At 43.5% G+C, this 71335-nt stretch overlaps 3 protein-coding genes, 2 long non-coding RNA genes and 1 pseudogene across 13 annotated transcripts in view; 2 read left to right on the top strand and 4 right to left on the bottom strand.

The window, feature by feature from the left end:
- LOC115154139 (uncharacterized) overlaps nt 1–878 on the top strand; it is a 2954-nt gene extending 2076 nt beyond the window's left edge. Inside the window, exon 2 of the long non-coding RNA XR_003867824.1 lies at nt 1–878. This exon is cut by the window's left edge and continues 524 nt beyond it. This is a non-coding gene — a long non-coding RNA (uncharacterized LOC115154139).
- Nucleotides 879–10023: 9145 nt separating this feature from the next.
- dlb (deltaB) lies at nt 10024–16239 on the bottom strand. Its single transcript, XM_029700043.1, has 7 exons — nt 15990–16239; nt 15649–15888; nt 15481–15538; nt 15111–15368; nt 13593–13954; nt 13058–13274; nt 10024–11807 (listed from the first exon to the last, which is right to left on the bottom strand). Exons 1-7 carry the CDS (start codon nt 16038–16040, stop codon nt 11086–11088), a joined length of 1908 nt encoding a protein of 635 aa, XP_029555903.1. The 5' UTR covers nt 16041–16239; the 3' UTR covers nt 10024–11085.
- A 15487-nt stretch (nt 16240–31726) lies between these two features.
- Nucleotides 31727–38777, top strand: adad2 (adenosine deaminase domain containing 2). 8 transcript variants are annotated; one of them, XM_029700046.1, is made up of 9 exons: nt 31727–32176; nt 32654–33133; nt 33618–33758; nt 33907–34072; nt 34312–34479; nt 37201–37415; nt 37516–37753; nt 38089–38221; nt 38438–38777. In XM_029700046.1, exons 2-9 carry the CDS (start codon nt 32674–32676, stop codon nt 38546–38548), a joined length of 1632 nt encoding a protein of 543 aa, XP_029555906.1. In that variant the 5' UTR covers nt 31727–32176; nt 32654–32673; the 3' UTR covers nt 38549–38777. The 8 variants fall into 8 exon arrangements, with proteins under 8 accessions (XP_029555906.1, XP_029555911.1, XP_029555910.1 ...); XM_029700051.1 differs by having other exon boundaries at nt 31727–32182; nt 32654–33118; nt 33630–33758; XM_029700050.1 differs by having other exon boundaries at nt 31727–32182; nt 32654–33118.
- A 6389-nt stretch (nt 38778–45166) lies between these two features.
- Nucleotides 45167–55848, bottom strand: zgc:153990 (Myb_DNA-bind_5 domain-containing protein). Of its 2 annotated transcripts, none has more exons than XM_029700041.1 (8): nt 55770–55848; nt 55403–55521; nt 54893–54950; nt 49544–50981; nt 48473–48687; nt 47696–48229; nt 47523–47576; nt 45167–46227 (listed from the first exon to the last, which is right to left on the bottom strand). In XM_029700041.1, exons 5-8 carry the CDS (start codon nt 48597–48599, stop codon nt 45791–45793), a joined length of 1152 nt encoding a protein of 383 aa, XP_029555901.1. In that variant the 5' UTR covers nt 48600–48687; nt 49544–50981; nt 54893–54950; nt 55403–55521; nt 55770–55848; the 3' UTR covers nt 45167–45790. The 2 variants fall into 2 exon arrangements, with proteins under 2 accessions (XP_029555901.1, XP_029555902.1); XM_029700042.1 differs by having other exon boundaries at nt 48473–48684.
- A 405-nt stretch (nt 55849–56253) lies between these two features.
- LOC115154134 (uncharacterized) lies at nt 56254–58146 on the bottom strand. Its single transcript, XR_003867823.1, has 4 exons — nt 58012–58146; nt 57496–57562; nt 56851–56938; nt 56254–56318 (listed from the first exon to the last, which is right to left on the bottom strand). It is a non-coding gene; the product is annotated as an uncharacterized LOC115154134 (long non-coding RNA).
- Nucleotides 58147–58887: 741 nt separating this feature from the next.
- LOC115155078 (alpha-ketoglutarate-dependent dioxygenase alkB homolog 6-like) lies at nt 58888–70497 on the bottom strand (annotated as a pseudogene).
- Nucleotides 70498–71335: the final 838 nt, after the last annotated feature.

The raw sequence follows: 71335 nt of genomic DNA, 5'->3' as shown, positions 1-71335 counted from the left end.
TCGCCCCAAATTCAACCACCATCAGCTCTCAAGCCACCACCTCAGCTCCTCCAACCACCAGCTCAGCTCCCCCAACAACTGGCGCCGCAGCTTTTTATTGGTCGGAATGGGTGATTGTGCCACAAATCCAGTTCACCATCAGCAACACACAGATGAAACTGTTGCGGACAGTAATTCCATTGGAAGGCCCCAGAGGCAGCCTGGGAGTTGACAATCTACAGAGGGTTATGGCAGTTATATCTTCAGCGCCACTCGTTCCTACTCCAACCTGACTTACTACATACACCCCTGATACTCCCCTACTGGGATGAGGGATTGGACGCTATATCTTCAGCGCCACTCGTTCCTTTGAATCAGTTCATTTTTATAATACTATTATACATTTTGTAATACTAACATTCCCCCTCTTTCAGACACTCTATGATTCGGTCTCTAGAAAGGTACGATAGACATCTTCAACTCTAAACGGATGGGGACCAGAGTTTAGACACAGGTGGCCTTAATAAAAGTTAAGTACTTCCCCATTCCAGTACGATTCTGTCTGGCCATATTTGGAGAAAGTCAGGTACTGTTAAGATATACGGCCTATGGTTATTGTATTTTGCTTTATGGCGCTTTAGCACAGCATTCCATCTTCTGACACAATATTTGTCTTCCACTCAGTACAACACGACCCAGGAGAGGCCTACTGTAAGCACTGGATTGGAGCCTTCAGAGTGTGCATGCTGTGGGAGGACAACAGAACATTCTGAATGGACATTATTAAAACAGAACTTACATGTTTGTAATGCCCAATTGGGACTTTTATAAATTGTTAAAATAAATAATTGTGTGGAGAACGCCCTATAGTTAAAAAAATAAACTGAAGATAGTGGTTCGCCCCCGTTACATTTTATATAATTGTGATTAACAGCAACCTATTACAGTTAGTAACATAACATTATTGACACATTGTGACAGCTCAAATGATGTGGTTGAAGATGGACTTGTGCAGGGCTCCTAACCTTGTTCCTGGAGAGCTACTGTCTTGTAGGTTCACTCTGACCCTAATCTAGTGCACCTGATTTTAATAATTACCTGCTTAATAAGTTAATGAGGTTAGTTAAAACTGAGGTTGGATTGAAAACCTACAGGAGGGTAGCTCTCCAGGAACAGTGTTGTAGAGCCCTGATGTAAACCTACAGGAGGGTAGCTCTCCAGGAACAGGGTTGGAGTGAAAACCTACAGGAGGGTAGCTCTCCAGGAACAGGGTTGGAGTGAAAACCTACAGGAGGGTAGCTCTCCAGGAACAGGGTTGGAGTGAAAACCTACAGGAGGGTAGCTCTCCAGGAACAAGGTTGGAGTGAAAACCTACAGGAGGGTAGCTCTCCAGGAACAAGGTTGGAGTGAAAACCTACAGGAGGGTAGCTCTCCAGGAACAGGGTTGGAGTGAAAACCTACAGGAGGGTAGCTCTCCAGGAACAAGGTTGGAGTGAAAACCTACAGGAGGGTAGCTCTCCAGGAACAAGGTTGGAGTGAAAACCTACAGGAGGGTAGCTCTCCAGGAACAGGGTTGGAGTGAAAACCTACAGGAGGGTAGCTCTCCAGGAACAGGGTTAGAGTGAAAACCTACAGGAGGATAGCTCTCCAGGAACAGGGTTGGAGTGAAAACCTACAGGAGGGTAGCTCTCCAGGAACTGGGTTGGAGAGCCCTGATGTAAACCTACAGGAGGGTAGCTCTCCAGGAACAGGGTTGGAGAGCCCTGATGTAAACCTACAGGAGGGTAGCTCTCCAGGAACAGGGTTGGAGAGCCCTGATGTAAACCTACAGGAGGGTAGCTCTCCAGGAACAGGGTTGGAGAGCCCTGATGTAAACCTACAGGAGGGTAGCTCTCCAGGAACAGGGTTGGAGAGCCTAGGACTAATGGATCTAGTTCTTACATCAATGCATTTGAAATTCAATAAGTCACTACGAAGGTGCAGTTCCCAGAAGTGGAGCTGATAATGGCTGAAGTTAATTTGTTCTTAATGTAGGACATCAAATGATCAGATTTGGATGAGTTGGCTGCAATATGGCAGCAGTACTTCAGTCAATATCAGTAAAGGATATCGGTTATTAGTGAAGTGTCAGTAAAGTGTTTCTAAAAAAACTAAACCTTAACACCAAGACAAGCAATATGGATTGTTTAATTTAATATTAATGATCATTAAGTGAACAATAACGGCCAATATGGAAATACAGTGTATTTGGAAAGTATTCAGACCCCTTGACTTTTTCCACATTTTGTTACATTAGAGCCTTATTCTAAAATGTATTAAATAAAAATGTAGCGTCATACCCAAGAAGACTATGCTGTAATCGCTGCCAAAGGTGCTTCAGCAAAGTGCTGGGTAAAGGGTCATGCATGTAATATTTCCTCTTTTTTTTTTACATTTGCAAAAATGTCAACCTGTTTTTGCTTTGTCATTATGGGGTATTGTGTGTAGATTGATACGGGGAAATTATTGTATCCATTTTTGAAGAAGGCTGTAACGTAATAAAATGTGGAAAAAGTCAAGGGGTCTGAATACGTTTCGAATGCACTGTACAAACAATACAGATGTAAGTAGATAAATGCTTAAATGTTGATGTGCAGTTACATTTTCAAACACTCAATTGCTACTGTAATTTAGTGCTACTAGATACAATTATGTATCGTAAAAATGTTTTTATGCAACACCAAAATGTGGGGAATTCACAATACCGGAGGTAATGAATTCCCTAAAGGCATTGTAGGTGCTATGAAGAGGGAGCCTTAGTATTCACAGCACACGTGTTTGCCTCTGGGTACTTTTTCTTCTGCTGCCCAGCGAGATGCCCTCGCGCTGTGTGGAGGAATTCGATGTTCGGGGTGTCCTCAATCCCAAGGGGTGGCAAACCGTTGTCCCTGTAGCAAACTCCACCACCATCGCCACTGTTAGAGAACATTCTCCATCTGAGGAGTACACAGTAAAACATTAAAATACATATTTAAATCACAAAATTGAATAATATGCAGTTACTGATAAACTTGAACAATTTACTATTTTACCTTGCACCTCAGCCAGCCAGTTAAACCAGTGGCAGATGGTGTCGCTCTCCAAATACCGCCAGTTGCCGCCAGGTATGGAATAGGTTACTTTAAACAGGTCCCTGGCATTGGGAGGCTTTATGGAGTCCACAAAAAGTGCCCGGAAGCTGTCCGGGTGATTCCCCAATGCTTCGAGCAGCCCAAGAGAGTTGAGACCATATTTGAACCTGTTATGGTTTAGAGACAGTATGTATATTTAAAATAAGTGTTAAGGACAATATATTGATGTGTATTGATTTAGGGGGGTGGACTGATTAAAAATACTTATGTTAGAGGAGGTAATGACAAGTACTTCACAGATTTATGACAGAGTTGACTTACTGCTCCAAGGCCACCTGCATGCTCCCTTGGACAAATTGTTGAGCCACCAATTCAACCACACCATCTCTGTCCTCCATTGTCTTGACAACAATCCTTTTTGTGTTGGGGAACTAGCCTCCTCCTGTCTGTCTTAAAGGCCTCTACATTTGGATTCATCTGGGGGAATGTTTCCCCCAAAACCTTCAAGAAGCTGCTCTCCTCCTGACCATAGGGTACTTTGATCTGCCTCACAGGATACTCTAAAGATACTGAGATATGGAAACATTTAAATCTAATAAAACGTATCCTAATATAAAACGGAAATAATCCATGATCTTTAAATCAGTAAAATAACCTACAATAAGTATGTTTAATCACAAGATAGATTCACACCTAGCTTACTTACAAAGCAAGCACTGTGCATCGCACTGTGTCCTCATGTACTACATGGATATAGGGAAAATGTACCTATCCTGTTCAGCTGCCGGATGGTAGGGTCAGCGATCAGGCAATCCCTCATAGTTATCAACCTGCTTCTCCCGGTTTTCCGCCTTTGGACTCCAGCATTATTCCGTCGCCTGAACGATTGAAATCTGACGTGAAAACGTTATAAAAGTTACAATAATGACACTCAGCATAATCGATGCCGCCCATACTCGCGCACCCAACGGTATCTGTTGCAATCATTAGCAAGCTAACGTTACTAGGTAGTTGTGCCGGTTAATGTTGACCAAACTTTACAGTTAACACTATGCATTGGGCCAGGTAGCATTGTCCTGGCATCTACCTAACCCAGATTTGTCCACCGCACTGCCAGATGGTGAAGCTTGATTTGTATTTGTATTTATTATGGATCCCCATTAGCTACTGCCAAAGCAGCAGCTACTCTTCCTGGGGTCCAGCGAAATTAAGGCAGTTTATACAATTTTTAAAACATTACCATACATTCATAGATTTCACAACACACTGTGTGCCCTCAGGCCCCTACTCCACCACTACCACATATCTACAGTACTAAATCCATGTGTATGTTATCGTGTGTGTGTGTGTATGCATGTGTCTGTGCCAATGTTTGTGTTGCTTCACAGTCCACGCTGTTCCATAAGGTTTTTTTAAATCTAATTTTACTGCTGCGTCAGTTACTTGATGTGGAATAGAGTTCCATGTAGTCATGGCTCTATGCAGTACTGTGTGCCTCCCATAGTTGGTTCTGGACTTGGGGACTGTGAAGGGACCTCTTGTGGCATGTCTTGTGGGGTATGCATGGGTGTCCAAGCTGTGTGCCAGTAGTTTAGACAGACAGCTCGGTGCATTCAACATGTCAATACCTCTCAAAAATAAAATAAGTGATGAAGTCAATCTCTCCTCCACTTTCAGCCATGCATATTATTAATATTAGCTCTCTGTGTACATCCAAGGGCCAGCTGTGCTACCCTGTTCTGAGCCAATTGCAATTTTCCTAAGTCCTTTATTGTGGCACCTGACCACACGACTGAACATTAGTCCAGGTGCGACAAAACTAGGGCCTGTAGGACCTGCCTTGTTGATAGTGTTGTTAAGGCAGAGCATCGCTTTATTATAGACAGACTTCTCCCCATCTTAGCTACTACTGCATCAATATGTTTGGACCATGACAATTTACCATCTAGTGTTACTCCAAGCAGTTTAGTCAACTCAACTTGCTCAATTTCCACATTATTTATTACAAGATTTAGTTGAGCTTTAGGGTTTAGTGAGTGTTTTGTGCCAAATACAATGCTTTTAGTTTAAAAAATATTTAGGGATAACTTATTCCTTGCCACCCACTCTGAAACTAACTGCAGCTCTTTGTTGAGTGTTGTAGTCATTTCAGTCGCTGTAGTAGCTGACGTGTATAGTGTTGAGTCATCCGCATACATTGACACTCTGGCTTTACTCAAAGTCAGTGGCATGTCGTTAGTAGCTCAGTTGGTAGAGCATGGTGTTTGCAACGCCAGGGTTGTGGGTTCGTTTCCCACGGGGGACCAGTACGGAAAGAAATGTATGCATTCACTACTGTAAGTCGCTCTGGATAAGAGCGTCTGCTAAATGACTAAAATGTAAATGTAAAAATTGAAAAAAACAAGGGACCTAAACAGCTACCCTGGGGAATTCCTGATTCTAACTGGATTATATTTGATAGGCTTCCATTAAAGAACACCCTCTGTGTTCTGTTAGACAAGTAACTGTTTAACCACATTATAGCAGGGTGTGTAAAGCCATGACACACAAGTTTTTCCAGCAGCAGACTATGATCGATAATGTCAAAAGCTGCACTGAAGTCTAACAAGACAGCCCCCACAATCATTTTATCATCAATTTCTCTCAGCCAATCATCAGTCATTTGTGTAAGGGCTGTGCTTGTTGAGTGTTAATGCTGAAATTCTGTTGTCAATTGTGTTTACTGTGGAATAGCATTGTATCTGGTCAAACACCATTTCTTCCAGAAGTTTACTAAGGGTTGGTAACAGGCTGATTGGTCGGCTATTTGAGCCAGAAAAGGAGGCTTTACTATTCTCGGGTAGCGGAATGACTTTAGCTTCCCTCCAGGCCTGAGGTCACACGCTCTCAAGTAGGTTTAAATTGAAGATGTGGCAAATAGGAGTGGCAATATCGTCTGCTATTATCCTCAGTCATTTTCCAACCAGATTGTCAGACCCCGGTGGCTTGTCATTGTTGATAGACAACAATAATTTTGTCACCTCTTCTACACTGACTTTACGGAATTCAAAAGTACAATTCATGTCTTTCATAATTTGGTCCGATATACTTGGATGTGTAGTGTCAGTGTTTGTTGCTGGCATGTCATCCCTAAGTTTGCTTATCTTGCCAATGAAAAGTAATTAAAGTAGTTTGCCATATCAGTGGGCTTTGTGATGAATGAGCCATCTGATTCAATGAATGAAGGAGCCGAGTTGACTTTTTTTCTCAAAATTTCATTTAAGGTGCCCCAAAGCCTTTTACTATCATTCATCTTTGTTTCATATTGTAGTTTCTTTTTCTTTCGTTTAGACACATGATTTCTTAATTTGCAGTATGTTTGCCAATCAGTTGGGCTGGCAAACTTAATTGCCATACCTTTTGCCTCATCCCTCTCAACCATATAATTTTTCAATTCCTCATCAATCCAAGGGGATTTAACAGTTTTTACAGTAATTTTCTTGCTTATTAGTAACTGGAATAAGTTGTTTCATAAAGGGGTCAAGTGCAGCGTCTGGTTGCTCCTCATTACACACCACAGACCAGCAAATATTCTTTACATCATCAACTTATGAATCACAACAAAACTTCTTGTATGACCTCTTATACACTATATTAGGCCCAACCTTTGGAACTTTGTTTTTCCTAGATATGGCTACTATCTTGTGATCACTACATCCTATGGATTTGGATACTGCTTTAAAGCAAATATCTGCAGCGTTAGTAAAGATGTGATCAATACATGTTGATGATTTAATTCCTGTGCTGTTTGTGACTACCCTGGTAGGTTGACTGAGTGTTTTCCTGAGTGGGCAGCTTGATGATAGCCAGTCAATATTTAAATCACCCAGAAAATATACTTCTCTGTTGATATCACATACATTATCATGCATTTCACACATATATTATCCAGATACTGACTGTTAGCACTTGATGGTCTATGGCAGCTTCCCACAAGAATGGGCTTTAGGTGAGGGAGATGAACCTGTAGCCATATTACTTCAACAGTATTTAACATTAGATCGTCTCTAAGCTTTACAGGAATGTGGTTCTGAATATAGACCGCAACACCGCCTCCGTTGGCATTTCTGTCTTTTCGGTAGATGTTATAACCATGTTATAACCATGTATTGCTACCATTGTATCAAAGGTATTATCTAAGTGAGTTTCAGAGATAGTCAGAATATGAATGTCATCTGTTACAAGCAAGTTATTGACTTCATGGACCTTGTTTCTTAGGCTACATATGTTAATATGGGCTGTTTTTAGCACTTTTCTGGGTCGCTTGATTGTTTTTAAAGCTTCTGGGAAGCTTATCAGAGGTAGACTTACTCATGTTATTTACATTGGAGCTGATTATGCAGTTCACCCTGCACTAAGTGGTCTTCCAACTATTGCACACCGCCTCAGTGCTAACAGTGTAACTCTGGGTTATAGGCTCATGATTACTGCTTACAATAGTTGTTGGATAAACAGATGTATTCGGTGCAATTAGGGGTACATTACTTACATTGTGTTTGCCAATGCCCCTAAGATCATGTACATTTGATGCAGCATTATGAAGACTCATTGTCACAATGGTAGGGATTAACTGAGCTGGTCTTGGATCAGTTACCAGTCATTGTTTCAACGCATCCTTGAAATGCGTGGACAGAGTCCAGGGTCCAAGATGATTTGGATGGACTCCGTCATTCCTGTAGAGTATCTTCTGTTTACAGAAGTTGTCAAAGTTATCAATAAAAGTGACTCCAGCAGAGCTACAGTACTGGACCTGAAATTATTGACTGTTTTTTGGAGTCTTTTAATGCTAAAATCAGTTCTTTAAAATCCATTTTCAAATGTTCCGGAGCTAGCCCTCCTGATGTCGTTTGACACCAAATGGACTACGACAGTGTCAGCTCCCGGCATCTGTGGTAGAACAGTCGGAAGCAGCATTGTTATGTCCTGTAATCGTGCTCCTGGGTCGCACAGGGTTCTTGCCTTTGGGACCGAGATGTTTCTCACTATAGACCTGCCTATAATGACAGCTGGTGATGTTGAATGGGCCGGTTCTCTCAGGCAGCCTCACGGTCTGGTGAGGCTGGGAGCTCCGAGGATCTGAACCCGAGGTAGAAGCCACCAGAGAGGGTGACAGAGCAAAGGACGAAGACGCAGGTACCTCTGGATCCGATCATGATTGGGAAGCCACAAAGGATGAAGGCCTCAGGAATCTCTGAATCCAGGGCAGCAAAGCTGTTTCTGGTCTGTGTCAGTTCCAGGCTCAACATCTCCATGGAGACCCCCGTTGCCAGAGGACGACTTCTTTGACTTCCATGGCAATTGACGTACCTCCATGGCTGGTTGGTTGGGTCGAGATCAGCTCTGTTCTCCAGGGAAGTGGGAGACCCCATCGGGGTAGGAACCCTGCCTAGCACTGGCCAGTCGGCTGTGGAGAGCCGACATGGTGGTTCAACTTCCACCAGACCAGAGCGGCGTCCGGCTACTGGGGTGGAAGAAAAATAAAAAGTAGGTGGGCGTGGGTTCCCCAGTAGCATATGTAGGTTTGCTACTTGCTTGCTAAGAGTAGCTACTTCGCTCCTGTAGTCCTCCGCAAGCAAGCAGTTGCTACATTGAAAGTCAGCGTGGTCCACATTGTCCCAGAACAAAGCAAAGTAAACACAGCTCCTGCAACGCTGGAAACATTCAAAAGCGGCCTCCATTTGAGACCGCCGAGCCAGCTAGGCTAGCTGGGCTTTCGCATCTCTTCCCCTATACGGAATCTGGCAGGTTCCCAGGACAGATAGCAGCGCTCACAGCAATTTAGCCCAACAGAGCCGCAGGATTCAAAATAAAATAAAAGTATATAAAAACACTCAGCTTTTAAACCGAGGTCTTTAGTTCAGGTTTCAGCTTTCGACAGGTTTCAGTTTCAGCGTTCAACAACAACAAACATACGTCGCGCTCTGATTCATCACTCCAGAGAGAGCGTTTCCACTGCTCCAGAGTCCAATGTCGGCGAGCTTTACACCACTGTGTGCGGCTGCTTGACCATGGAAACCATTTCATGAAGCTCCCGAACAGTTCTTGTGCTGACGTTGCTTCCAGAGGCAGTTTGGAACACGATTTATACGCGCTTCAGCACTGGGTGTTCCCGTTCTGTGAGCTTGTGTGGCCTTCCCCTTCGCGACTGAGCTGTTGTTGCTCCTAGATGTTTCCACTTCACAATAACAGCACTTACAGTTGACCGGGGCAGCTCTAGCAGGGCAGAAATGTAATGAACTGACTTGTTGGAAAGGTGGCATCCTATGACGGTGCCACATTGAAAGTCACTGAGCTCTTCAGTAAGGCAATTATACTGCCAATGTTTCTCTATGGAGATTGCATGGCTGTGTGTTAGATTTTATACACTTGTCAGCAACGGGTGTGACTGAAATAGCCAAATCCACTAATTTTAAGAGGTGTCCACATACTTTTGTATATATAGTGTACACAAAATATATATATATATATATATATATATATATATATATATTTATTTTTTTTGCCTCAGGGCAATGTTGTGCGGTTAGGTTACTTTACAGGGCAATATCATGCTAAATGGAAGACATGTAAAATGATGGCCTTGGTCAATGTTTTTGCCAACATATCCACTAACATTCACAGGCAAATGGACACAGGGACATTCTATGGGTGAAAGTAGCCTAATGGAGCAGTTAGGATCATACCCTCTGATAGTGAGGACAGCAAGGAAGAATGGGGCCACAGATTCAGGTTTGAGAGGCGGTGAAATACTAGTTCATGCCCAATTTGTATTTTCTTATGAAAATAGCGCTTGTTTCTACTATATTGTCTTACGTAAACCCCTATGAAAACCATTTTAACTGAATAACATTTAATCCTATATCATATGGCCAACGTACTGTATGTTGATAATCGATGATGATTTTATAGTCTTTATTCAACACATTACAAACACAACAACAAAAGAACAGAGCAAATGCCAGACAAAACATAAACTTTGGCATGAACATAAAATTACACTGGCTGTTCTTCAGAAACAACAATACTTATGTCATGATCTGTGTATCAAAGTTACATGTTCATTGATTTCAGGTCATAAATCAATTTTGTGTTTCTTCCTGGAGTATTCATGGGCTATTTAGAATACACAGCAACACACAAAGATGCAGAACATCCATTACAAGTTGTTCATTTAGGATCACATAAATATATCTCTGGATTTGTGGCAAAAAAGGTGAAGATTTGACAAACATTTTACACATAATAAATAAATAACAAATAAAATGATGGTATACCGACTGATGTATGTACTACTGTATGTTAGAAGAAATCACAGTACATTTTCAATGAAAAAAAAAAAAGTTTTATCTTTTGGAATTGCTCAAATGAGTTCTGGTGAAATGTGCAAACAATCAAAAACACAGTTAAGTCAATCCAGAAAATATATCTTCTCCTTGAAGGTCATTGATAAGTCTTTATTGTGCACTGGTCTTCCAAAAACATACAGGTCAGAGAATTAGGTCTTCCTGTATTTGGTTTAAATGGTTCTTCGAGTCATTTGGTGAATATGACTGTGTTGCAGCAAGGGAAATGATAGGTCAGTGTCCAACGTAAGTGGTCATGTGGTATTGGTAGTCGTCTCTTTGGGTTATTTGACGTGGAAGACCTTTCTCTGAGGAGATTTCCTAAAGTTCCCGAACTTCAAGAGGTCACTTACTGTTGTTCTTCATGATGAGAGGTTGTTTTCCAACATGTTTTTTTCTTTGTTTGTTTAAATTTGCAACGTAAAAATTATGACAGGAATCCAACCATTCGTAGCATTTGTCCTTTTCTTCATTCACTTATCATTTCATAAAAAGAGAAAAAAAGAAGTGCTAACGATCCCGTTCTTCCTCCCCATTCCTGTCCCACCCTCCTTACCCAGGTGCGTGGCTGTCCTGTATCCTCTTTCTGTCCTTCTTGAGTCCAGACCAGTGGCTCATCTTAGCCCAGCCCCACTCTCCCCCCTCCAGAGGTAGTCCTGTCCAGGGGAAAGAGAATGGTGCTCCCCCCCAAGTCCCCGGCCTGTCCTGTCATCTGGGGGGCTTAGCGATACGAGCGATGCCAAGCTGAGGCGCGGGTCGCTATTGCTGATCTTGAACAGGCCACTGGGCCCCAGGAAAGCCTCTCTCTCGCAGGGGAAATGGTTGATCACCGTCTCCAGGTCGTTAAACACCGCTGTGTCGCTCAGTTGCTTCCTACTACGCAGCCGGTGCCGCCGCAGCACCACGATGCCCGCCGCTAGGCCAAGGGCAAGTAACGCCAGGATGCAAGAGGCGGTGAGGGTGGCGGAGGAAGGCTTATTTGTCAGTCGGGAGGCGGGCTGGAAGCTGAGCTGCAGCGTGAACTCACAGCTAGGTCCCATGAAACCTGTCGGACACTGACACACAGGACCCGTGAAGTGGGTGAAGCAGGTGCCACCATTCTGGCAGGGCTGGGCGCTGGCACCGCGGCCACAGGCGTCCGAACGCACACTGCAGTTCTTGCCGGCGTAGCCCAACGTGCACGAGCATGTGTAGTCGTCCACGCTGTCCTGGCAGGTGCCAGCATTCTGGCAGGGTACTGAGGCACAGTCGTCGATGTTGATCTGGCAGTTGGCACCGGTAAACCCGGAGCGGCAGCGGCATAGCACGCTCTGACCCAGGTCTAGACACTCACCACCTATAAGACAACATATGACACGGCTCCACTTAGTGCACTGCAGCCTACCACATTCTGAAGTAGTACAAGATGGGGTACATGGGATATCACGCAGTTGCCACTTAAGTCTTCATGGCGTCTGTCTTTATCAAAATAACATGATTCTGTCAACAGACTGGGATGCGATGACTAACGAGGAACTTTTGTTCCCATGTCACTAATCATTTGGACAAATCACAATTTCGCAGGTGCTCGCATCTTTCAAATTTCAGAAGGGGACATTTGGGGACATTTGGCCCATAGACTTTCCCCGAACATGCTGAGAGGGAGTTGAGCTTACGCTCCTCGCTCTGGTATCTTTTTAACACATCTCCCCCCAGAACTTAATCAACCATATGATGCAATTACACAAGATTTTAGTTCTGTGTTTCCGATAATAAATATTTTATTGACTTTCTCCAGGAAGATGTGCTTAGGCTGTGTGCATTGATATACTTTGCAAACATGTATTCATTCATTGTTCAACGAGCCAAGTCCAGTACTTCATTAGCAAGTACTACCAGCAGGTGCATACTTGAACCAATAAAGGTCATCAGAACCAAGACAAGCTCCTCTCCATCCACTTTCACCTGCTTCCACATTTATTTGGAGCAGATGAACTGTTTTAAGTTCCTGTTCCTAACCATCTCGTCCAATTTGACATGGTCAGCCAACACAAGTGCCTCTATTTCCTGAGGCGACTGAGGAAGTTTGGCATGAGCACAGGCACTCTAGTCAACTTCTACGGAGTCACGGTAGAGAGCATCCTGGCTGGATCCATCACCGTGTGGTATGGTAAACCAACACAAGACACAAAAGGCTTCAGAGGGTAGTGTTCAATGCAGAGAGAATCATTGGCACTACCCTCCCCTCCATCGAGGCCATCTATGCCGACAGATTCCGCACTAGAGCCCAAAAGACAGTGTGGTACCCCAGCCACACAATGCTCAATGCTCACTTGGTGGTCAAGAGAGCATTGTCGAAATCAAAACCCAACCCTCAAGTGAGTCATGACGAACTCACTTACAAAACTTTGTTTTGGACAAGACTGACTTTATGAACAAAATTATACTATTCACACTTTGTAGTCAATTTTGACACTGGAATAAATGTTTCTGAATAACATCGATGCCACAGGCTTTTTTCCAGATAAGTTGTTTATTGCCTTCAGTTGCACTTTAATACTTGCAAATGTAAAAAACTTGAACTTGATACAATACAGTCAGACTCACCATTCAGACAGGGGCTGTTGCTGCAGCGGTCCAGTTTCTTCTCGCAGTTGGAGCCGGTGTATGTGGGAGGGCAACGGCAGGTATAGCCCCCCGTTAGCGTCTCCATGCAGGTGCCCCCGTTGAAGCAAGGCCCGTCAGCACACGTCATGGCAATGATCTCACAGTTCTTCCCATAGAAGCCCTGGGGGCAGGTGCACGAGTAGTCGTTCTCCAGGTCCTAAAGAGAGAGAGTATTGTTGTTAGAGAGACACCTAGACTGGGCTTTGGCTTTTTACAATCCATAGATGATCCATGATTACTGATCATGTTTCTGACATTGTCTTATTTTAACATATTTATTACTAGAATGTGTTTGTTACACTGTGTTTGTGTCAAGGATACATTTCCATTTTACCCTCAAATGGACAATTAAGTTGAAATAAAAAATTAAAACATGGCATTCCAAGTTAATTAAAATAAGTTTGTTTAACACAATTAAATTAAACTAGCCAATATTGAACAACGCCTATTTCCTGCAAGCAGAAATATTACTCACATTGCAGCTGCCTCCGTTCTTGCAGGGGTTGCTGTCACACTCGTTGGTCTCCAGCTCACAGTTGGTGCCGCTGTAGCCCGGGCGGCAGGTACAGGTGTAGCTGCCCTGGCCTGTGTTGGTGCAGGTGGCATCGTTGGCACATGGCCGGTGGTTGGTGCAGTAGTTGAGGTCCTGGTCACAGAAGAGGCCGCCCCAACCCTCCTTGCAGTCACACTGCCATGGCTGGCCGCAGGTGCCATGGAGGCAGCCTGGGTAACGCACACACTCATTGCATGAGGGCCCCTGCCAGCCCATCCTGCACTTGCAGTCCCCAGGGGCCTCGCAGTAGCCGTGCCTCTCGCTGCAGTCCGCCGAGCAGATGGCTGGAGGAAGGAGGGGAGAAATGGGAGGGTGATTACAATGAATGGGCAGATTGGGCACCCCCCCCTGCGCTTTACATCACAGAACATACACACACACACACACACACAGACACCCAACCCTGTCTGCTCCCCCCCAGCCCCGTCTCAGACTTCAACTGTTTAAGTATTAAACCAAGCAGCTGGTGAGCACACAACCGCAGGAACAAAAGCCAGATCTTTCTTTTCTCCCTCTGCCTCACGCACACCCGCAACACACAGACACACAGCATCTCCAACATGTGTCCCTGGCAGTCACGGTTCTTTCTCCCTTTGTTACAGGGGAACAAAAGGCAGATTGAACGCCACAAGCATTCGAACTCCACAAGCAATCAGCAGTTAAAACAATAACAAAGCTACTCCCTACTACTGTTTCACCAAAATGGAGCACTCTCAAATCCGTAGACAGAGCTATAAATGCAAGGACTGACCATCCATGGTATTAAAATTATAGGTTTAATTTTTTTAGGCTATACAGTGTTTGTTTACATTTACTTTGTTTGCAAACATTGGAGTAAAACAAAGGTGATATTTTGGTTTCAGAGGGATACGACAGTTGATCTAAGCTCATGGGGCATTTCTAAGTTATATTCTTCAAGAATCAATAGGTACAAAATTGATGTAGTTACTGCAGATTGCCCCTTTAAGACTCCTGCAATTATGCCTGTCTAAAATAGTAGAATGGCTGGTTAAAGGATTAAAGGGAAATCATTTAGGGAGACGTAATCTTAATTTAGAAATAACTTGACACAAACATTTTCATAAAACATGGGTGAATTAAAGTGTTGCACATGCTTCATTGTTGGTGTGATTGTGTAGGCCTATATGTAATAATTATTGTGATTAGGCCTGTATGTAATAATTATTGTCACCAATCATTCAGGTCTAAATGCTGCCTATATGCTGTCCCTGTGATACCTTTAAAAAGTATTAATTGTGTTTTCACCAAGGAGAATGCCAATTCTAACATTAGCCTCATTGATCAATTAATAATTGCGTGCACTGTGCAGTCTACCCACAATAGGCCTGTACAGTGCAGTCCGTCCAAACTGGTTGACAGCATCTGAGTCTGGACAGTAACGTAGCCTAAAGTCATTGACGTTTACTCGATTGTACTTACGATCAGAACAGTAGTTGCCCTTCCAGCCCTCCAGACAGTGTTTGTTCCCCTCCTCGTCACAGGTGTAGTGGCCCAGAGCGTCGTCGCGGGGTCTGCAGTACTCCGCGCAGCTGTCGCCAAAGTAGTACTCGTCACAGAATACGTGGTAGGAGTAGCGCAGCTCGCTCTGCTCTCCGAAGTGGACGTCTTGAGACCAGTCCTCGCCGATGGCCAGTCTTCTTCTGGTTGCCAAGCGGCTGACAAGGTTGTTTTGGTTGTCTGAAATATACAATAACATTTGTATTTTAGTAGCCTATTGTCATATTGAATGTTTGAACTTAGGTAGGCTGTTAAGACAGGCTATAATATGTCTACTGCAACAACACCTTACCTGTGTATTCTGTAGGGGTTTCTGCGTTCCATGCTTCAATTATCAGCGAAAATGTTCCCTGGAATAGAGGTAAATCCTGGGTTAAAGTTTACGCAATAATGATATACAGTAACATAATTTGTATTTCCTTGTCTAACATTTAATATTTATGTATAAACGGTTATTTACCGGCCACTTGAAATGGAACGGTATTCTAATTGGAGCGCTGCTGGAAATCGAGGTCTGATCTGCGCGGATGACGTTGGTGTGTCCGGTTCCAAACGTGCACGGTGGCTCCGCATGAATAACGTCCTCCGAGTGTTTTAGACAAATTCGGAAAAATATGTGGCAGTCTCTATGCCTTCTGCATATGCGGTGGGCAGTGTTGAACGAATGGACTTTCAGCTCGAACACACCTGAGGACGATACCTGCCAAGAGAAGAACGAATTGGACATTAGAAATCATATTTAAGCCGTGTGTAAAGCAAGGCAATATTGAATGGTTCCTTATTGTTACCTTTCGTACTTACCACTTGCATTACAACCAAAGCCAAGACACATCTAAAAGGTAGTGAGGCCATTTATGGCAGTTGTTTGGTTGGTAGCTATACAACAATCCGCAGGTGTATACATTCGTTGTGTCCAATAGAAGTGACACGCGCTTATTCCCAAAAAATCAAATGGCTAAAGCTGTAGAAAAATATCCTTGCAGTCACACCATAAAATAAGTGTGAAAAGGCATAAAAAAGTCCTCGCTCTTTCCTTTTCCCTGGTCGTGGTTTTCACTTGTTTTGGTTCTGGTGCTTAATGAGATTGATTGGGTTTTATACCCCTGATGCGCCCCCTTCACGCGTTAGGAGGCGGGACAGGGGAAGACCCAAGGGACAACCAGTAGATGTGGGATGCGTGTGGATTTGGTGCTGATTAAATTTGTCAGCAAAATGTGAAGGCACAAGGCCTATACTTCGACCATAATCATATTTAAAGTGTGATTGGACCAAGACGATTTTTATACAGTAATACGAATAGCCAAATGTCCACTAATTTGGAGATATGTGGGCTAGCTAGCCTATGGAAATAATATGACACCTGCATCTAAAACGGCATGTTTAGACCTACATATTTAATTATTCAACTTCTATCAGACATAAAAAAATACCAAATTGGAAACATGTAAAGAGAAAGTTGTTAATTTAAGAACTTTAGCCAACCGGTATTAAATAAATGGTTTATTAATTGATAGACAGTATCACCTGACGGACTAGGCTACATTTGTGGTTATAGGTGGTTATAACCTATTATTTGATACAGCCTATATACTTAGGCTTATAATTTATATTCCAAATAAGTTCACAAAACGTTGGCATTATAATTCATTGCCCTTATTGTTTTTTTGGTAGGCTAAATATCGATCTGAAGGCAGTAGGGAAGAATTGCATGGTCTGCCCTTTCTTCAGACCCAAAATAATTGCTCAGACGCGTGCTAGCCGACAAAAGCAGACAGGTTACGGATAAGACCTTTCATTGTGCGCCTCGGGGATATTCGGGGGTCTATTGTTAAGTGGTTGAATTGGGGAGGGCACTCGCGCTAGAGTTTTGGATATCATGGCAGTTGCCTTTGTGTGAACTCCATGCGAACAGCTGTATGGTAATCAATGGCACATGGTCTACGGTGCAGTGTCCCCACACACTATTGTTTTCTCGAACCATCCTTCCCAACTGCGCACTACTTTCTTAATGCATATTGATTTAGGGGGCACCAACAGTGGTATTTCCAGCATCTGTCGTGCATGGGCCTTTTGCCAGTATAGCCTATAGGCCTACATCATTCTTTCATAAACTGTATTAGGGGGGTGAACGATTCAAATGCATACCACAGGCTATTAATAATGATCATCTGCCCAATAGCGTCTATTAACATTGGACATTTGCAAAATATTGAGTGGCAGTAGCCTGCCGCTGGTCAAAAACAGGTTGAATCAATGTAATTTCAACAAAACAATTAAATGTGATGATGTTCAATCAGCGTGGAAACTGATTTAGCAAAAAGTCATCAAAGTAAGGGAATTACGTATTTTTGTCATGCAACTTTTAACTTAAATCCAATGACAGGGTGGCATTTTTTGGTTGATTTCACGTTGTTTGACATCTCAACCAAATAAAATAAAAAAAACTGACGTCTGTGCCCAGTGGGCTAGTTTAGCTATACGTTACTTCAGACCATGCACTTCAATAACCTTAATATTCAAACAGTTACTATGGGATGTTGGACTATATAGTCAATTTAACTATTAGCCTACTATATAATCTCCTACCAATAATATGGGTAGCCGAGTGCGTTTTATACAGAGAATAGATTCATTATTTGTTCTTATAAATTGCGCAGAGATGTTGAAGTAACCAGTTTATTGAGAACAAACCCTTCTTTCAAGCAGAGTCATAAAAATTGCTTCACTCCAAAGTGTGTGTGTGTGATTTAGAGGGGGAAGGGCCACTGCTGTTCGCTCGTACATTAATATTCTAACGAGCGAGGGGCGCGTGGCGGCAATGAACCACACATTATCCCTGGCACACTTCTATGCTAAAACACTAATTCACGTCAAACCGTGAAGTTGGGGACAGATCAATCAACAGATGTAGCATAATGAAAGGAGTCCTCAACGGCATAGAAATATAAAGAAATGTTCAACAGAAATAAATATTAAAAGCTTAAAAAAGGTCTTTTGTCGCTCAGTTGGTAGAGCATGGGACTTGCAACGCCAGGATAGTGGGTTCGATTCCCGGCCCGTAAAATGTATGCACGCATGACTAATTCGCTTTGAATAAAAGCGTCTGCTAAATGGTATTCACTGAGTGTACAAAACATTAGGAAGACCTTGGGTTAAATGCGGAAGACATATTTCAGTTGAAGGCGTTCAGTTGTACAACTGACTAGGTATCCTCCTTTCAAATAAAATGTTATTGATCACATACACATGGTTAGCAGATGTTATTGCGAGTGTAGCGAAATGCTTATGGTTCTAGATCTGACAGTGCAGCAGTATCTAACAGGTCATCTCTAACAATTCCACAACAAAACCTAATATCTAACAAATTCCACAACAAAACTTAATACACACAATCAAGTAAAGTAATGGGATAAGAATATATAAATATAAAATATATGGATGAGCAGTGACAGAGCGGCTCAGATGCAATATATAGTGTAGGATACAGTATATACATGAGATAAGTAATGGAGATATGTACACATTCTTGAAGTGGTATTATTAAAGTGACTAGTGTTCCATTTATTAAAGTGGCCAATGATATCAAGTCTGTAGGTAGGCAGCCACCTCTCTGTGCTAGTGATGGCTGTTTAACAATCTGATGGCCTTGAGATAGAAGCTGTTTTTCAATCTCTCTGTCCCAGCTTTGATGCACCTGTACTGACCTCGCCTTCTGGATGGAAGCGGGGTGAACAGCCAGTGGCTCAGGTGGTTATGTTCCTTGATTATCTTTTTTGCTTTCCTGTGACATCGGGTGTTGTAGATGTCCTGGAGGGCAGGTAGTTTGCCCCCGGTGATGCGTTGTGCAGACCACACCTGACACCAGTCCCTCCTGCAGCAAAGCAACCCCACAACATGATTCTGCCACCCCCATGCTTCACGGTTGGGATTGTGTTCTTCGGCTTGCAAGCCTCCCCCTTTTTCCTCCAAACATAACGATGGCCATTATGGCCAAACAGTTCTATTTTTGTTTCATCAGACCAGAGGACATTTCTCCAAAAAGTACGATCTTTGTCCCCATGTGCAGTTGCAAACCGTAGTCTGGCTTTTCTTTGGCGGTTTTGGAGCAGTGGCTTCTTTCTTGCTGAGCAGCCTATCAGGTTATGTCGATATAGGACTTGTTTTACTGTGGATATAGATACTTTTGTACCTGTTTCCTCCAGGGTCTTCACAATGTCCTTTACGGTTGTTCTGGGATTGATTTGCACTTTTCACACCAAAATACGTTAATCTCTAGGAGACAGAACGCGTCTCCTTCCTGAGTGGTATGACGGCTGCGTGGTCCCATGGTGTTTATAGATTGTACTATTGTTTGTACAGATGAACATGGTACCTTCAGGCGATTGGAAATTGCTCCCAAAGATGAACCAGACTTGTGGAGGTCTACAATTTCTTTTTCTGAGGTCTTGGCTGATTTATTTTTGACTTTCCCATGATGTCAAGCAAAGAGGCACTGAGTTTGAAGGTAGGCCTTGAAATACATCCACAGGTACACCTCCAATTGACTCAAATGATGTCAATTAGCCTATCAGAAGCTTCTCAAGCCATGACATCATTTTCTGGAATTTTCCAAGCTATTTAAAGGCACAGTCAACTTAGTGTATGTAAGCTTCTGACCCACTGGAATTGTGATACAGTGAATTATAAGTCAAATAATCTGTCTGTAAACAGTTGTTGGAAAAATTACTTGTGTCATGCACAAAGTAGATGTCCTAACCGACTTGCCAAAACTATAGTTTGTGAACAAGAAATTTGTGGAGTGGTTGAAAAACTAGTTTTAATGACTCCAACCTAAGTGTATGTAAACTTCCAACTTCAACTGTACATACCCCAACCAGAAGCCATGGATTACAGGCAACATCTGCTAAAGGGTAGAGCTGCCACTTTCAAGGAGCGGGACTCTAACCCAGAAGCTTATAAGAAACCCCGCTATGCCCTCCGACGGACCATCAAACAGTCAAAGCATCAATACAGGACTAGCAAAAGGAATGATCTAATCGTACTACACCAGCACCAACGCTCGTTGGATGTGGCAGGGCTTGCAAACTATTACAGACTACAAAGGGAAGCACAGCCAAGAGCTGCCCAGTGACACAAGCCTACCCGACAAGCTAAATTACTTCTATGCAAGTAACACTGAAATATGCATGAGAGCATCAGCTGTTCCGGACGACTGTGTGATCCCTCTCTCCGCAGCCAATGTTTTTTTTAAATTTAATTTTACCTTTATTTAACTTAACAAGTCAGTTAAGAACAAATTCTTATTTTCAATGATGGCCTAGAAACAGTAGGTTAACTGCCTTGTTCAGGGGCAGAACGACAGATTTTTACCTTGTCAGCTTTAAACAGGTCAACATTCACAAGGCCGCAGGGCCAGACGGATTACCAGGACCTATACTCCGAGCATGCGCTGATCAACTGGCAAGTGTCTTCACTAACATTTTCAACCTTTCCCAATCGGTGTGTAATACCAACATGTTTCAAGCAGACCACCATAGTCCCTGTGCCTAAGAACACCAAGGTAACCTGCCTAAATGACTACGGACCCGTAGCACTCACGTCTGTAGCCATGAAGTGCTTTGAAAGGCTGGTCATGGCTCACATCAACACCATTATCCCAGAAACCCTAGACCCACTCCAATTTGCATACCGCCCCAACAGATCCACAGATGATGCAATCTCTATTGCACTCCACACTGCCCTTTCACACCTGGACAAAAGGAACACCTATGTGAAAATGCTATTCATTGACTACAGCTCAAGCTCAACACCATAGTGCCCTCAAAGCTCATCACTAAGCTAAGGACCCTGGGACTAAACACCTCCCTCTGCAACTGGATCCTGACGGGCCACTCCCCAGGTGGTAAGGGTAGGTAACAACACATCCTCCACGCTGATCTTCAACACGGGGGCCCCTCAGGGGTGCGTGCTCAATCCTCTCCTGTACTCCCTGTTCACTCCTGACTGCACGGCCAGGCACGACTCCAACACCATCATTAAGTTTGCCGATGACACAAAAGTGCTAGGCCTGATCCCCGACAACGACGGGACAGCCTATTGGAAGGGGGTCAGAGGCCTGACCGTGTGGTGCAAGAACAACAACCTCTCCCTCAAAGTGATGAAGACAAAGGAGATAATTGTGGACTACAGGAAAAGGAGGACTGAGAACACCCCCATTCTTGACATCCACATAATCAACAAACTATCATGGTCCAAGCACACCAAGACAGTTGTGAAGAGGGCACGACAAAACCTATTCCCCCTCAGGAAACTGAAAAGATTTGGCATGGGTCCTCAGATCCTCAAAAGGTTGTACAGCTGCACCATCGAGAGCATCCTGTTGGGTTGCATCACTGCCTGGTATGGCACCTACTCGTCCTCCGACTGCAAGGCACTACAGAGGGTAGTTCGTACGGCCCAGTACATCACTGGGGCCAAGCTTCCTGCCATCCAGGATCTCTATACCAGGCGGTGTCAGAGGAAGGCCCTAAATTGTCAAAAAGACTCCAACCACCCTAGTCATAGACTGTTCTCTCTGCTACCGCACAGCAAGCAGTACCGGAGTACCGAAGTCTTGGTCCAAGAGGCTTCTACCCCCAAGCCATAAGATTCCTGAACATCTAATCAAATGTCTACCCAGACTATTAGCATTACCCCCCCCCCCCCTTCCCCCGCCCCCCACTTTTACACTGCTGATACCCTCTTATCTATGCATAGTCACTTTAACACCTCTACCTACATGTACATATTACCTTGACTAACCGGTGCCCCCGCACATTGACTCTGTACTGGTACCCCCTGTATATAGCCTCGCTATTGTTATTTTACTGCTGTTCTTGAATTATTTGTTACTTTTATTTATTTATTTTCTTTTTTAGGCATTTTTCTTAAAGCTGCATTGTTGGTTAAGGGCTTGTAAGTAAGCATTTCACTGTAAGGTCTACACCTGTTGTATTCGGCTTATGTGACAAATAAAATTCGATTTGATTTACACAAACTGAAGTGTATTTAACAATGACATCAATAAGGGTTCATAGCTTTCACCTGGAATAACCTGTTCAGTCTATGATATGGAAAGAGCAGGATGTGCTAATGTTTTGTACAGTACGTTTATGCCACATTTGATGGTTCTTTAATAAAGATTAGCCTCCAATGCCTTAAAACATAGCAACTACCTCCTAAAAAAGCCCCAAAACTAGTGCTGGATATTAACCAGATAAGACTAGCCTACTTTGATCTATGCTATAGATATCTGAACATCATTGATACTGAACATTGCCAATCAGCTGCATCCCTTCATGGCAGTAGTATATCCATCTGCAAATTGATTTCTTCAGCAGGATAATGCCCAATGCCACAAGGATAGGATTGTCCAGGAATGGATCCACTTACATGACAGTACATTCAGCTTACTGCAGTGGCCTGCCCAGTCACCAGATCTCAATCCAACTGAACATCTGTGGGATGAGATGGAACGAGCTATTCGGAGTAGAGATCCACTACCAGCCAACTTGACACAACTGTGGGAAGCATTATAGTCAACATGGGCCAGCATCTCTGTGGAACGCTTTTAACACCTTGCAGAGTCCTTGCCCCAATGAATTGAAGCTGTTCTGAGGGCAAAAAAGGAAGGTGTTCCTAATGTTTTGTAATTCCTGGAATACAAGTTAGGCTTCCAGTTAGTTTAACTCCAGCTTTTAATACATTACCATAACCATTTCTATATTGTTTTCTCTGGTTATTATTTCTCTGGTTATTACATAGTCCTATGATGGTTCTATTTTACTCTCTCATACCATGTTTTATAGTTACATTTTCATCATATAGTAGTAGTAGGTCAAAGAATCTTCACTCAATATCGCACTCTGTTCCCCAGTAAGTTAGCATACCTGTTGTCTTTGTATGCGGACCAATGCTGTGCATATCTATAGGTATATCTGAGAGGTCTTTGTGTCAAGGAGCAGATGGACTGTGTGCCTGGTCTCGCTCCCTCTCTGGTGCTGTTTCATTTGTATCCCCTCGAGGGGTGTGACACAAGCCTGTCATGGGGCATGGGAACCTGGGAAGAGGATTCACAGAGTTACCCCTGCCCTCCCATCAAAAGGACAAGCATCTGCCTGGTTCACAATACAGCTGCCCAGAGACCCTTTCCCTAAAGGGAGAGTTGGGGGAGAATCAGGCCAAGTTCCCCAGACCCTCAGGGGAAAAGCCAGGCTGTTGTGGCCACTACTCCTACCTCCCTACCCCCAGACTGCAGTCTGACTGTGGGACGGGACAAAAGGAGGGGTGTGGGTTGTGCTGGAGCATGTGGCTGGGTGTGGTAGGTTGTGCTCATTGATATGCTGCTCATGTGCAAGCATGTGGGATAAGTCTATGTAGGGTAAGTATGTGTGTGTCTGTGATGTTATAGCTATTTTTCATGTGTGTGTAAGGACATGGTACTTGTCTTATGATACTGTAATATGAGGTCCCTTGCGGGCCACAAACTCTTATTGCTTGGCCCAAAGACGAACACCCCAACCACAATCCCAATAACAATATCTCTATTGTCAGATATTGTAAGGCGTGTATCAACAAGGGTAATTTGTGTATTTGAGGCATGGATGTGCAAGTCTCTAGTCTTTTCATTTTGCATCTGCAATGTCCAAGAAAACAATGGCTAAATACATTGATATCCCTCCCCGTCTTTAAATATTTTTATCCTAAACTATCCGTTTCCAAAAAGTCTAAACTTCCACAGACAAATCACTTCCTGTATATAATTGTTATCATAAACAAATGCGGTGAAATACATAACATTAAATGGTTTATCTGCTTGAGGAACAGACATCAATTTTACAATGTGACTCACAATCATCTTTGTCTCATGTGGTAGCATGATGATAATTTAATACAGGACAAGCCTATAGCGAGATCTGCCAGTCTTCACTCCTACCTCCCCTCCTGTCCCTCGCTCCTCATATCCCTCCCTCTCTCCTCCTGTCCCTCGCTCCCCATATCCCTCCCTTGCTCCCCATATCCCTCCCACTCTCCTCCTGTCCCTCCCTCTCCCCATATCCCTCCCTCTATCCTCATGACCCTCGCTCCCCATATCCCTGCCTCTATCCTCCTGTCCCTCGCTTCCCATATCCCTCCCTCTATCCTCCTGTCCTGCCCTCCCTATATCCCTGCCTCTATCCTCCTGTCCCTCGCTCCTCATATCCCTCCCTCTCCTCCTGTCCCTCTCTCATCATATCCTTCCCTATTCATATCCCTCCCTCTCTCCTCCTGTCCCTCGCTCTCCCCATATCCCTGCCTCTATCCTCATGACCCTCGCTCCCCATATCCCTGCCTCTATCCTCCTGTCCCTCGCTCCTCATATCCCTCCCTCTCCTCCTGTCCCTCGCTCCTCATATCCCTCCCTCTCCTCCTGTCCCTCGCTCCTCATATCCCTCCCTCTCTCCCCATATCCCTCGCTCTCCCCATATCCCTCCCTCTCTCCTCCTGTCCCTCGCTCCCCATATCCCTCCCTCGCTCCCCATATACCCCTCCCTCGCTCCTCCTGTCTCTCGCAGGGGAGCGAGGGAGAGGAAGATGGAGGCAGGGCATATCCCTGCCTCCATCTTCCTCTCCCTCGCTCCCCATATTCCTCCCTCCTCCTGTCCCTCGCTCCTCATATCCCTCCCTCTCTCGTCCTGTCCCTCACTCCCCATATCCCTCCCTCTATCCTCCTGTCTCTCGAACCCCATATCCCTGCCTCCATCTTCCTGTCCCTTGCTCCCCATAGCCCTCCCTCTATCCTCCTGTCCCTCGCTCCCCATATCCCTCCTCCTGTCCCTTGCTCCTCATATCCCTCCCTCTCCTCCTGTCCCTCGCTCCTCATTTCCCTCCCTCTCCTCCTGTCCCTCGCTCCTCATATCTCTCCCTCTCTCCTCCTGTCCCATATCCCTACCTCGCTCACCATATCCCTCCCTCGCTCCTCCTGTCCCTCGCTCCCCATATCCCTCCCTCTATCCTCCTGTTCCTCGCTCCCCATATCCCTCCCTCGCTCGCTCCCCATATCCCTCCCTCTCTCTCTCCTCCTGTCCCTCGCTCCCCATATCCCTCCCTCTCTCTCTCTCCTGTCCCTCGCTCCCCATATCCCTCCTCCTGTCCCTTGCTCCTCATATCCCTCCCTCTCCTCCTGTCCCTCGCTCCTCATTTCCCTCCCTCTCCTCCTATCCCTCGCTCCTCATATCTCTCCCTCTCTCCTCCTGTCCCATATCCCTACCTCGCTCACCATATCCCTCCCTCGTTCCTCCTGTCCCTCGCTCCCCATATCCCTCCCTCTATCCTCCTGTTCCTCGCTCCCCATATCCCTCCCTCGCTCGCTCCCCATATCCCTCCCTCTCTCTCTCCTCCTGTCCCTCGCTCCCCATATCCCTCCCGCTCTCTCTCCTCCTGTCCCTCGCTCCTCATATCCCTCCCTCTCTCTCTCCTCCTGTCCCTCGCTCCTCATATCCCTCCCTCTCTCTCTCCTCCTGTCCCTCGCTCCCCATATCCCTCCCTCCCCTCCTCCTGTCCCTCGCTCCCCATATCCCTCCCTCTCCTCCTCCTGTCCCATATCCCTACCTCGCTCACCATATCCCTCCCTCGCTCCTCCTGTCCCTCCTGTCCCTCGCTCCCCATATCCCTCCCTCTATCCTCCTGTTCCTCGCTCCCCATATCCCTCCCTCGCTCGCTCCCCATATCCCTCCCTCTCTCTCTCTCTCTCTCTCTCCTCCTGTCCCTCGCTCCTCATATCCCTTCCTCCCCTCCTCCTGTCCCTCGCTCCCCATATCCCTCCCTCCCCTCCTCCTGTCCCTCGCTCCCCATATCCCTCCCTCTCCTCCTCCTGTCCCATATCCCTACCTCGCTCACCATATCCCTCCCTCGCTCCTCCTGTCCCTCCTGTCCCTCGCTCCCCATATCCCTCCCTCTATCCTCCTGTTCCTCGCTCCCCATATCCCTCCCTCGCTCGCTCCCCATATCCCTCCCTCTCTCTCTCTCTCTCTCTCCTCCTGTCCCTCGCTCCTCATATCCCTTCCTCCCCTCCTGTCCCTCGCTCCCCATATCCCTCCCTCCCCTCCTCCTGTCCCTCGCTCCCCATATCCCTCCCTCTCCTCCTCCTGTCCCTCGCTCCTCATATCCCTCTCCTCCTCCTGTCCCTCGCTCCTCATATCCCTCCCTCTCCTCCTCCTGTCCCTCGCTCCTCATATCCCCCCCCTCCTCCTCTCCCTCTCTCCTCATATCCTTCCCTCTACATATCCCTCCCTCTCTCCTCCTGTCCCTCGCTCTCCCCATATCCCTCCCTCTCTCCTCCTGTCCCTCGCTCCTCCTGTCCCTCGCTCCCCATATCCCTCCCTCGCTCTTCCTGTCCCTCGCTCCCCATATCCCTCCCTTTATCCTCCTGTCCCCCGCTCCCCATATCCCTTCCTCTCTCCTCCTGTCCCCCACTCCCCATATCCCTCCCTCGCCATATCCCTCCCTCACTCCTCCTGTCCCTCGCTCCTCCTGTCCCTCGCTCCCCATATCCCTCCTCATATCCCTTCCTCTCCTCCTGTCCTCGCTCCTCATATCCCTCCCTCTCCTCCTGTCCCTTGCTCCTCATATCTCTCCCTCGCTCCCCACATCCCTCCCGTCTCTCGCACCCCATATCCCTCCCACATCCCTCCCGTCTCTCGCACCCCATATCCCTCCCTCTATCCTCCTGTCCCTCGCTCCCCATATCCCTCCCTCTATCCTCCTGTCCCTCGCTCCCCATATCCCTCCTCCTGTCCCTTGCTCCTCATATCCCTCCCTCTCCTCCTGTCCCTCGCTCCTCATATCCCTGACTCTATCCTCCTGTCCCTCGCTCCCCATATCCCTCCCGTCTCTCACACCCCATATACCTCCCTCTATCCTCCTGTCCCTCGCTCCCCATATCCCTCCCTCTATCCTCCTGTCTCTCGCTCCCCATATCCCTCCCTCTATCCTCCTGTCCCTCGCTCCCCATATCCCTCCTCCTGTCCCTTGCTCCTTATATCCCTCCCTCTCCTCCTGTCCCTCGCTCCTCATATCCCTCCCTCTCCTCCTGTCCCTTGCTCCTCATATCCCTCCTCCTGTCCCTCACTCCCCATATCCCTCGCTCTCCTCCTGGAGCTACTCTGGCAGATGGGAGATGAAAGGCGGGGCAGGAACAGGTGGGAGTGAAATGAGAAGAAAGAATAGGGCAGAGGTCAACAGGGGCTAAAAGAAACGGGGGAGGGTACTTGAGGAGGAGAGATCGATCGGTCAATTTTACTTTTCTTTTGGCCTCTCTAAATCCACAACTCTTTTCACCAGATGTCAGTTAACTCTATAGCCCAGTGGCGACCTTCTTTTGAGAGGTCAACTGGAAATCTACGAGCTCACACACAATGTTGCCTTGGAATGGTAAAGTTAATGTAACATATCTTAGGTTCAGGTTGCAATGGCCCTCACCAATGTTTTTTGAATCTTCCTGTGACTATAAAGGTTGTACATTTGTTATGCCAGTGCAGACATTACCTCCCGCTGCATGTCTGACTTGGCTGAATAGGGACATCATTTAATCCCTTCATTTGAATGAGGCTGGGCCCCATAATGCTATCAGCAAGACCAGAGTAGTGAATTTTTTCAGGGAAATTGGAAGGAATTTAACATTTAGTATCATTTCTTGGCAGGAAGGAAGCGTCCATTTGGAACCCATAACATGTTCAAAGTAAATAAGTATTGAACATATTTTCTCAATCCAGTTTAGGAGAACAAGTCAAGAATCTCTGTTTCACTACTCTGATCGGATGTCTAAACAAATAGCCAGAAGAAGAGATGTAAAAAGGCTAGAATACCGATGCCAAGGTTGACAAGCTGTATTTCATCAGTGTATTGCTTTATAAACATGCCATCCAGGGACAGACATGTTTACCACTCTGGCTTGAGTTATCTTACTAAAATTAAAGGAGAAGGGATCCAACAACAGTGATGAATACAGCTGCACATTCAGAGGCCCCTGTCAGCCCCCCAGCAGACTCCCCCTCCCCTCAGCTATTAGGAATAGAAACCCCCCACCACCAAATCCTCCAGGCCGCACCATCCATACTACTCCTCCCTCCCCCCCATAAGCCAGCCCCGACAGCTGTTTACTAGCCCACTGAGACAGACAAGAGCTGTAGAACAAGGCAATGCTGTGTTAACTGCCGCTGTGTGTGTGTGTGTGGGGGGGGGGGGGGGTGGCGGCTCCTATTTCTAATAGTTAAGACTAATTGACTGACTTGAAGTTGATAATTAACTTAAGGAACAAATTACAAAAATTATTTCCAGGAATTTAGCATGAGGCCTGGTTGTTCGCCACAAAGGCAAGCTGTGAGCTAGAGTTGGATATAACAGTGAACCTGTTTATGCAGATTGCTTTTAATTGGGGCCAATGTGTGTTAAAATGCTCATGTGCATGCTGCAACATTCAGCACCATTTTGGAATTGTTTATATAGTTTCTTAATCTTTTGATGGGGTGATTGCTGAAATGAAAACCTACACTCTTGCAGAAGAGCCTACACTGCAGCTCAGGTTGCTAATTTACATTGCTACTTTGCTTCCATCTAGTGTGCAGACGATGTTATGTCATCTTCACCCCTGCCTTGACAGGCAGGCAGTGGGCCACAAAATCACATGCAACCTCTAAACAATGTATCTACTGCTTAAATACAAATCTTACGACACATTCACAACATAGAATAAGAGGTTAACTTTCTGGGTGATTTAAATATCGACTGGCCTTCATCAGGCTGCCCACTCAAGATAAAGCTTCAAACTGTAACTAGTGCCTGCAACCTGGTTCAGGTTATCAGTCAACCTACCAGGGTAGTTACAAACAGTAAAGGAATGAAATCATCAACATGTATTTATCATATCTTTACTAACGCTGCAGATATTTGCTTTAAAGCAGTATCCAAATCCATCAGATGTAGTGATCACAATATAGTAGCCATATCTAGGAAAACCAAAGTTCCAAAGACTGGGCCTAATATAGTGTATAAGAGGTCATACAATATGTTTTGTAGTGATTCCTATGTTGTTGATGTAAAGAATATTTGCTGGTCTGTGGTGTGTAATGTGGAGCAAACAGACGCTGCACTTGACACATTTATGAAATTGCTTATTCCAGTTACTAATAAGCACGCACCCATTAAGAAAATGACTTTAAAAACGTAAATCTCCATGGATTCATGAGGAATTAAAAAAAAAAAATGTATGGTTGAGATGAATGGCAAAAGGAATGGCAAATAAGTCTTGCTGCACAACCGATTGGCAAACAAACTGCAAATTGAGAAATCATGTGACTAACCTGAATAAAAAGAAGAAGAAAATACACTATGAAACAAAGATAAATGACAAAGAATGATAGTAAAAAGCTTGAGCACCTTAAATGACATTTTGGGAAAAAAGGCAAACATATTGAATCAGATGGCTCATTCATCACAGAACCAACTGATATTGCAAACTACTTTAATGATTTTTTTCATTGGCAACATTAGCAAACTGAGCCATGCCATCCCAGCAACAAATGCTGACACTACACATCCATGTATATCTGACCAAATTATGAAAGACAAGCATTGTAATTTTGTATTCCGTAAACTGAGTGTGGAAGAGGTGACAAAATTATTAGTGTCTATCAACAATGACAAGCCACCGAGGTCTAACAACTTGGATGGAAAATTACTGAGGATAATAGCGGAAGATATTGTCACTCCTATTTGCCATATTTTCAATTTAAGCCTACTAGAATGTGTGTGCCCTCAGGCTTGGAAGGAAGCAAAAGTCATTCCGCTACCCAAGAATAGTAAAGCCTACTTTACTGGCTCAAATAGCTGACTAATCAGCCAGTTACCAACCCTTAATAAACTTCTGGGGGAAAAAATGGTGTTTGACCAGATACAATGCTATTTCAAGTAAACAAATTGACAACAGAATTTCAGCATGGACACTCAACAAGCACAGCACTTACACAAATGACCGATGATTGGCTTAGAGAAGTTGATGATAAAAAGATTGTGGGGGCTGTTTTGTTAGAATTTAGTGAAGCTTTTGACATTACCGATCATAGTCTGCTGCTGGAAAAACGTATGTGTTATGGCTTTACACCCCCTGCTATAATGTGGATAAAGAGTTACCGGTCTAACAGAACACAGAGGGTGTTCTTTAATGGAAGGCTCTCCAACATAATCCAGGAACAATCAGGAATTTCCCAGGGCAGCTGTCTAGGCCCATTACTTTTTTCAATCTTTACTAATGACATGCCACACTGGTTGAGTAAAGCCAGAGTGTCTATATATGCGGATGACTCAACACTATACATGTCAGCTACTACAGCGACTGAAATGACTGCAACATTTATCAAAGAGTTGCAGTTAGTTTCAGAGTGGGTGGCAAGGAATAAGTTAGTCCTAAATATATATAAAACTAAAAGTATTGTATTTGGAACAAATCATTGACTAAAACCTAAACCTCAACTAAATCCTGTAATAAATAATGTGGAAATTGAGCAAGTTGAGATGACTAAACTGCTTGGAGTAACACTAGATGGTAAACTGTCATGGTCAAAACATATTGATACAACAGTAGCTACGATGGGGAGAAGTCTGTCCATAATAAAGTGCTGCTCTACCTTCTCAACAGCACTCTCAACAAGGCAGGTCCTAGAGGCCCTAGTTTTGTCACACCTGGACTACTGTTCTTGTGGTCAGGTGTCACATAAAAGGACTTAGGAAAGTTTCAATTGGCTCAGAACAGGGCAGCACGACTGGCCCTTGGATGTACACAGAGAGCTAATATTAATAATATGCATTTCAATCTCTCCTGGCTCAAAGTGGAGGAGAGATTGACGTCATCGCTACTTATTTTTATGAGAGGTATTGACATTTTGAATGCACCGAGCTGTCTGTTTGAACTGCAAGCGCCCAGCTCGGACATCCATGCATACCCCAAGAGGTCTTCACAGTCCCCAAGTCCAGAACAGACTATGGGAAGCGCACAGTACTACATAGAGCCATGACTACATGGAACTCTATTCACATCAAGTAACTGATGCAAGCAGTAAAATTAGATTTAAAAAACCCATAAAAATACACCTTATGAAACAGCAGGGACTATGAAGCAACACAAACATAGGCACAGACACATGCATACACACACGATAAAATGCGCACTATACACACACATACATACACATGGATTTAAGTACTGTAGATATGTGCTAGTGATGGAGTAGGGGCCTGAAGGCACACAGTGTGTTGTGAAATCTGTGAATGTATTGTGATGCGCCTTACTTTTGCTTGACCCCAGGAAGAGTAGCTGCTGAATGGGGATCCATAATAAATACAAATATAACCATAATCAATAAATGAACCAATCAATGTATTTGCGTTGGCATGCATTTAGATTTTGTACACCACTTGCCTGCAAATTCAAACACATGCCAGAGATGCCACTCCATACAGACCAGCCTCAATGATGGGCATGGGATACATCTTATGTCAGAATTCACAACTCGTAGCTGGTTAGGAGAATTAGGTTAATGTTAGGAAAATAGTTAAGGTTAGCTAAAATGCAAAACAATTCAACTTGACGAGATGTATGCCATCTAGCGATAGCCCAGCTCCACCGCATACAGGAGTCTACATTTCTAGACAAACAAACACAAAACGAGAAGAAGAAAAAAGTTATTGTATTGCACATAGAAACGCGCAATTTTCATATTGATGGGGTGGAGATGATGAATATGAAGTAGAACATTTTTGACATTTCCCTTTCAACGACGACTCACCATCAAGATTGTAGATGTGTGTAACGTTAGCTAAACAGCAACACTATTGTTTTATCCCAAACACGTCATAAGCTTCTGCTCGTGTCCAAATCCATCGAGGGAACGTCAACCTTCAATTGACATTTCGGGGTGACGGTAACAATTTAAGTTTTATGTTCACAGCTAGAACCTTTAATGTGAAAGTAACGCTATGTCACTAATTAATTGAAAGATTCGCAGTTGCTATCCATTAGGAAGCCAAACGAGGCTTGTTACAACTTGTCGTTGCAGAACTCTTGTGCAAATAACGAAAGTGATAAGGACATGTAAATGGTTTAGCTTGCAAATTCACTAACCTGTTGGATAAGGTCAGGTGAATCGTTTGGCTTGCAAATTCACTATAGAGAACACTTCGACCTATCTTGCTTCACTAACTTAACTGAGTTACTAGTTAGATTTTTTTTATATGGTTCCTGTAATGTCCAAGGACGATGAATAACAGTTCCGACCTAGCTCACTTTCGTTATATGGCCATTCATCATGCATTGATCATACATAGGGCTGTAGTCAGAGAAATCCGGCCCTAACTTGGCGGATGTGTTAAGTATTTTTGGCGTTGCCTTTCAGTCTACAGCAGGTCTCATACAATGGTGGACCATAACGTTGTGAACAAGCGGCTGCCGAGAATGGCGGCCTCTCTGCTGAAGCGTTTTCCCTCAGAGGGCGAGCCCGCGATGGGGATGCGCCACCGGATCAGCAGCAGTGGTGGGGCCATGGGTCGAGATTTCGACTGTGATGTCGGTGACCCTCTGGGCTTCGACAAAACCCTATGTATTGATGGTGGTGGTTCCAGGACCCCAAACCTGCTGGGGCCGTTGCTGACAGAAGACTGCATACCCGTCCAGGGGTCATCTTCCCCCAGGCTCCCTCTGCAGAGCCACAGGCTGATGCCAGCTGACCTGGAGGATTTTAGCGATGACTGTGACGGGTACTCTCTCCCAGGCACACCGCCCCGGTCCGAGGGGGACATCAGCTTCCTCAAACAAGGGGTCCTGGACCAGTTGGACAACCTGGAGAGCAGCCCCAAGAGAGGCAAGAGGGTTGGAGGTGGGTGAGGGGCCAGGTGTCCCTTGTAAAAGAGGTCTTCTGACCTCAGTGGGACTTCCTGGATAAATACAATTGAGAGGGAACAGGCTACTTCCCTGTAAAGGCACACATAGTTAAAGAGACTTCAGGATTTTGGCAATGAGGCCCTTTATCTACTTCCCCATAGTCAGATGAAATTGTGGATACCATTTTTATGTATCTGTGTCCAGTATGAAGGATGTTAGAGGTAGTTGCGCTAACACTGGAAGTCTATGGGTATCTGTATGCTATCAGATACCCATAAACTTCCAGCGATTTCGCTAACGCTAGTTAGCATTGGCTCGCGAAATCTCTAACTTCCTTCATACTGGACACAGAGACATAAAAATAGTATCCACGAGTTCCTGACTCAAGGTAAGTAGCTAGATAAAGGGCCCGATTGCCAAAATCCAGAAGTATTCCTTTAAGCACACTTTAGAAAGATCTTAATGAACATCTCCTCAAGCTGTGTTTCCAGTGGGTTACACAGACTGGCATAAACATCGAATGGCAGCAGTGTGCAGCGAGAGGTTTGAGCGCCTCCTGAGGGAGTGTCCAGAGTTCCATAGCTGCAAAAGCCACCTGGCTGCCTTTGTCCTAGAGAGAGGTGAGTTCTCCCATACTGCTCACTATAGGTCTCATTCCAGACCCAAAATTAGAATTCACCCCAAAATATGACCCACTGCATTTTTCACATTGGGTGAACGTCTGTTCAGCCTAATCTTACATCGACAGTGTGTCTATGGGGTGTATTGTTGGTGTATCCTCAGAGCTGATTGACACCGGGGGCCAGTCCTGTGAGCGCTATGAGGTGGTGGCATTGGGCACAGGCCAGTCGAGCTACAGCGGCTGGCTTTGCTTCAGTGGCACCGTGGTGCATGACTGTCATGCCATCGTCATCGCCAGACGGGCTCTCCAAAGGTAGACTACATCCTGGCCGTGTTCATTAGGCAACAAATGGAATAAACAAACTGAAACGGGGAGGGATTCCCTGGACTTGTCCAATTCGAAACGCTAATTTTTCTTTTCCGTTGTGCCCTAATGAACACAACCCTAATAGGATCCCTCTGATAATCCATTGTCTTTTCTTTTTGAGTTCAGTGTTGCCATTATTACTGGATATCAGGAAATAATGTTAATATTCCTTTTTTTATGTACAGGTATTTGTTCAAGCAGCTGCTGCTGTTCTTCAGCCACGACCCCAAGCACAAGGAACGCTCCATCTACCAGAGCACCTCCGACAGCCACCTCCTCCAGCTCAAGCCCCAGATTTACCTGCACCTCTACACCAACCAGACCCCGAAAGGCGCCGCTCAGTGCATCCTCATGTAAGTGTGTTGTTCACGTCAAAGTGCGTGTATACATTTTTGGGTACTGTATGTGGGTCTTTCTATAAACTAGGGTACCAGTGACAATTTCCTACACAGTACAACTTGTTACAGCTGCTGATAAGTCATTGATAATAATCTGCCAATTTTTTTTCATGTCATTACATTAACAAGTAAAGGGGATCATAGCTATATTTAATAAAATTCACGAGTTTAACCCATTATCATGGTTGGTGTCTTGAAGGATTTGTTCAAAATTGTGACATAACAACTTTTCTGTACTTGCATTTATGGCAGTGTAAGGTGTCCTTATATCATATATTAAGCATTAATCAGCTAAATTAGACATTGAACTTGAACCTTGTAAGAATCCTGGATCTAGCTGTCAGACAGTTTTTGTTGTATGGAGATCTCAGAAATGCAGTGTAACTACCTAACACAGGGGTAGGCAACCCTGGCCCTGATGGAAGACCAGCTGTGTTGAATTTAGGCAATCACTGAACTGATCAATTAGCTCAGTTGGTCAGGTGTGGTACCTAGTTGGAACAAAATCCTGCGGCTGTCCAGGAACAGGGTTTCCTTCCCACTGACCTAACATTTTGTGTCTTCTTATGTTACGGGGTGAAAACAGTTTTCATGGGCACACAAATACAAAATTATAAATGCGATTACAAAATCGAATGCTTTTAACCAAAAGAGTCACCGTACCTTGATACTTAAATTGATACTGGTTCTTAAATAATTATGCATAATACTTGTTGGATGTGCAGGCATTTGATTCCAGCTGATTCCAGCCTTGATATTTTCACACACCATGTGATCCAGGAAGGAATTTTCTTAATGACAGTCAAGTGACGAACAGCTGTTGTGATAGCGCATGCGACGCAACAACAGCCGAGGTGCTGGAAAAAAGGTATTCACGAGGAATGTCCAGAATATTTTGGTGTATCGTTCGTTACTCTGGTGAAGACAGTTGTGATTGGATCCACGTTGATCTATATCCCTAGCGAATTGGTGTTGATCATCTGTAGTCTGCTTGATTTACAGCAGGGTCTCATTACATTTAACAGGAAAGCATTAAGGTAACAAATTCATATTTTCGTATGTATTTGTGCCTCGGATTGGACAGTCTGCAGTGCTTAATTTTGTAGGATAGGCTATCGCGCAACACCCAATGCTATTCCTATACATTATTCAGGATATAATGACAACAAATTACATGGCCTAGTGGGCTTATTCACAATATGATCTGGTAATGAAATAACATGACAAATACATGTCTTCCATGTTAGACCTGCAATTTTAAACAATACAAGGGCCTTAAAGTAGCCTACTTGAATTTGGAGCTCAGAAAATCAAGTACTGGAATAGGCTGACCTTGAAAATCAGACATTTCCTCAATTTGGTGCTTGAAAAGTCATTTTTTATCAGATTTTGTGAGAGATGTGGCCCCTTCACAGATTTTGTGAGAGATGTGGCCCCTTCACTTCAATTGAAGGGCGGTACGGTTATTTTGAGGACGACAACTTCTAATGTTGGCGTCAACTTGGCTTTCCAATACAAATCCTTCTATTAAAAAATTAACCTGGGTTTTGGTCACTTTCCCTTTATAAAATCAATGATGGTGAGATTAATGCTACCGCTATCCTTGGCTTTATTACTTGTGCCTGCGTTGGCCACATAGGCTAGAGAAAAATCTATTTAGTCAGGCAATGTCCACATTATTCTCATATTTTAGAATGTAATAATAAATTGAATATCAATGTCTTGGTAAAAAAAAGTGGTAATGGCCTACTTTTTTTACACTTTGGGGGCGGGGGGGGTTCTATATTAGGCCCTATATGTACAATTATATAAATGAAACAATTGTATAATATTGAGATCCTTGAAAATTACAATTAAGTTCTTGAAAAAGTCTCTGGAAGTCCTTGCTTCAGAAAGTATTCATACCTATTGACTTATTCCCCATGTTGTTACAGCCTGAACTCAAAATGTATTAAATAGGTTTTTTTCTCACCCATCTACACACAATACTCCATAATGACAAAGTGAAAACATGTTTTTAGACATTTTTGCAAATGTATTGAAGTGAAATACAGAAATATATAATTTACATAAGTATGTCCACCCCTGATTCAATACATGTTACAATCATCTTTGGCAGCGATTACAGCTGTGAGTCTTTCTGGGTAAGTCTCTTAGAGCTTTGTACACCTGGAATGTACAATATTCACATATTATTCTTTAAAAAATTATTCAAGCTCTGTCAAGTTGGTTGTTGATCATTGCTAGACAGCCATTTTCAAGACTTGCCATTGATTTTTCAATCCAATTTAAATCAAAACTGTAACTAGGCCACTGAAAAACATTCAGTGTTGGTAAGCAACTTCAGTGTATATTTCTGAAGGCTCTGTATAGTCCTAGGCCTATATTGTTGTGTAGGTGGAGTCATGGGTCAATTTGCATATATTCACTTTTATTTCTCTAAGTATACATGTGGAACTGCATGAAAATATTTTTTTGTTTCAAACCATTTAGAATTTTTTATCCAAATGTCACACGTCCGCCCCATTATTTATAGGAAGACCTAAGATGATCATTACTTGGAGTATTATTATTTGACAATATATCAATTCTCTCTTGATACTCTAATGTATTGATTCCCCCCACCCCATCTCTATTAACTATGTCCTGTACATACTCTTATCTGTCTCCCCACAGGAAGTCTCTGAGCAGCAGCTACTCCTCTCTGAAGCTGCAGTGCCACGCCAAGGGCTCCCTGATTCCTGTGGCCTTCCTCCACCCCAGTGTGTGGGGCGCCCGCGTCTGCTGCATGTCCGACAGCGACAAGCTGTGCCGCTGGACTGTCACTGGGATTCAGGGCGCGCTGCTTAGCCACTTCGTCCAGCCACTGTATATCACCAGTGTGGTGCTGGGTAAACATTTTGGAACTGAATAAAGCCAATGGCTTTAAAATTGAAAAAAGAAAGACCCAAAGAAATGAAAAACGTAGATGTACTGGTCTCTATTATTCAGGTGACTCCAGCCAGTACTCTGAGAAGGTGTCGGAAACCATCAACAAGCGCCTGGGCGAGGGGGGCTGGGAGGAGCTGCTGGCCCCGCCATTCAGCAGGAAGAGGATTTTCTTCCTCAGCAGTGAGGGGGTGGGGCCTCCACTCAGCACTGCCCACTGCACAGACCTCAGCATCAACTGGTGCCTCGGGGACGCCAGCATCGAGGTCCTAGACAGCACCAACGGCTTCACTGTGGACGGGTAAGTCAGAGCAGAGCAGGTCCCGGGCCTGGGATGTTGGTTATATCAGGGCAAAGGACACAGAACTGGGGCCTGTTCAGTAGGGTGTAATCTTATAGAACGTTCAGAATATAAATGTCTCGTGTAGATATATGATTGAAGCACCAACTCAATTCATTACATTTCTATCTGCAATCTTTCATATCACTAAAAACACCTATTGAATACATCCCCTTGGCTTGTATATTTACATTCTACTACTTATAGATTAGTACTTTAGACATCTGCATTGTGGTGAGAGTTTTCTTTGGTGCCTCAGGGATGGTAATGTTTTTAGACTTCTCTCTGTTCCTCAGTTCCCCGTTTGTGAGTGGCTCTGGCTTCTCCAGCAGGCTATGCAAGAGGGCCCTCTACAGCAACTTCCGCAAAATTGCAACTCTAGGAGGATACCGCTGCCTACAGGATCTCCCCACGTACCACAGTGCCAAAGTGTGTTTGTGTGTTAATTGCTAATCATTGAAAATGTAACCTGAATTGTGTAAGCTACTCTGTCAGTTTGAATGAACAGATTTATAATTGGCAGGGATGTGTCATTTATCATGTAATGCTGGATTATTTGATTGACGATTTGACTTTTTCTTTTGAAAGTATGAATGTGAGCCATTATGTAGTCTGTGGTGAATGATTTGTGTAACCTTGTTGCAGGTGGAGGCTCACTCCTACCAGAATGCCAAGACCGTGGTCAACCAGCAGTTCCTGTCCAACAACGCAGGTCCATGGAACTCTAAACACCTGGTGGACAGCTTCAGTCCCTGAGCCCCTCAGAGTGGAGGGTGGCACGGGGGTCCATTACTAAGGGTTTCTTTTGAAGGACAGAAGCGGTTGGTGTCTGTTACTTTCTGCATTAAAGGTATTCCCCTTGAGTTTTCTTATGTTCAAATAAGCAGTATTGCACGCTGTGTGCTAAGTTTGACAGGTATGTCTCCCTGTTCTGTTTTCATCAAGTATTCAATAATGTGCAAAATAAAGACAACTCTGAAGTTAATCAGATTTAAATCTTGAATTGAAGGTGAGCATGAAAACTAAAACTTGGCCCTGTGATAGACTAAAGTCCTGTCCAGGGTGTGTACTTGTGCATTAAGCTGCTTCATGCTACAGAATCAGGAAAATCGCAACTGCCCTATGAGCGGTTCTGGCTCGGACAAGGCTTACTTACAGGTCCCATGAATTTAAGACCTTTTTAATGCCTCTTAGAGTGCAATTGAATACCAATTTTGGGTCTCCGCGCACCAGACACCTGTTAATATTCCTCTCCAAGAATGAGCCCGTGTTGGCAAAAAGTAGGATTCCTAGGGCTATAGCCTAGATGGCTCATATTATCAGGCTGTAGCCTAATGGATGTAGTAGCCTAATGGATGTAGTAGCATAGTGCCTAAGCTATAGATGGCTGAAGCATGGGGTTGCCCATCTTCATTTGTTTAGGCTACCCCAATGGGCTGATCATTAGTTAGATCAAACTCAAGTGTTCAGAATTTTGGCTTCGATACCAATACCAGCTTAGTGTAATGATACTCCATACCGTATCAGTACCACTGTCGGAAAAATGCCTTGGTAAAATATACAGCAGTGTTCCTGTATAAAACATGTTGTCAACTCTATTTGGAGAGCTAGGCCACTGGGTATGCAGCCTTTTGATCCAGTACTACTCAAACACATCGGAGTCAGTTTAACAAGGTCCTGTTGAGTTGTAGAATCTGGTGTGTTGGCGTATGGCTGGAACAAAAGTCTGCACACCCAGTAGCTCTCCTGGAGGTATTATGCTGTAACATTAGCGTACAACAAAAAAGTCGAATAAAATTATTCCCTCATTCAATGAATCAGGTATAAAATGGCTATACTTCAAAGCAAGGTAGCTAAACAGGAGGGCTTGACTGACTTTATCCAGTCCAAATAAGACATTAAATACACAAAACAAAAATAAACACTATGTAAAGTGTTGGTTTCATGAGCTGAAATAAAATGTCCCAGAAATGTTCCATATGCACAAAAAGCTTATTTGTAAAATTCTGTGCACAAATTTGTTTACATCCCTGTTGGTGAGCATTTCTCATTTGCCCAGATAATCCATCCACCTGACAGGTGTGGCATATCAAGAAGCTGATTAAATAGCACGATCATTACACTGGTGCACATTGTGCTGGGTAAAATAGAAGGCCACTTTAAAATATTCTCACACAATGCCACAGATGTCCCGTGTGGCTCAGTTGGTAGAGCATGGTGTTTGCAACACCAGGGTTGTGGGTTCAATTCCCACAGGGGACCAGTACTGTATGAAATGTATGCACTCACTACTGTAAGTCGCTCTGGATAAGAGCGTCTGCTAAATGACTAAAATATAAAATGTAGATGTCTCAAGTTTTGAGAGAGGGTGCAGTTGCCATGCTGAATGCAGGAATGTCCACCAGAACTGTTGCCAGAGAATTGAATGTTCATTTCTCTACCATAAGCTGCGTTTTAGAAAATTTTGCAGTACGTCCAACCTGCCTCACAACCGCAGACCACGTGTAACCACGCCAGCCCAGGACCTCCACGTCTGGCTTCTTCACCTGCGCTATCGTCTGATGGGCGGGTGCTGAGGGGTATTTCTGTCTGTAATAAAGCCATTTTGTGGGGAATAGCTCATTCTGATTGGCTGGGCCTGGCTCCCCAGTGGATGGGCCTATGCCTTCCAAGGCACACCCATGACTGCACCCCTGCCCTGTCATGTGAAATCCATACATTATTAGGGCCTATGAACTGTAACTCAGTAAAATCTTTGAAATTGTTGTATGGTGCGTTTTTATATTTTTTTCAGGAAAAGTTAGCCATTTCATCTAACATTCTGGGAATGCATGATGGATACTTTGATGTGCAACATGCCAAAATAGGATCCAGAATAATACTATATATTTTTGGCTCTTTAGAGATTAATTTACCTGCATGTAATTTGTGCATATTGGCCTAGGCTATGCCTATATGCTATGTAATTTGCCACCTGAGGAAGTGGGAACTCAAAACACATTAGCTAGTTTGCTAACTCTAAATATGATTTTGTTACTAGATAGCCATGCAATTGATCCAACAATAAATGTTATGTCCCACAAAAACTTTCCATTGGCAGGTTTATATAGGCTACTTGACGTATTCACTGCAAATGTACTTTTTTTTATCAGTAACAGTAGTTGTTTTAAACTGTCTTTCCCGCAATTACTGTACATTTTGAAATGTTGCTCAACTATCAGTATGATTGCATTCATCAGAGTGCATCTCTCCCTTCACTTTGTGCAAAGAGGGGAGTGAGAGCCAGCAGCAAAACAGGGACAGGGCAGATACTTTCATTGCAGGAAGCAGGTTAATGCACATTACTATTGACCAAATAATGGTTTTAGAACCAAAAATTCTGCAGGAAAATTGTGTAGCCTAATCACAAAGGAAGCAAAATTACTTCGGTAAGAGGGTGGCAAAGTCAGTCGGTAATTTTCGGTTTATCGACTCAGCTCTAGTTAGTGTTGTCGTCGATCAAAATGTATAGGCAGGGTTGGGTAGGTTTCTTTCTAAATGTAATCTGTTAGTTACCTAAATTGTAATCGATAATGTAACTTTTGGATTACCCAAACTCATTAACGTAATCGGATTATATTCCATTACTTTTAGATTACTTTCCTCTTAAGAGGCATTAGAAGAAGACAACAGTATGCTATCAATTGAATGACATCTATTGCAGGATAAATCAATGTTAAAGTTTGCATAGCTGGCCATACACTACCGTTCAAAAGTTTGGGGTCACTTAGAAATGTCCTTGTTTTTAAAGAAAAGCACATTTTTGGTCCATTTAAAATAACATCAAATTGATACGAAATAGAGTGTAGACATTGGTAATGTTGTAAATGACTATTGTAGCTGGAACCAGCTGATTTTTTTTATGGAATATCTACATAGGCGTACAGAGGCCCATTTATCAGCAACCATCACTCCTGTGTTCCAATGGCACGTTGTGTTAACTAATCCAAGTTTATCATTTTAAAAAGCTAATTGATCATTAGAAAACCCTTTTGCAATTATGTTAGCACAGTTGAAAACTGTTATCCTGATTAAAGAAGCAATAAAACTGGCCTTCTTTAGACTAGTTGAGTATCTGGAGCATCAGCATTTGTGGGTTTGATTACAGGCTCAAAATAGCCAGAAACGAAGTGACCCAAAACCTTTGAACAGTAGTGGGTTGGTTTTTATTTATTTAACCTTTATTTAACTAGGCAAGTCAGTTAAGAACAAATTCTTATTTACAATGACAGCCTACCAAAAGGCAAAAGACCTGCGGGGATGGGGGCTGGGATACATTTTTTTATTTTTGTAAAACACATCACAACAAGAGAGACCTAAGACAACAACACAGCATGGCAGAAACGCATGACAACACAGCATGGTAGGAACAAAACATGGCAGCAGCACAACATAGTAACAGCACAAAACATGGTACAAACATTATTGGGCACAGACAACAGCAAAAAGGTAGAGACAATAATGCATCATGCAAAGCAGCCACAACTGTCAGAGTGTCAATGATTGAGTTTTTGAATGAAGAGATTGAGATAACTGTCCAGTTTGAGTGTTTGTTGCAGCTCGTTCCAGTCGCTAGCTGCAGCGAACTGAAAAGACGAGCCACCCAGGGATGTGTGTGCATTGGGGACCTTTAACAGAATGGGACTTGCAGAACGGGTGTTGTATGTGGAGGATGAGGGCTGCAGTTGATATCTCAGATAGGGGGGAGTGGGCCTTGCGACGGGTATACAGAGATGGCCAGTTTACGGAGGAGTATAGAGTGCAGTGATGTGTCCTATAAGGAGTATTGGTGGCAAATCTGATGGCCAGATGGTAGAGAACATCTAGCCGCTCGAGAGCATACCTGCCGATCTATAAATTATGTCTCCGTAATCTAGCATGGGTAGGATGGTCATCTGAATCAGCTTTGATATGTGCTGAGAGAAGGACAGTGCACCGTCTAGCCATACTCCCATGTACTTGTATGAGGTGACTACCTCAAGCGCTAAACCCTCAGAGGTAGTAATCACACCTGTGGGGAGAGTGAGTAATGTTTAGTCTGATGCTATTTTGAAAGTCAAGAAGCAGAAAAATAAAGTACATTACAATGATATATTTTACTTTATGGGGACTGAATGCTAAATTAAGGCTGCCAAGCTTCTTCTAACCCATCGTTTCTACTGTAGTACATATAATACGATTAAATTATACCTTTACATTAAAAACCGAAGTCTATCAGAATTCCAGTCATTCCAATAAACGTTATACCCCTTGATCTTCAAGAATAGAACTTGGAAATATGGAAGTAGAGATTAGCCAAATTGTTTTACCTGAGCATGACCCCAAAACGAAGGACTTATTAGCCAGCCCTACACTGTTGTTTATGATTTTGTTGTCATGGAAAACTGACTGGGCTCATTGATTCGAGTTGAAAAATAAATGCTGCTCTCGTGGAATGGCATGCTTTGAGCACTACTGAAAAGTCCCATTTACATGTGAAAAATGAATGCCTATGCTGCATTTGCTATAGGCCTATTGTTTACCTTTTTGTTGGTGACACTTTTTATCTTGATAATATGCAGCTGTTTAAAGGGCACATTTACAGATGAAACAATAAAACGGTCACTCTGGCTCTGTTTTGGTAGAAAGCTGAGTGATGTAACCACTCTCAGATTAGTAGACAAAGCTATGGATGCAAGGACTGACCATCCATGATATTAACATTATTGTTTTAACCATGTTATGAGGCTATACAGTGTTTGTTTACATTTACAATGTTTATAAATATTGAAGAAAAACAAGCTTATATTTTGGGTTCTCATGGTGTATGACTGACAGTTGAACTAAGCTCATGAGGCATTTAAGTTATATTCTTCAAGAATCAATGGAGATAGACTGACCGTTTAACCGAACGGGCAATATCAAACCAGGATATGCAATAACAAAGTAAATGACTTTTGCCTTTTAAACATTACCTAGATGTGCTAAAGACAGTGTCTGGCTAAAGGATCAAAAAACAAATATGCAATCGAAATTGTCCATATGTATTTTAAGTGAATGGCAAAGGTGCATAAAGATACTTTTGTATAAATAGTTTATGTGGACACCCCTTCTGCTATTTCAGCCACACCCTTTGCTGACAGGTGTATAAAATTGAGCGCACAGCCATGCAATCTCCATAGACAAACATTGGTAATAGAATGGCCTTACTGAAAAACTCAGTGACTTTCAACGTAGCACACCGACATAGGATAGCCACCTTTCCAACAAGTCAGTTTGTCAAATTTCCACCCTGCTAGAGCTGCCCCTGTCAAATGTAAGTGCTGTTATTGTAAAGCGGAAACGTCTAGAAGCAACAACGGCTCAGCCTGTGAAGTCGTAGGCCACAAAAGCGCACAGAACGGGACCGCAGAAGCACGTAGCTACCGAGTTCTAAACTACCTCTGGAAGCAACGTCAGCACAAGAACTGAATGCAGTGCCAACTATAAAGTTTGGTGGAGGAGGAATAATGGTCTGGGGCTGTTCATGGTTCGGGCAAGACCCCTTAGTTCCAGTGAAGGGAAATGTCAACACTACAGCATACAATGACATTCTAGACAATTCTGTGCTTCCAACTTTGTGGCACCAGTTTGGGGAAGGCCCTTTCCTGTTTTAGCATGACAATGCCCTGTGCACAAAGCGAGGTCCATACAGAAATGGTTTGTTGAGATCGGTGTGGAAGAACTTGACTGGCCTGCACAGAGCCCTGACCTTAACGCCATTGAACACCTTTGGGATGAATTGAAACGCCGACTGTGAGCCAGGCCTAATCGCCCAACAGTATTCCCTGACCTCACTAATGCTCTTGTGGCTGAATGGAAGCAAGTCCCCACAGCAATGTTCCAACATCTACTGGAAAGCCTTCCCAGAAGAGTGGAGGCTGTTATAGCAGCAAAGGGGGACCAACTCCATATTAATACCCATGATTTTGGAATGAGATGTTCAGGTGTCCACATCATTTTGGTCATGTAGTGTATGATGTCTCAATATGTCATGGTTTTACTACTATCCATGGAGTTATCTACAGCGTGCGACATGGTTCAATGTGCCAATAAATCGGCACCATTTACTTTTTGGTTTTTCAAATGGCCTACGTCTTGAAGCCAAAATTGGCAATTGCTAATGACTTCACAAAAAATATAACAGAGCAATGTACAATACAGAAATTTGGGTAAACAAGGCATTTATTTGCCCATCAACTTTATGAACCTCCGCTATTAGAAAGTTAAACATTTAAGGGGTTCTGAATGACCTGCATTCCCGATGTGTTTGTATCGCTGAGGTCCTACTGTATAATAAGAGCAATTTAAAGTCAGTTTACAGCAGTTAGCAATCATATTTATTTACATGTTCTACAATATCTCCGTACAATAGTACATAAGGAGACTACATCAACATAGTAGACAAAAGGAGAATTCATTTAAAACTGTCTCACATAAAAAATGAACATACAGAAATCAGTCCATAATCTCAAGAAGTATGCCCACCTTTACAAATGACGGGGCCTTATCGCTCTAACATGTTTATCAGATAGAACCTGTTTTCAACATGATACAACAGGACACTTTAGAAAACATTACACATTATTACCTCACTTTAAAATTAGGCAAATTTTAGACTCTCTCTGAGCCTTAAACTAACTCCATTTTAATGATCTGAGAAATGGGGGAAGAAACAAATAGGCTCTTAATTTGTGCAAGAAACCCCTAATTCTGCTTTGAGTTTCTGTATTTCCCTTGGAGGGATAACACACAGTTCATAATTTAAACATTTACGCAGACAGGGTTACTCCTATAAAATACAGTAACTTGGAACACAACCCACTAAAAATGTCTGGAGTAAATGACTCAATGAAAGAAATGGAACAACCTTGTACCCAGTGTAAAGGAACACACCCGTCCAGCTCCACAGGAGGGGCAGATAGTGCAGCAACGTCTGGGCTATAGGGCCGGGCGTCCATTGAGCTTGTCATGCATGAGGGCCAGGGCCCCACTGGTGAAGTCTCGGAGTATGTGCATCGTCTCCCTCTGCAGCTGCAGCGACTCGCGCACAAACTCCTGCTGCGTCTCGGCCAGCTGCTGCACCGACTCGGACAGCAGTTCCAGGGAGCGCGACACCGTCTCTAGCGCGGTGTTGGTGGCGTGCTGCTCCTGAATGCTCAGCGAGGCACTCTGCAACATGCTATCCCTGGCGTTCCGAGGTGGCTGGCCTGCTGTAGGTGGTGCGGCGGAAAACGATGAGGGTGAGGGCTGGGTGCCTGTGGAGGGGTGTGGGCCGCTCCCCTGGTTGTCCTCTGTGAGGCTGGACGTCTGTGAGGTGGAAGGGGGCAGCTCGTCCTGACGCTCGTCGTCTGTCTGCCCAAACTGGTTCTCAGTGTCTGGGGAAAGGCAAGAGGTGACACTGAACTTGTGCGTGTGTTTGAGGTTACACATACCACATAGTGATGGGGGGGGAAGAAAATCGATAGTTACATAAGGATATACATTTTTACGATATCGTATTGACACTATCGCAATATTTTTGCGCTAGTTGGCTGTAACTGTACCAAAACTCCGGTATTTTTTATTCATAGCTTGTTCTCCATCTTTTTAAATAGGTTTTCAGCACTTATTTCCATGACTGATAAAAAGTAGTTTTCTCATGGCTCTTGTCCCTCTGCAGCAGACATACAGTGCCTTCAGAAAATATCCATACCCCTCTACTTATTCCACATGATTATAGCCTGAATTCAAAATGGATAAAATTGTGTTTTTTTGTCCTCACCCATCTATAAACAATACCCCATGACAAAGCAAAAATGTTTCAAATTTTTTGCAAATGTATTAAATTAAATACAGAAATAACTCTTAAAGTATTCACACCCAGAGTCAATACATGTTAAAATCACTTTTGGCAGTAATTACAGCTGAGTCTTTCTGGGTAAGAGCTTTGCACACCTGAATTGTACAATATTTGCACATTCTTTTTTAAATTCTTCAAGCTCTGTCAAGGTGGATGTTGATCATTGCTACAAAGCCATCTAAGTATTGCCATAGATTTAAGCCGATTTAAGTAAACTGTAACTAGGCCACTCAGGAAGATTCAATGTCGTCTTGGTAAGCAACTCCAGTGTATATTTGGCCTTGTGTTTTAGGTTGTCCTGTTGAAAGGTGAACTTGTCTCCCAGTGTCTGTTGGGAAGCAGACAAACAGGTTTTCCTCTCGGATTTTGCCTGTGCTTAGCTCTATTCCCTTTTTTTGTGTTATCCCCCAAAAAAATATTTTTGGAAATCCATAGTCCTTGCCAATGTCAAGCATACCCATAATATGATGCAGCCACCACCATGCTTTAAAATATGAAGTGGTACTCAGTGATGTGTTGTCTCAATTTAATCCAATTAAAATGCAGGCTGTAAATACAATGTGGAAAAAGTCAAGGGGGTGTGAATACTTTCTGAAGGCACTGCATGGTGAGCAGTATGTTTGGAACATCGAATCGCAATACATATCGTATCACAAGTATCGTATTGTGAGGTCCCTGGCAATTCCCAGCCCTTATACCACACATCCGGCAGTATTTCACAAGCGTATTTCTAGTACTGCAATACCAGACAAATCAGACCCTATAGACAAATAAACAGAGTTGAATGTTGGGTTAACGCACCACACTGCATGCATGCAAATACACTCTTACCTTCAGCAGTGGGTATCTCATACTGCATTTCATAAGAGGGATGTGACGAATCTCCTGCAACAGAAAATCTAATATGTGAATATGCACCCTCGATAACCCCTCACCTTAAAAGGTGTGTGTGGTGTATAAATTGAACAACCCAGAGCCTTCCAGTTTCAAAGTAGATAACTCACTGGACGAGCCACTGTAGGTTGGCATAGAATGGTCATCTTTGGGTTGAACCGGGGGTATGGGTGTGTGGCCAGGGCCCGGCATGGGCATCCCCATGGAAAAGGACATGGGCATGGCCGAGGAAAGCGTGGAGGGTGGTGGCATTGAGACATCTATTCCTTCATTGGGGTAACTGTGTATCCCCGCCATGTCCTCTTCCTCGTCCTCCTCCTCTGGTCCTTCATCATCATCTCCCTCCTTGAAAGCCCCATAATGGAGACCTGGCACCCGGCTTCGCTTCCCATCCAGCTCCAAGATCTGATGCACAATGTTCTCTGTGGGGCTGAGGTCGCGGGACAGCCGCGAGTTGATCCCCTTGAAGTTGGCCCCCGACCGCATGGCGGCCACCTTGCGCTTGGTGTCGCACTTGAGGTCAGACCACTTCTTGATGATCTCGATGACCTCACGCTGGCTCTCCCCGATTTCATTCACACTGGCCGTGATCTCCGCCCACACGCGCTTCTTCACATCCGTTGGTACACCGCGGTTAAACTTCCCTATAAGAGTCAGAGGGACAATTAATAAGAAAAGGATCAGATGCTGGTGTTTGGTTGGCCATACATACTGGTGTCTAAGAGGAGCCAGTACTTGAGCATAAGACAAGAGTTACTGTGCATCTGCAAAATTAAAGCATGACCACGTGTCTAAATTCTGAAAAGAAACACAGGCATGAGTTTTAAACAAACATTTTTTTTATCATCACATCAACATGAAGTGCTGCAGGGTACAGAGGTACATACCGACAACGATGTGCCGATTCTTCTTCACTTCATCCAGGAGGATGTGGACCTCACTGAAGGTAAAGCGAGCTTTTCTCTTTTTGAACCGCGTGACACTGTCCTCATTGAAGAAGTGTGAGGCAGACATCTTCCACAATGCCTCTTATCTCTCTGGTCTGCTTCTTTCTCTCTGGTATCTGCCTTCAGTCCTCCTAGTAGGGATACTACTAGCTCTTCTGGAGCCAAAAATGTAACTCATAATAATACATCACTGGACCTCTATCAAATACCAAACAGCGTACAACTAAAAGGAAACATTTGATACTGAATACAAATATCAGATTCCAAAATAACATAATTTGAGTAATTGTTGATTGATAATATAAGGTGGATAAGATGAAGAATATCAGCAAGTGCATCTAAATTCAGCTATAGTAAAGTGTGTCCGTGAATGAGCGTCTGTACTCATTAGCTAGTTAATTGAATTCAATTTGGTTCCCCCAATCACAACATTGCATGACAGAATCATGAATACAAACCTTGCACCCTATAAATTACTTGCACAGCTGTCTGAGAGTCAAGCGCAATCCCTTTGTTGACCAGTCATCAGCCTGTCTTGCCAAGAAGACAGACGCAACCCGAGTATCATCGTCAGACAGCAGTCAGTGCTCTCTTGATTTAGCTCGGTTTACGGGCTAGACTGCTAGCTAGCTAGCTACATTAGTTCACGTTAACTTACCCGTACCCCAAAAATGTACTTGTTAGTTAACTAGCTATAGCTAACTAGGATGTTATCTATGCGATAGCGGTGAAACCGGTTAGTAACTGCGATATGGTAACATATTTGCACTTTTTAAAAACACAATGCCTTAACATCAAAAATGCCGTTACTGCTCATTGTTCACATTTTGGGCGTTTTTTTTCGTGAACAAGTAAGCTAGCTAGCTAATGTTAGCTAGTCACGTCTTAACAAGATTGTAGCTAGCAAACGTTTGCGCACGCATTGTCGCCTCTTCATTCATTTTACGAGACAAAAAAATACCACCAAAATAGGCTAGATATTTGTAATATTGCTATACATTATAGTTTTACCTTTTGAGGGAAAGAAAGGTTGTGATTTCTGCGATTAGTCCGAAAACTTCGTAGTTAGCTAGCCACAGTCCGATGTCTCGCGCTAGTTTGTACGCAAGCTCAGTACGTGTTTTCTCTGCTGTGAGAGAAGTCCTGGGACTGACCACAATGCTCGAGCGATGGCGCTGTTGAAATCACTTAACTTTCCCATGCACCTAAAATACTATTAATATAAAAGTAGCTAATAAGCTTTATCATGATGAAGAAACAGTGGTCAAGTTAACCACGACGGGTGATACACGTGTATTAATCCAGCCATCAGGTAAACGCATCAGCCCTTATTCCCAGAGCATGGGTGAAACAAAATGATGAAATGTTGGACATATAACGTTTCTCAAACGAAAGCCCACAGCATCATCAAGGACCCCACACACCCCAGCCATGAGCTGTTCACTCCCTTACTGTCGGGCATATGGTATCGGGGCATGAAGTCCGATATCAACTGGTTCATAGACTGCCGAACACTTGAACTGGGCTGACCACCTGCACTTTAGCACATACATTCACGCTACACACATCACAACTGCTGCTACCAGACATGTTATTGCTAAATACCGCACCATTTTTAAACACTTGTAAATATTGGACTATAAATTGTGCCTTCCTGTATTATGCTAAAATGCTTATTCTGTTGAGCCATTTACTTTGTTCTTATTATTTTCTATTGTTGAAGGAACCTGTAAATAAGCATTTCATTGTTTATCCTGTACATATGACTAATACAACTTTGTAGATGAGTAGGCTTGAGGTGTTTAAATAACACGCACCACATTGTTAGGATTACTTTAATTCCATACAAAATGACACTGGTCATTTCAAAGACAGTAACCAAATCCTTAAATGGCATCTGTTGGTTTCATGAAGCAATGGCACAAACCACATTTTTCTTGTTAGACATAAAAACGAACATTGTGCTGGCATAATTATGTGTAGCTACATCATGTATGTGTCACAGCTATAGACTATTTCAGAACTGGCTTAAAGATGATTGGTAAATGATTACCATTTGAGAGCTATTGGAAAGAACCTCTACACAGGAGGCTATGGCTGTCTTTTCTTCAATTCAAAAGGAAAACAAGCAGATACTCTTGGTTGAATGCAAGACCAGCAATGAGTGGCCCAGAGGTTCCCAATGTCAGCCCATAGAACCACTGTGTGTGCAGGTTTTAGTTCCCACGTTAGTCTACAACTCCTCTTTTGTTGTATGAAAATGCTGTATTCACATTGTGTAGGTTGCAAATAATGTAGGGAAACCTGCATACACTGGGGGACTGGTTGACTGGCACAGGGGGTCCATGGAGTGGTCTAAAGCACAGCATGAAGTAGAGAGGAATGGAGTGGTTTTGTAAACACCTGTAGGCATGTCCTAAGCTCAGGAGTACATGGTCAACTGGAGTCACTGCAAAGAAACAAATTAAAACAATTGTTTGACATCAACCCTGTACAACTCCTCTTTTGTTGTATGAAAATGCTGTATTCACACATCGTCATTTGAGCTTCTAGTCATGAAATCTATGCAGCCTACTCACTCACTTTTTATAGCTACTGTTTACAGGCCTCCTGGGCCATATGCAGTGTTCCTCACTGAGTTCCCTGAATTCCTATCGGATCTTGTAGTCATAGCAGATAATATTCTAATTTTTGGTGACTTTAACATTCACATGGAAAAGTCCACAGACCCATTCCAAAAGGCTTTCGGAGCCATCATCGACTCAGTGGGTTTTGTCCAACATGTCTCTGGACCTACTCACTGCCACAGTCATACTCTGGACCTAGTTTTGTCCCATGGAATAAATGTTGTGGATCTTAATGTTTTTCCTCATAATCCTGGATTATCGGACCACCATTTTATTGCGTTTGCAATTGCAACAAATAATCTGCTCAGACCCCAACCAAGGAGCATTAAAAGTCGTGCTATAAATTCTCAGACAACCCAAAGATTCCTTGATGCCCTTCCAGACTCCCTCTGCCTACCCAAGGACGTCAGAGGACAAAAATCAGTTAACCACCTAACCGAGGAACTCAATTTAACCTTGCGCAATACCCTAGATGCAGTTGCACCCCAAAAAATTAAAAACATCTGTCATAAGACACTAGCTCCCTGGTATACAGAAAATACACGAGCTCTGAAGCAAGCTTCCAGAAAATTGGAACGGAAATGGCGCCACACCAAACTGGAAGTCTTCCGACTAGCTTGGAAAGACAGTACCGTGCAGTATCGAAGAGCCCTCACTGCTGCTCGATCATCCTATTTTTCCAACTTAATTGAGGAAAATAAGAACAATCCGAAATTTCTTTTTGATACTGTCGCAAAGCTAACTAAAAAGCAGCATTCGCAAATGGAGGATGGCTTTCACTTCAGCAGTAATACATTTATGAACTTCTTTGAGGAAAAGATCATGATCATTAGAAAGCAAATTACGGACTCCTCTTTAAATCTGGGTATTCCTCCAAAGCTCCATTGTCCTGAGTCTGCACAACTCTGCCAGGACCTAGGATCAAGGGAGATACTAAAGTGTTTTAGTACTATATCTCTTGACACAATGATGAAAATAATCATGGCCTCCAAACCCTCAAGCTGCATACTGGACCCTATTCCAACTAAACTACTGAAAGAGCTGCTTCCTGTGCTTGGCCCTCCTATGTTGAACATAATAAACGGCTCTCTATCCACCGGATGTGTACCAAGCTCACTAAAAGTGGCAGTAATAAAGCCTATCTTGAAAAAGCCGAATCTTGACCCAGAAATTATAAAAAACTATCGGCCTATATCGAATCTTCCATTCCTCTCAAAAAATTTAGAAAAAGCTGTTGCACAGCAACTCACTGCCTTCCTGAAGACAGACAATGTATACGAAACGCTTCAGTCTGGTTTTAGACCCCATCATAGCACTGAGACTGCACTTGTGAAGGTGGTAAATGACCTTTTAATGACGTCAGACCGAGGCTCTGCATCTGTCCTCGTGCTCCTAGATCTTAGTGCCGCTTTTGATACCATCGATCACCACATTCTTTTGGAGAGATTGGAAACCCAAATTGGTCTACATGGACAAGTTCTGGCCTGGTTTAGATCTTATCTGTCGGAAAGATATCAGTTTGTCTCTGTGAATGGTTTGTCCTCTGACAAATCAATTGTAAATTTCGGTGTTCCTCAAGGTTCCATTTTAGGACCACTATTGTTTTCACTATATATTTTACCTCTTGGGGATGTCATTCGAAAACATAATGTTAAATTTCACTGCTATGCGGACGACACACAGCTGTACATTTCAATGAAACATGGTGAAGCCCCCAAATTGCCCTCTCTAGAAGCCTGTGTTTCAGACATAAGGAAGTGGATGGCTGCAAACTTTCTACTTTTAAACTCGGACAAAACAGAGATGCTTGTTCTAGGTCCCAAGAAACAAAGAGATCTTCTGTTGAATCTGACAATTAATCTTCATGGTTGTACAGTCGTCTCAAATAAAACTGTGAAGGACCTCGGCGTTACTCTGGACCCTGATCTCTCTTTTGAAGAACATATCAAGACTGTTTCAAGGACAGCTTTTTTCCATCTACGTAACATTGCAAAAATCAGAAACTTTCTGTCCAAAAATGACGCAGAAAATGAATCCATGCTTTTGTAACTTCTAGGCTGGACTACTGCAATGCACTACTTTCCGGTTACCCGGATAAAGCACTAAACAAACTTCAGTTAGTGCTAAATACGGCTGCTAGAATCCTGACTAGAACCAAAAAATTTGATCATATTACTCCAGTGCTAGCCTCCCTACACTGGCTTCCTGTTAAGGCAAGGGCTGATTTCAAGGTTTTACTGCTAACCTACAAAGCATTACATGGGCTTGCTCCTACCTATCTTTCCGATTTGGTCCTGCCGTACATACCTACACGTACGCTACGGTCACAAGACGCAGGCCTCCTAATTGTCCCTAGAATTTCTAAGCAAACGGCTGGAGGTAGGGCTTTCTCCTATAGAGCTCCATTTTTATGGAATGGTCTGCCTACCCATGTGAGAGACGCAGACTCAGTCTCAACCTTTAAGTCTTTACTGAAGACTTATCGCTTCAGTAGGTCACCAGTAAGCCAGTGACTTTAATATGATTAAGTATAGTCTGGCCCAGGAGTGTGAAGGTGAACGGAAAGGCTGGAGCAACGAACCGCCCTTGCTGTCTCTGCCTTGCCGGTTCCCCTCTTTCCACTGGGATTCTCTGCCTCTAACCCTATTACAGGGGCTGTTGTCACTGGCTTACTGGTGTTCTTCCATGCCGTCCATGGGAGGGGTGCGTCACTTGAGTGGGTTGAGTCACTGACGTGGTCTTCCTGTCTGGGTTGGCCCCCCCCCCCCCCCCCCCCTTGGGTTGTGCCATGGCGGAGATCTTTGTGGGCTATACTCGGCCTTGTCTTAGGACGGTAAGTTGGTGGTTGTAGACATCCCTCTAGTGGTGTGGGGGCTGTGCTTTGGCAAAGTGGGTGGGGTTATATCCTGCCTGTTTGGCCCTGTCCGGGGGTATCATTGGATGGGGCCACAGTGTCTTCTGATCCCTCCTGTCTCAGCCTCCAGTATTTATGCTGCAGTAGTTTATGTGTCGGGGGGCTAGGGTCAGTCTGTTTCATCTGGAGTATTTCTCTTGTCTTATCCGGTGTCCTGTGTGAATTTAAATATGCTCTCTCTAATTCTCTCTTTCTTTCTTTCTCTCGGAGGACCTGAGCCCTAGGACCATGCCTCAGGACTACCTGGCATGATGACTCCTTGCTGTCCCCAGTCCACCTGGCCATGCTGCTGCACCAGTTTCAACTGTTCTGCCTGCGGCTATGGAACCCTGACCTGTTCACCGGACGTGCTTGTTGCACCCTCGACAACTACTATGATTATTATTATTTGACCATGCTGGTCATTTATGAACATTTTAACATCTTGACCATGTTCTGTTATAATATCCACCCGGCACAGCCAGAAGAGGACTGGCCACCCCTCATAGCCTGGTTCCTCTCTAGGTTTCTTCCTAGGTTTTTGGCCTTTCTAGGGAGTTTTTCCCAAGGAGTTTTTCCTAGCCACCGTGCTTCTTTCACATGCATTGCTTGCTGTTTGGGGTTTTAGGCTGGGTTTCTGTACAGCACTTTGAGATTTCAGCTGATGTACGAAGGGCTATATAAATAAATTTGATTTTATTTGATACAATGGTGGGTTTTGACCTCTTGTGTGATAGGAACACATTGTACAGTGATGCCGATGACCAAAGTAGCTTTGCTAGGCTATTTACATTCAGAAAACCATCTCATTGGTACAGCTTGTAAGTGTGACATGCTTACCTCTTGAACGTTGACCTTGATGGTTCCATTGTTATCCTTGTCTAAGGTGTTGAAGGCACTGAAATCAGGAAGATACAACAGATGGTACAACAACAGATAGTACTCCTTTGAAAATAATGGGGTACATAATCATTGGAATATTTTATTGGCAAAGCCGTTTTCTCTATTCAAAAGGCAGCTCTAATGAAGGCCTTGAGGTCAACACGTAAAGCTTATTAAAGAGCAGTGATACTATCAAGAGCAGTGTGCAGGTTTCTTATCTTATCAACTTACCATGCACCTGCAAAAAAAGATAGCTCAGATGTGCGACTGCTTTTTGAATAGAGAAAACTGGCAATAAAATATTCCAATGATTATGTTCCCCATTATTTTCAAAAAGAGTACCATTAGTTGTGCTGACACACGTATCAAAAGGTTAATGCATATGGTTTTTATATCTAAACCCTATACAGAGCTAAAAGAACCCTACCATGACGACGATATGGAAAATAGCAGGGAATCAAGACTTACGACACATAGCATCCAGTCTCACAAGACAGCCAATTAATAGTTGTCAAAGTCCAGGTCCCCATTCTTTTCGCTGTATCTGCGGATGATCATCTGGAACAGCTGGTCGTTGAGGCGGAAGCCTGGGTCCAAACCATAGACATACATATTTAGGTTTTATGAATATCCTTGGTCAAAACTGAAATGCTGATATCTAAACCTTTAACTATGAAGCTAGAAACAGAGGATTGCAATCTCAAACACCACTTAAGAAGTTTTGACATTCAAAATGTATTCATATCACAGTGCAATGTTTTAAGAACATATGAGCTGTAACAAGTGTCTGCCAAACAGTGATATAAATCTTTCTGTGCTGTATGATATCACTAACCTGCAACCCTGAAAGCATTGGGAAGCTCATCTGCACCAATAACCCTGGAGCCATCAGTGTCATAAGTCTTATACACACCCTGAAAACAAAACAAAAACCTTTATTTTGAAATACATTTATATGTAGTATAATACATCTTTGATTCAATTTCCATGGTTACACACTATCATACTTTCTAATAGTGCTAATACTCTCAAACTACTTTATTATTCAAATCAAGAAATAATGAGACAAATAGTTTTTACCAAGCTGGTGGAAATGAAATACTCACCTGCCATTTCTTGATATTGTTCCAGAGGTGTTTGAACTCATGAAATCCAAGCTTTCCAGTGCTGTCACTCTGCAACATAGTTAAGGTTAACAAAAACCTGACGCTTACAGTGCTTCCGGAAAGTATTCATACACCTTCACTTTTTCCACATTTTGTTAAGTCACAGCCTGGACCCTGACCCCCACCACAAACAGGTCATGACAGGAAGGATACATCCATGACTGCCACCATGCTCCTGCAGGACTCTATGCTAAACCCGTCTGTCTTCAAGTCACCATCTGAAATTAAAAAGCAGCCAGATCACTCCCCTTACTCACTCACAAATACATATCAGCCTCACTGAGAAATTCATCAAGAATATTACATCTCAAACATGGCTTTCTGGGATAGAAAAGGATTGTCAATAAACAGGCATACGTAGAGACTTGCTTAAAGCATGCAAGCATGTACATCCAGGCAGAGCCACACAAATAGACAGAATAGAACCCTGACTTAGGAAATAATTCTATTCAGGATGTTCATCAGTTCGATGGGGCTCACCTCTGTGTCCTGAAGGAAAAGTTATTCATTTTAATTATTCCCAACATCGAAGCATAGCATGCATAGTGCATCTATTAACAGTATTCAACAATGAATTTGAGCCATTAAATGAAGATCATCCTGCATGAAAGGCATTTCAGCAGTCACAGTGCCTTTTTAAAGGCAATGTGTATGGTTGCCACAAGGTGTTTACTTTTACAGAGGTACTACGAAGTTAAACCAAAATAGGAATATGGTGAGGGAGTAGTAGCAAGGAAATATCGTACTCACATCTCCAGCCAACTGCTGGAAGAGTTTGTGAAACTGTCTTTCCTCGTCACTCTCACTCTGCGTACGCAAGTGGCCTTCGTGGTGCGGGCTGCAGGATAACAACGTTAGGAAATTAGGCATTTATTGTTCAGGTTACTATTATCCATAACAACTGTGTATTCTGGTGATAAATTATGAAATAGCAATGCCACTGGGTCAGAGGGCACAAAAGCAGCTGGATCAATATAGCTGAAGGGGAGATGAATAGGTTAGTCACTGGGTAGCACTCCTAAGAGTGATAGCTATGCAGAGATATAGAGACATTGATTGACTTGGTCAGTGGTAATAGCTGCAGTGATTGCTAGCTGAAGAATCATGCTCCTGTCCAACATAGCTTAAACAATTAACACCTTGTATTCTCTCTTGATTCCAAACTGATTAAAACAGCACAGTGATAATATATTATCCATACCTGAAAGTCTATGCAATGATAGGACTTTGGCAGTGCTTAAAATGGTTCTAAGATTAGACAACTTTCATTCCCCTTGCACCCACACAACCCAAAAAGCCTCAACCCCCTTCCCATTCGGCAAAGCCAACATTGTTTATACATAATAAGCGCAAATGATTTAGAAGAGGTCCTTAGTACTATAGCCAGATCCTTACCTTCCAACATCAAGAATGCCACCAATGAGTCCTTTGGCCAGAAACATCTTTAATCAAGTTAGTCAACCTGTAGAAGGGGAAAAACAGATAGAAAAGTATTCGTTTCTAAAGTAGTTTGAAATAGCACTAATTATTAATTTATAGAGTCATAAATACCCATAATGGAAATAATATGGCAATCTCAAGAATAACGGAAGCCTAACAGTGTAGGCTAATGACTCAGTGTTGACACACCCACTGCAAATATTTCACCCAACGACGCCTTGCCAATAAAATGCCCTCCAGACAATTTTTACGTTTCCAAATTGTCTGGTCTGCTTAAAAAGTACAATGAAGAAATGTATGTCCTTTTTTTGCAAGCCTACAAACCAGCTAGCTTCCTGGACAGGAAGCAGCTAACGTTAACTAGCAGTGCGCTAATTCACTGTTTGTAGGTAAATCTTATATTAGCAAACGAGGCTACACTAACACTATAATAACACCGACGTAATCAACACGTTAGGGGTATTTACTTACCAAGACTTGGTTGTGCCAGTGAGTGAACTTGTAAATAGAAAGAAGGATGTTACCCAAATTAACCAAGTTAGTAAACGCCCACTGACGCTGTCAATCAAACTCGATAGACATGTCCCCCCGACCCTGAGTGGATAATGAAAAGAAAAGGGCTGTCTTTACCGCCAAGCATAACTTGACCACAAGAAGAAAATCTTTGCCACAAGCCTGATAAAACCACAAATTAAATACTATCATCTCTAACATATGTGTATGGTTATCTGTACAAAAATATGAAGATGTTTTTTTAATGAAGAACAATGGAACATTTCTCTTGAAACATGTCAAATACTTATCTGCACAACATGTGAGCAAGTTTCTAGTAAAACCTGAAAGGATGATTTGACGTGGGAAACTGTCAGCAACATTTCACACAACGTTGACAATGTGAGAGGTGGTGATTGATTATAACTGTGCAAAGTGTGGACCAACACGTCACTATATTGACAGGCTGCCTAAAGATTAGTACATTAGTACATTCAACAGCATCCCTTGCTCAATAAGACATATTCCTCATGTGAAACAGTGAGGAATTGTATTTTTTTAAGACAAAGAGAGCTAAAAGTGCAGAAAATGTGACCTTGCTGCATGAAGCCTTGGATAACACCTCACCTGATCAAACATACTGTACTGTACATACAATAGGTTACCATGAATCAAGGTAACCAAGGTTAATCAGATCTTAGGGTTTTGTATTTTGTAGTGCCTTTTGGCATTATAATTCATACATTTTATAAAGGATCCAGGCAATGAATGACAATCAAATCAGTGAAATCAGTCTGTATCATGGTGTAAATTTTTTCCCAAGTGCAGAACTCCAAGTCCTAAAAGGTTACTTCCTTAGGTTGGCCCTCGTGACTTTGGGCACTGGCGCATGGTGAGGGTCACCCTGGTGCTTAGGGTTAGTGTGGCCACTGTCAGGGTCCCAGCAGCGAGAAGATTGGCCACCCTGCCAGTGAGGGAGTCATGGTGCGTCCCCTGGATGCAGTGGAGGAAGAGCTTGTACATGTTTTCTGGAGGATGAGAAGGCTCTGCACCAGCAGAGACAGGAGGTAGCGGCTCTCCTCAGTCTGTGGAACCTCCGGCTTGGGACGCAGTGAGTGACAAGATGTTAGTAATACTAAACTCTTGTAATACTGTAAGTCTGCATGTCATCTACAGTGTCTGTATACAGTACAGTGCCTTCAGAAAGTATTCACATCCCTTGACTTTTTCCACATTTTGTTGTGTTACAGCCTGAATTTAAAATTTATTAAATTGAGATTTGTCACTGACCTACACACAGTACCCCATAATATCAAAGAGGGGTTATGTTTTTAGAAATGTTTACAAATTAATACGAAATGAAAGTTGAAATGTCTTGAGTCAATAAGTCTTCAACCCCTTTGTTATGGAAAGCCTAAATAAGTTACGGAGCAAAATTAATTTAAAAAGTTACATAATAAGTTGCATGGACTCACTATGTGTGCAATAATAGTGCTTAACATGATTTCCTCATCTCTGTACCCCACACATACAATTATCTGTAAGGTCCCTCAGTCGAGCAGTGAATTTCAAACACAGATTCAACCACAAAGACCAAGGAGTGTTTCACAAAGAAGGGCACCTATTGGTTGATGGGTAAAAATGTAAAAAGCAGATATTGAATATCCCTTTAAGCATGGTGAAGTTATTAATTACACTTTGGATGGTGTATCAATACACCCAGTCACAACAAAGATACAGGCGTCCTTCCTCACTCAGTTGCCGGAGAGGAAGGAAACCACTCAGGGATTTCACCATGAGACCAATGGTGACTTTAATACAGTTACAGAGTTTAATGGCTGTGATTGGAGAAAACTGAGGATGGATCAACAACATCCTGTTTGCAACAAGGCATTAAAGTAATACTGCAAATAAATTGGCAAAGCAATAAACTTTTTGTCCAGAATACAAAGTGTTATGTTTGTAGCAAATCCAATACAACACATTATTGAGTACACTCTCCATATTTTCAAGCATTGTGGTGGCTGCATCATGTCAAATCAAATTGTATTGGTCACATACATGTGTTTAGTGTAACCGATGTGAAATAGCTAGTTAGTTAGCGTTGGTGCGCGCTAATAGCATTTCAATCAGTGACGTCACTCGCTCTGAGACTTGAAGTAGGGTTTCCCCTTGCGTTGCAAGGGCCGCGGCTTTTGTGGCGCGATGGGTAACGATGCTTCGTGGGGTGTCAGTTGTTGATGTGTGCAAGGGTCCCTGGTTCGAGCCCGGGTTGGGGCGAAGAGAGGGACGGAGCCTACACTGTTACATTGGTGCCGTGACCCGGATCATTGGTTGCTGCGGAAAAGGAGGAGGTCAAAGGGGGGGTGAGTGTAACCGATGTGAAATGGCTAGTTAGTTAGCGGTGGTGCGCGCTAATAGCATTTCAATCAGTGATGTCACTCGCTCTGAGACTTGAAGTAGGGTTTCCCCTTGCGTTGCAAGGGCCGCGGCTTTTGTGGCGCGATGGGTAACGATGCTTCGTGGGGTGTCAGTTGTTGATGTGTGCAAGGGTCCCTGGTTCGAGCCCGGGTTGGGGCGAAGAGAGGGACGGAACCTACACTGTTACATTAGCAGATGTTATTGTGGGTGTAGCGAAATGCTTGTAGAGTTAGAAGCACGGCAGCCCTCTGTCGGCGCCATTTTTCACACATGTTATGGGTATGCTTGTAATTGTTAAGATATGGGGAGATTTTCCAGGATAAAAAAAGAGACTGAATGGAGCTAAGCACAGGCAAAATCCTAGAGGTAAACCTGGTTCAGTCTGCTTTCCACCAGACACTGGGAGATGAAATCCCCTTTCAGCAGGACAATAACCTGTTATGGAGCTCACCTCCTGGGCGCTGATGGGCCTGTAGAAGTCCAGCAATGTGTGGGAGCAAGCCCAGGTGTATAGTCGTAACTGTGGGGTGGTACAGAGGCCAGTCCTCATGGGGCTGTGACACAGTAACCAGTAACCAAATCACTACCTTCTACCAGGTGTTGGTCACATACAACATTAACACAATGACACAAAAGCAGAGCAGTACTGCACCCGATGGAATGCCTTGAACACTTATTTTCACACACAAAGGTGCACAATAATAGCAGTGTTATTACCACACAGTGCTAATGACTTAACATGATGTTGAGGGCCGTACTATTATCCCCTCCCCTGGCTTGTATTCGTTCCCAAGCACACGATTGGCAGTCTTCCCAGCAAATGCACCAAGAGCAGCAATTCTCTCACAGTACTTCAACAGCAAATTAGGAAGCTTCTCTCCAAGCATCCCTTTCAGACGAGGCAGCCCACCTGTAACAAGTATCAAGGCATAGATCCAGCTGTCATATCATTTCAAATCAAATCAAATCAAATTGTATTTGTCACATGCACCGAATACAACAGGTGAAATTAAACAAGTGAATACAACCTTACAGTGAAATGCTTGGGATTTGATCTAGCAACCTTTCGGTTACTGGTCCAACAGTCTAACCACTAGGCTACCTGCCGCCCTGTCTATGACTAGGGTGGCTGGAGTCTTTTTAACAATTTTTAGGGCCTTTCTCTGACAGCCTGGTATAGAGGTCCTAGATGGCAGGAAGCTTGGCCTCAGTAATGTACTGGGCCATATTCACAAATGCACCTCACATTCAATTTTAATTACTGACATACCCCAGTCCTAGAGACTTCTGTTGGATAACTGCATCCAATTTGTTTTTGGTGTCTTATACACCTGGAACAGCATTAGAATAAAGGCATTTCATGATGTCATACCTGGTGTTATACCTATACATCAGAGGTCGCTTTGGCCCCCCAAAGTTTATTTTCTATTTTTATATTTTTAAACAAAAGAATGCGATTCTAGTTTTTAGAAGAAAAAAAAAGACTAAAATCACCAGGAATTTAGCGACCAAAAAATTGTCTTTAGGAAATCTGTTCCCAAGTATTCCCACAAATAAAAATAGACATCCCACTGGGCATACACTGGATGAATCAACGTTGTTTCCACGTCATTTCAATGAAATTACATTGATCTAACGTAGAATAGACATTGAATTGACGTCTGTGCCCAGTGGGATATGTGATCATGTCTCAATGTAATCAAGGCATGAAATGATTATTACAATCTTTTATTGGGCTAAGTTTGGCTAAATTGGGGTAAATTTGCAATATCCAAATTATTAAAGTTATGGACCGGCCCAGTAATGTCCCACAGCTGAATCTTTTTGCCTATCCCTGCTATACAGTGCATTCGAAAAGTATTCAGACACCTTGACTTTTTCCACATTTTGTTACATTACAGCTGTCGTGTCTTTGGCTATGCCGGATTAAGTGATATGACATGCTAACCTATAAAATTATTTCTCTGTAATTAATATTACTTGATTAAGCTAATCATGTAAATGTAATTAACTAGAAAGTCGGGGCACCACGGAAGAACGTTTATAGAGCCGTTATCTTCCGAATAAACTCTTAAAATACTTAGTAATATTTTACATCGATAGCAGTCAATATTAACCCTTATCTTATTTTCAGTCTCATAATGAAAGTTGTAAATTCTTGGCTATCTTCACGAACCCTGGCTAACAAGTTGAATCAGCAATACAAAATTGGGTTTAATTATTTATTTACTAAATACCTAAACTAATCACACAGAATTACAAATACACAGAATACAAATGATGTCATACAGAAACGTCCCGGTGGACGGAACAGATATGACGGCTGGTTACACAAAGGAAAGGGGGTTGGGCTTGAATGAAAGAGCGGGAAGACTTAGGAACAAACAAACAGCAGCTATGCTATCGTAAATACATTATCTTATGCATTCTAAATTACCGGCCATTTGGAAAAGGAAAATGCAATAAATATTTACTCTGAGCTGCGCTTCGGTATATTGGTCGTAGATGCTGGCCGGGTTGGTCAACAGATCTTCCTGTACTCGGAAGAATGTCTCTGGTGGTAAATTGGATACGTGGTGGTATCTTCGTCCGTCTGTTAGACTGGATCCGTCGTCCGTCCTTTCCTAGCCCACGTCTACAGCGGCCGCTGCTAACTCAACGGCTAGGAAGTATCACTTCTGTAGTGAATAAGCTCAAAGTTCATACCATTCGCCACCAAAGCTCACGCCGAGGTTGGCTTAGTTGACATGTGTGTCCTTCTAACGTAGAGGCTGCAGACCTCACGTACTGGAACAACCTGGTTATCTTTTCATCAAAGGCTTATATAGTGGAGAGGGGGAAGGAGGTGTTTCATCGTTTATAACCCCTGTCTCTTCACAGGGTTGGGCCACTGATCAAGCAGGGCACTTTCCTTATGAAAACCCAATTCTCTCATTTGGAAGCTAAAATTACATTTAATCTCCTAACAAACAATTTCAATATCAAACATTTCAATTGCATAACAATTCCATGTGACTCTGATAACTAGAGGGTGTATACTTTCCCAGGTACAGTTTATGTCGTCCTGTCATCAGTCATAATGTCTCAGATGACAACCGAACTGACATCCATACTCATTACGTTCCAAAGCATATTTCCAACTGGTTTTATTACCAAAATATGGTTCCTTTCCCCATTTGTTTGATGTTCCCAGACTCTCTATATTTAACAGGACAGCAGTCCTTCAGTAGGGTCAGAGAGGGGAAGGGAGAAAGGTATTTATGGGGGGGGGTCATAAACCTTACCCACAGGCCAACGTCATGACACAGCCTTATTCTAAAATTGATTAAATCATTTTTTCCCCCTCCTCAATCAACACACAATGCCCCATAATGACAAAGTGAAAACATATGTTTTGATTTTTTTGGCAAAAAATAAACAAATAAACAAATTAAATATCACATTAACATAAGTACTAAGACCCTTTACTCAGTACTTTGTTGAAGCACCTTTGGTAGCGATTACAGCCTCGAGTCTTCTTGGGTATGATGTTACAAGCTTGGCACACCTGTATTTGGGGAGTTTCTCCCATTCTTCTCTGCAGATCCTCTCAAGTTCTGTTGGTTTGGATGGGGAGCATCGCTGCACAGCTATTTTCAAGTCTCCCCAGAGATGTTAGATCGGGTTCAAGTACGGGCTCTGGCTGGGCCACTCAAGGACTCATAGGTATCCAAGATGGCGTAGCAGTCAGACATCTTTGTCCTTCGTCTTGTCGTGTCCCATGTATATATATATTTACATATTTTCTTCGCATATCTTTTATATATTTTTTTCTTCTAAAAATTCAACCTCAAAACACTCTCCTGCAACCTGCCTCACCAATTATTTGTAAAAAAATGTTTTAAATAGTATTATTTACCTCAAATCTGAAATCTGAAATCCACAACAGAAGCTAGCCTGCGGTTAGCCAGAGGTTGGCCAGTTCACTGGCTAACGTTGGTGTTCAGCTAGCTACGGTTGGCGGTCATCAGCTAACCCTTAGCTCGAAAAGCTATCTCCAGTTTTGTACAGCGCGACTCAGACCAGAGCATACCGGACCTATTTTCTCTCTATATCCCTGGATTTCTACTGCAGGCTCTGGACATTTACACCTGGATCTTGCAGCTAGCTAGCTGCTACCCGAGTGACTATTGGCTAACGTCGGTCCCGGAGCTAACATCAAATATTCCGGAGCTAGCCAGCTAAAGAGTTCCATCAGCCACTCCTGGGCTACAATCACCTATCCGGACCCGTTTTACTGCCGATGCGGAGCCCCATCGGGCCTTCACAACTGGACTACCGACGTTATCTGCCCGAGGGAGTTATCCAACTGGCCCCTCCGTCGCGACGTAACCTGAACGCCCATCTGCGGCCCGCTAATCGTTAGCTGTCTTATCGGCTGCTATCTGAATAGGTCTATGGGACAATTTTTTTGGGCCACTCTAACTATAACTATTTTGCCAATTGGACTGGTCCCCCCTACCACACGGAACCCCACTAATCTACAGACGGAAACGCACGAGGTGGCTAAAAACAGACCTCCCTCCATCTTCTGCTAGCTTGCTACCTATGGCCCGGCTAGCTGTCTGAATCTCACGGGACCCTTATGATCCCTCGGCTAAGCATGCCTCTCCTTAATGTGCCTTGTCCATTGCTGTTCTGGTTAGTGTTTATTGGCTTATTTCACTGTAGAGCCTCTAGCCCTGCTCATTATACCTTATCCAACCTTTCAGTTCCACCACCCACACATGCTATGACATCTTCTGGTTTCAATGATGTTTCTAGAGACAATATCTCTCTCATCATCACTCAATGCCTAAGTTTACCTCCACTGTATTCACATCCTACCATACCTTTGTCTGTACATTATACCTTGAAGCTATTTTATCGCCACCAGAAACCTGTTCCTTTTACTCTCTATTCTGGACGTCATAGACGACCAATTCTCATAGTTTTTAGCCGTACCCTTATCCTACTCCTCCTCTGTTCCTCTGATGATGTAGAGGTGAATCCAGGCCCTGCAGTGCCTAGCTCCACTCCTATTCCCCAGGCGCTCTCTTTTCATGACTTCTGTAACCGTTATAGCCTTGGTTTCATGCATGTTAACATTAGAAGCCTTCTCCCTAAGTTTGTTTTATTCACTGTTTTAGCACACTCTGCCAACCCGGATGTCCTAGCCGTGTCTGAATCCTGGCTTAGGAAGTCCACCAAAAACTCTGAAATCTTCATCCCTAACTACAACATTTTCAGACAAGATAGAACAGCCAAAGGGGGCGGTGTTGCAATCTACTGCAGAGATAGCCTGCAGAGTTCTGTCCTACTATCCAGGTCTGTACCCAAACAATTTGAACTTCTACTTTTAAAAATCCATCTCTCTAAAAACAAGTCTCTCACCGTTGCCGCCTGCTATAGACCACCCTCTGCCCCCAGCTGTGCTCTGGACACCATATGTGAACTGATTGCCCCCCATCTATCTTCAGAGCTCGTGCTGCTAGGTGACCTAAACTGGGACATGCTTAACACCCCAGCCATCCTACAATCTAAGCTTGATGCCCTCAATCTCACACAAATTATCAATGAACCTACCAGGTACCACCCCAAAGCCGTAAACACGGGCACCCTCATAGATATCATCCTAACCAACTTGCCCTCTAAATACACCTCTGCTGTTTTCAACCAAGATCTCAGTGATCACTGCCTCATTGCCTGCATCCGTAATGGGTCAGCGGTCAAACAACCTCCACTAATCACTGTCAAACGCTCCCTGAAACATTTCAGCGAGCAAGCCTTTCTAATCGACCTGGCCCAGGTATCCTGGAAGGATATTGACCTCATCCCATCAGTAGAGGATGCCTGATTATTTTTTTTAAATGCCTTCCTCACCATCTTAAATAAGCATGCCCATTCAAGAAATTTAGAACCAGGAACAGATATAGCCCTTGGTTCTCTCCAGACCTGACTGCCCTTAACCAACACAAAAACATCCTGTGTCGTTCTGCATTAGCATTGAACAGCCCCTGTGATATGCAACATTTCAGGGAAGTTAGAAACCAATGTACACAGGCAGTTCGAAAAGCCAAGGCTAGCTTTTTCAAGCAGAAATGTGCTTCCTGCAAGTTCTGGGACACTGTAAAGTCCATGGAGAATAAGAACACCTCCTCCCAGCTGCCCACTGCACTAAGGATAGGAAACTCTGTCACCTCCGATAAATCCACTATAATTGAAAATTTCAATAAGCATTTTTCTACGGCTGGCCATGCTTTCCACCTGGCTACCCCTACCGTGGTAAACAGCACTGCACCCCCCACAGCTACTCGCCCAAGCCTTCCCAATTTCTCCTTCTCCCAAATCCAGTCAGCTGATGTTCTGAAAGAGCTGCAAAATCTGGACCCCTACAAATCAGCCGGGCTAGACAATCTGGACCCTTTCTTTCTAAAATTATCTGCCAAAAATGTTGCAACCCCTATTACTAGCCTGTTCAACCTCTCTTTCGTGTCGTCTGAGATTCCAAAAGATTGGAAAGCAGCTGCTGTCATCCCCCTCTTCAAAGGAGGGGACACTCTTGACCCAAACTACTACAGACCTATATCTATCCTACCCTGCCTTTCTAAGGTCTTCGAAATCCAAGTCAACAAACAGATTACCGACCATTTTGAATCCCACCGCACCTTCTCCGCTATGTAATCTGGTTTCAGAGCTGGTCATGGGTACACCTCAGCCACGCTCAAGGTCCTAAACTATATCGTAACCGCCATCGATAAGAAACAATACTGTACTGCCGTATTCATTGACCTGGCCAAGGCTTTCGACTCTGTCAATCACCACATCCTCATCGGCAGACTCAATAGCCTTGGGTTCTCAAATGATTGCCTCGCCTGGTTCACCAACTACTTCTCTGATAGAGTTCAATGTGTCAAATCGGATGGCCTGTTGTCCGGGCCTCTGGTAGTCTCTATGGGGGTGCCACAGGGTTCAATTCTTGGGCCAACTCTTTTCTCTGTATACATCAATGATGTTGCTCTTGCTGCTGGTGTCTCTGATCCACCTCTACGCAGACGACACCATTCTGTATACTTCTGGCCCTTTTTTGGACACTGTGTTAACTAACCTCCAGACGAGCTTCAATGTCATACAACACTCCTTCCGTGGCCTCCAACTGCTCTTAAATACAAGTAAAACTAAATGCATACTCTTCAACCGATCGCTGCCCGCACCTGCCCGCCCGTCCAGCATCACTACTCTGGACAGTTCTGACTTAGAATATGTGGACAACTACAAATACCTAGGTGTCTGGTCAGACTGTAAGCTCTCCTTCCAGACTCACATCAAACATCTCCAATCCAAAGTTAAATCTAGAATTTGCTTCCTATTTCGCAACAAAGCATCCTTCACTCCTGCTGCCAAACATACCCTCGTAAAACTGACCATCCTACAGATCCTCGACTTCGGCGATGTCATTTACAAAATTGCCTCTAATACCCTACTCAATAAACTGGATGCAGTCTATCAGTGTCATCCGTTTTGTCACCAAAGCCCCATATACACTACCCACCACTGCGACCTGTACGCTCTTGTTGGCTGGCCCTCGCTTCATACTCGTCGCCAAACCCACTGGCTCCAGGTCATCTACAAGACCCTGTCCCCCCTTATCTCAGCTCACTGGTCACAATAGAAGCACCCACCTGTAGCACGCGCTCCAGCAGGTATATCTCTCTGGTCACCCCCAAAGCCAATTCCTCCTTTGGCCGTCTCTCCTTCCAGTTCTCTGCTGCCAATGACTGGAACGAACTACAAAAATCTCTGAAACTGGAAACACTTATCTCACTCACTAGCTTTAAGCACCAGTTGTCAGAGCAGCTCACAGATCACTGCACCTGTACATAGCCCATCTATAATTTAGCCCAAACAGCTACCTCTTCCCCTACTGTATTTATTTATTTATTTTGCTCCTTTGCACCCCATTATTTCTATTTCTACTTTGCACTTTCTTCCACTACAAATCTACCATTCCAGTGTTTTACTTGCTATATTGTATTTACTTTGCCACCATGGCCTTTTTTGCCTTTACCTCCCTTATCTCACCTCATTTGCTCACATTGTATATAGACTTATTTTTCTACTGTATTATTGACTGTATGTTTGTTTTACTCCATGTGTAACTCTGTGTTGTTGTATGTGTCGAACTGCTTTGCTTTATCTTGGCCAGGTCGCAATTGTAAATGAGAACTTGTTCTCAACTTGCCTACTTGGTTAAATAAAGGTGAAATAAAAATAAAATAAAAAAGGACATTCAGAAACTTGTCCCGAAGCCACTCCTGCGTTGTCTTGGCTGTGTGCTTAGGGTCAGTATCCTGTTGGAAGGTGAACTTTCAGCCCAGTCTGAGGTCCTGAGCTCTCTGGAGCAAGTTTTCATCAAGTATCTCGCTTAACTTTGCTCCGTTCATCTTTCCCTCAATCCTGACTAGTCTCCCAGTCCCTGCCGCTGAAAAACATCCCCACAGCATGATGCTGTCACCACAATGCCTCACCATAGGGATGGTGCCAGGTTTCTTCCAGACGTAACACTTGGCATTCAGGTCAAAGAGTTCAATCTTGGTTTCATCAGAATATTGTTTCTCATGGTCTGAGAATCCTTAAGGTGCCTTTTGGCGAACTCCAAGCGGGCTGTCATGTGCATTTTACTTCCATCTGGCCACTCTACCATAAAGGCCTGATTGGTGGAGTGCTGCAGAGATGGTTGTTCTTATGGAAGGTTCTCCCATCTCCACAGAGGAACTCTGGAGCTCTGTCAGAGTGACCATTGGGTTCTTGATCACCTCCCTGACCAAGGCCTTTCTCCCCCAATTGCTCAGTTTTGCCGGGCGGCCAGCTCTAGGAAGAGTCTTGGTGGATGCAAACTTCTTCCAATTAAGAAGGGTGGAGGCCACTGTGTTCTTGGGGTCCTTCAATGCTGCAGAAATGTTTTGGTACCCTTCCCCAGATCTGTGCCTCGACACAATCTTGTCTCGGAGTTCTACGGATAATTCTTTCGACCTCATGGCTTGGTTTTTGCTCTGAAATGCACTGTCAACTGTGGGACCTTATGTAGACAGGTGTGTGCCTTTCCAAATCATGTCCAATCAATAGAATTTACCACAGGTGGACTCCAATGAAGTTGTAGAAACATCTCAAGGATAATCAATGGAAACAGGATAAACCGGAGCTCGATTTAGAGTCTCATAGCAAAGGGTCTGAATACTTATGTAAATAAGGTATTTCTGTTTGACTTTTTTATACATTTACAAAAATGTATAAAAACCTGTTTTCGCTTTGTTATTATGGGTTATTGTGTGTAGATTGATGAGAAACACATTTAATTTAATCAATTTTAGAATAAGGCTGTAATGTAACAAAACGTGGAAAATAAATCCCTACTAACTTCTACCACCCCCCCCTCCCCAACCTATTCAACATTATCTATATAATGCTGAAACACTCCACCCTTAGGATTGTTCAGCATGTCAACAACCATTTCAACAGTAACATCTGTTACCCCAATATATATTTTGCGTCTCCACAATAACCTTCAACCAGGCATTTCTGCGTTCCACAACCCGAGTCGTATTGATAACCTCACCAATAAAAGCTATGAAGTCAACTTTATTCATTATCAAAGTGTGCTTTGACACCGCACATTCATGAGCACACAAGATTTCTGAACAGTCCTCAAAACCATGCCAGGACCATCAGAAGCACCAGCCCAGACAGTAGGTTCACTTACTACAGGTACATCCATGAGAGCTCCATCAGTCCGCACTGTAGTTCTACCAATCTGTTTTACAGTCTCTGCATATGATACTGTACGTCATGACTGATCCTATATATCTGAGTCTGTCTAGCCTCTCTCTGCACCTGGCATCCACCAAATCCTGCACTGTGTTCTCCCCCACAATTACAGCACGTAACCTTCACATTGCTTCCACATTCACCGTTATCATGTTCCTCTCCACACTTGGCACATCTTTCCTTTACACTGAGCAGCCACATGTCCCATTCTTTGGCATTTATACACCGCAGTGCCCTCCTGAAAATCAACATGGAATGTTGTGATTGTCGAAAGGAAGTAGCTAATGTTAGCTAGTAACCAAACTGGAACCTGTACTAGTCATAATATCAGAATAAATAAGAATTAACTGTAGCAACTATGAACATAAAGCAGTCATGTTATATAAAGAGTATTTGTTAGCGTTTAAGCATTTCTTCTGATATCAGATTCTTCTTCTGAAGATTGAACATCTGACTTCAATCCATATGTAGCGAAATAGTCCTCCCTACGGCACTGGAGTATATTGCAAAGGAGAAGGGCTCATGCACTCGACAGTCAGTTGTTCAATCAGAGATGGGGTCATTCCTATTTTTTGCTATGAAGTCTACATTTTTATTTGCTCAAGCTCAGTGGTTCAGTGCAGTACGTCTAGCGTGTGTTAGGCTATCGGTTACCTCCTAGAACTAGGCTATGTTGTTTGTTTTTTTATCTCATATTGATTTGCCTGAAAGTTACCATACTACCATTATGCGCAACACACATGCATCATATATTTAGCATCATACATTGCTCATATTAAACAATCAAAATTATATAAATTCAGGACAAGTTTGGATGTATAAAGACAATTAGGGATGATGATATAATACTGTATCTGGACAGAAGTTCGAGTTTGAATAATTTTAATAAGTATTGTGAAGAACCATGTAAAATATAATGTATTACAATGGCTCTGCAGAGATATCTACCCTTTCAATCGCACTCCAGCAAAGAATCACTCTAACCATGAAATAAAGGTTTCCATGGTTACATCAGGAGCCATGTTAAGGGCTGCCTCTT

Source organism: Salmo trutta, chromosome 19, assembly GCF_901001165.1.
Source record: "Salmo trutta chromosome 19, fSalTru1.1, whole genome shotgun sequence".
Classification (NCBI taxonomy): domain Eukaryota; kingdom Metazoa; phylum Chordata; class Actinopteri; order Salmoniformes; family Salmonidae; genus Salmo; species Salmo trutta.
Note: the sequence above shows the minus strand (reverse complement) of the source record. Positions and strands in the feature narration are given on the sequence as shown.

Bases quoted from the DNA above. Each gene is read 5' to 3' on its own strand.
- dlb (XM_029700043.1), bottom strand. From the start codon at position 16,040: ATGGCCTCACTACCTTTTAGATGTGTCTTGGCTTTGGTTGTAATGCAA. The intron at 15,889-15,989 runs GTAAGTACGAAA...TTCTCTTGGCAG, and splicing joins CTTTGGTTGTAATGCAAGTG to GTATCGTCCTCAGGTGTGTT. The intron at 11,808-13,057 runs GTGAGTCTGACT...GTTGTCTTATAG, and splicing joins CAACAGCCCCTGTCTGAATG to GTGGTGAGTGTCTAGACCTG.
- adad2 (XM_029700046.1), top strand. From the start codon at position 32,674: ATGGTGGACCATAACGTTGTGAACAAGCGGCTGCCGAGAATGGCGGCC. The intron at 34,073-34,311 runs GTAGACTACATC...TTTTATGTACAG, and splicing joins GCCAGACGGGCTCTCCAAAG to GTATTTGTTCAAGCAGCTGC. The intron at 37,754-38,088 runs GTAAGTCAGAGC...TCTGTTCCTCAG, and splicing joins AACGGCTTCACTGTGGACGG to TTCCCCGTTTGTGAGTGGCT.
- zgc:153990 (XM_029700041.1), bottom strand. From the start codon at position 48,599: ATGTCTGCCTCACACTTCTTCAATGAGGACAGTGTCACGCGGTTCAAA. The intron at 48,230-48,472 runs GTATGTACCTCT...TGACTCTTATAG, and splicing joins GAATCGGCACATCGTTGTCG to GGAAGTTTAACCGCGGTGTA. The intron at 46,228-47,522 runs GTAAGAGTGTAT...GCCTTTCCCCAG, and splicing joins TGAGATACCCACTGCTGAAG to ACACTGAGAACCAGTTTGGG.